Source organism: Astatotilapia calliptera, chromosome 20, assembly GCF_900246225.1.
Source record: "Astatotilapia calliptera chromosome 20, fAstCal1.2, whole genome shotgun sequence".
In the NCBI taxonomy this organism is placed as follows: Eukaryota; Metazoa; Chordata; class Actinopteri; order Cichliformes; family Cichlidae; genus Astatotilapia; species Astatotilapia calliptera.
Genome location: NC_039321.1, coordinates 17,720,583 through 17,792,671, shown reverse-complemented (window position 1 = coordinate 17,792,671; position 72,089 = coordinate 17,720,583). Strand labels below are relative to the sequence as shown.

At 41.7% G+C, this 72,089-nt stretch overlaps 2 protein-coding genes across 2 annotated transcripts in view; both read right to left on the bottom strand.

Annotated features, from left to right (window-relative positions):
- LOC113013097 (keratin, type II cytoskeletal 8-like) overlaps nucleotides 1–2,877 on the bottom strand; it is a 4,020-nt gene extending 1,143 nt beyond the window's left edge. Inside the window, exons 1-5 of the mRNA XM_026153708.1 lie at nucleotides 2,225–2,877; nucleotides 693–901; nucleotides 536–596; nucleotides 329–424; nucleotides 39–203 (exon numbers count right to left, since the gene is read on the bottom strand). Of these exons, the coding sequence (XP_026009493.1) occupies nucleotides 39–203; nucleotides 329–424; nucleotides 536–596; nucleotides 693–901; nucleotides 2,225–2,755 (1,062 nt within the window). The 5' untranslated portion in view covers nucleotides 2,756–2,877. The remainder of the gene's footprint in view (nucleotides 1–38; nucleotides 204–328; nucleotides 425–535; nucleotides 597–692; nucleotides 902–2,224) is intronic.
- Nucleotides 2,878–40,850: 37,973 nt separating this feature from the next.
- On the bottom strand, nucleotides 40,851–46,286 carry krt8 (keratin 8). Its single transcript, XM_026153954.1, has 8 exons — nucleotides 45,769–46,286; nucleotides 43,942–44,150; nucleotides 43,247–43,307; nucleotides 42,864–42,959; nucleotides 42,400–42,564; nucleotides 42,185–42,310; nucleotides 41,836–42,100; nucleotides 40,851–41,723 (listed from the first exon to the last, which is right to left on the bottom strand). Exons 1-8 carry the CDS (start codon nucleotides 46,159–46,161, stop codon nucleotides 41,458–41,460), a joined length of 1,581 nt encoding a protein of 526 aa, XP_026009739.1. The 5' UTR covers nucleotides 46,162–46,286; the 3' UTR covers nucleotides 40,851–41,457.
- Between the last annotated feature and the right edge of the window lie 25,803 nt (nucleotides 46,287–72,089).

The following is a 72,089-nucleotide window of genomic DNA, read 5'->3' as shown; positions in this document are numbered from 1 at the left end:
TCCACTTTTATTTGACTTGGCAGACTCTCTCTACCTACCTTGGACTGGTACCATTTCTCAGCTTCCGCTCGGCTGTTGTTGGCGATGTCCTCGTACTGTGCCTTGACTTCAGCCACAATGGAGTCCATATCCAGACTGCGGCTGTTGTCCATCTCCACAATGACAGAAGTGTCCTTGATCTGTCCCTGAAGCTCAGCAAGCTCCTGTGAACAAGACACAAGTTCTTTAAAAAAAAAATTGAACTGAAAGATTAAAAAAAAAAATAGTACAAAATAAACACATCTGTGTGTGCCACAATGCCATTCAATGTTTGTTTGTTTTTTCTTACAGCTTCATAGATAGCTCTGAGGAAGTTAATTTCATCCTGAAGAGCGTCAACCTTGGCCTCCAACTCAATTTTGTTCATGTAGGCTCCATCTACATCCTGTAAAGGAGGATAAAGTAGACTGCATTAGTCACGGCGCTTGCAGAAATGATAATTCATGCATCATCTATCATCATTATGACAACTTTTTAATGGCACATCCATTCTCACCTTCTTAAGGAGCACAAATTCGTTTTCGACTCCAGCACGCTTGTTGATTTCATCTTCATATCTGTCGCAAAAAATGCAAGAAAAATGAGCTGAACACGATCAGGCATCATCTACTGGAAGTCAGCTGCTGTGTTCATTGTGACTCGTGGGAACTCACTTGTTCTTGAAGTCCTCCACCAGTCCCTGCATGTTTTTCAGCTCAGACTCCAGCTTCATCTTCTCATTGCCCAGCCCGTCCAGCTGTCTGCGCAGGTTGGCAATGTAAGCTTCAAACATGGCATCGATGTTGGAGCGGGTGGTGGTCTGCTCCTGCAGCAGGCTCCACTTGGTCTCCAGCATTTTGTTTTGCTGCTCCAGGAAGCGGACCTAAATGGTGACATAATTTGACAAATTTAGATCTGCAGTCATAGAATAGCAATACTTGCCTTGAGGTCCTAGACCGGCTTGTTTTTCTCTGGAGATCCATCAGTCCATGGATCACGTGTAACTTTCCCACATTAAAAACTCTTGCAGGCAAAAAAATGCCAACGACCATATTAAAATTCCTCACAGTGCACGACTGTTCTAGACACACTGCACTGTGGAGCTTGTTTGTGAGACTTAGAAGATCAACCATTGTTTGATTAAACAGTAGAGCCCAAAGGTCCATTTCTGGGTGTGTCTTTAAGGTGCCACACCCTCCTCCAACCACTTGACATCAGCGCTCCCTCGCCTCCAGGATGCATACTTTCACTGATTGAACGTGCCTGCCTCAACCCTCACCAATTAATGTGTCACACCTAAAGATATTAACTGTTATGTCAAATGTACAATGCGCATTATACTTTAGTTTAATATATTATACTAAACAAAAATGTTCTTTAAACATCTAAGCCATTTTTTCCTGCTATTAATGATTGTTTTTGTGATGCTTTATTGCAGTAATATACCGTTTTATTTGAAATTTGAAATAAGGAGTCTTCAAAGGATGGGATCAGGTTACCTGTTTGAAGACAGATAAGGTGTGGCACGTAGCGCGCAGAAAGAGCTAGCTCAGCATTTTCTCATACAGGGTGTGGTTAGCGACTTTGCCATTACTGCCTGAGAGAAACGGTCCCTCATCAATGCATCGTCTTTAATTAAACATGAAACTGCATGTGGGAGAATTTAAAGTAAAAGCCTGTCACTTCTTGCTGCCATGGGAACAAGTGATAACCAGATCCCTCGCTCCTCTCACCTGATAATGCAGCAGTAACTGGATATGACCGCTCTACTGTTTCCATGCTTTCACTCTACACAGAGACAGCTTGCAGGCTGTGCTCATAATGCAATTTTAAGGAGCATCATGTTGCTTAGTTTGAGGGGTGAATTTTAAGCAAATCACCCAGCAGTTCTCAACATTCATCAGCATTCAGTTAGCATTTCCAGGTTTAGTTAAGCTGTTGCATAATATTTAATGAGCTCAAGGGCCCTTTCAACAAGAGCCTGCCTTTGCATCTTTTTCTAATATATTAGAAACCAGCTTCAGGATTTTCATTCTGCTGACATGTTGTGAGACTAAAATAAAAGCTAGACAAAACCTTTTTCAATATCAGATAGGAAACGTGCCACTCACCTTCTCAATGAAGTGTACAAAGCTTTCAGTGCAACTAGAGTAGCTCCTGCTTGAGAAGAATAAAACGGCCTGAAACTTTTTTATGAAACTCTTACCTTGTCAATGAAGGAAGCAAAGCGGTTGTTGAGAGTCTTGATTTGCTCTTTCTCCTGGGTGCGGACAGTTTGGATGTTGGGGTCGATCTCAAGGTTATAGGGGGCCAGCAAGCTCTGGTTTACTTGGACTTGTGTGATCAGAGGCACTGATCCAAAACCTCCTGGACCACCACCACCGAAACCGCCTGCACCGAAACCGCCGCCGCCGCCACCACCACCACCGAAACCGCCCGCACCAAAACCACCACCACCCAAACTAAGACCACTGCCACCACCAGAGGCAAAAGAATAACTACTGAAACCACCACCACCACCACCACCACCACCACCGCTAGCCATGCCTGATCTGAGCATTGAGGTTGATGATGACATTATCATTGGCCCCCCTAGATTGACAGATCTTGAGGAAAAACTTTGTCTTCCTCCTCCTCCTCCTCCTCCTCCCATACGGAAACTACCACCACCACCAGCTTGTCCACCTCCACTATAGCTGCTCCGCACAACTTTTGTGGACATTCTGGTCGACGACATGGCTGGTTTCTTCTTAAGAGGAAGGATTCAAAGAGAAAAGCAAAGAGAGAGAGGTTTGGGAGCGTAGTGGAGCCCACTAAGAGGAAGGTCAAGTCCCTCTAAGTGTCTTGTCTCTGTCTACGATGGATTTTTATCTGTCTCCAGCTGAGGAGGAGGTCCCGGTAAGCTCAGCCTCCTCTGCGCCTCCCCTCAACCCTCCTCCTATTACCTGGATCCTGAAAGGTGTGCTTGCAGGCAGTGTAGATTGGCTCAGCCTGTCAGACAGGTAATAGCGCCACCCCTGTAAAGCGATCTGGGCTTGACACACCCAGATGCTTGTAGAGAAACAGCATCAGAGCCCGAGCTGGGAGGGCAGGAAAGGCATTTGGCAAAGACTCTTTTTGTTGATTAGCTAGGGGTGTTCTGTGTACAGGGTGGGGACCTGCATACTCACTGTGCCACCTTTCTTTTCTCTACTGTTTACCTTCTGGCAAGATTTTTTCTCTGTATCCTCTGTGTGAGCACTTCTTTGTATTTTACTGGGATTGTGGACATGAAATTAAGATAAAACTATCTATAGGATTAAGTTGGGTAAAATTGCCCTTTAACTACGCTGAAAATGTTTCAGCAAGCAATTTAACCAGTTTTTGCTTGTCAAAATGCAATGCACATTCTTCCAGGTATGTTTTTAGATACACAGGAAAACCTTAAATTTAAATAATCTTTAAAGTGAGTTTTAAGATCTGCGAGAGAGCGCCAAAGTGTGACTTCACAAGTAAAAAAATGTACATAAAATAAAAACAAAAAACAAAAAAACAAAGTCACATTAAGATAATTAGTTGGGTAGTCGGCTGAAGGATAATCCAAGATAAAGTGGAGACCTTGAGACGAGTAAACTGGTTTTACAGGAGATTCCCTGCAGACAGTACAGTACTTACCCACTGCACAAAATCCCACAGATACACATAGAGAAAAGCTGAATCGGAGAATAAATGGTGGTCATTTCAATGAAACATGGTTTCCACATTATGCACAGCGAGCATATGAAGGAATCCACCCCGTGCTGCTTATGTGCTCAGGCCTGCAGCTTGCGGGTGCTTGAGGCTACTGTGCACAATGCTTTCAATACACAATACACTCACCCAGGTTTACTGAGTAAATGTATTGCATCGGTTTAGATATTTCAATCTTAAGAAAAAGGTCCATTGCAAGTCTTTTTTTAACTTAATGTCAGCTTGGAAGAACAAGAAGCCAAAAGTAGAGTCGATTTCTTGCTCCGACAGAGCTGGAACTGTTGGTACCTGTTTAAAACCATCTTAACAACTCCAGTATAGCTGTTGGCTTCCCAGCCTCTGTACTGTAGTAGCTTCTAAACAAGCTCCAGGGCATAACTGAGTCACACCCCAAATTAAAATACCAGTGGTTCACTCTCACTTCCAACACTGTCTAGTGGAAGAACTATGCTCCTATGCCACTTACTGCACATTCACAAATTTGCGTTAGTCAGGAGGGAAACATGCCAAAAAATATGTTTGTGCCTACAAAATGTTTGCTGCAAACACTATTTGTATGTGCAATCCATGGACTTCATTATGCATCAAGAATTCCCACCATCGCCAACCACCACCACCATGAAGAATGAGCCAGTTTGTCCTGGCAGGCTGCATATGCTCAGGCAGACCTGAAAAAGGAAGTTATAACTATGTTTTTATTTCAAGCATTATTTTGCAGCTGCAAAGCTGATCATACTTTGCTAGAAGTATTCAACTTTAGGTTCTGTTAGCACATAAAAAGTGCTGTGATTCAATCTTACCTGGGTGTGTCACATGATGTAATGCTCCAACAGAGCACAATTCTACAAAGTGAAGTCTAAATAGTTTGAAACCGTAAGGACCCATCATTTATCTTATATGTAGACAAATGTGTGTATCTGAGCAGTGCCAATGCCGTTAGTTTCATGATCACAGTTCCAAAAAACAGCATCGCCTTGCTGAAATATGTGAGGCCTTCTCTGAAAAAGATGTTTCTGGTTGGGGCCATATGTCGCTCTAAAAGCAGTAAATTCGTTTTAGCATTGATAAAGCCTTACTAGATCTGCAAGCTGACAAGGCCATAAACACTAGGACTGACAAGAACTCACAGCTGCACCCTCGACCATGGAGAATGAACTTATGTTCAAACCCAGAACCCTTTCTGTGAGGCAACGCTGATAATCGCTGTATCAGTGTACAGGAATATGCAAGATAAATACAGAATGAAACTTATCAAACTTATAAAGTTATATCAAACGTTTTTCCATTTTAACTTCACTACCTGAGCAGTAAATTTATATTTTGCATTTGCCAAACAAACCGTTTTAGACTTCAGAGCGCCACACGATGACGACAACTCAAATATAATAGTATTTGTCATTTTTGCTTGTCTAGAATCAAGGCGTAATTAGTTGCCTGAGGCCCATGAGGTCAGACACGTTAACCCAAAATTTGAAATCTGCAGTATTTTAGGTTTTGCTGTTGGTTTCCCCATGTTGGTCAGATTGTGGGGACTTGAAACTTTCTTCAAGCCATCCTTCATGTTTCTGCCTCTTTCCCAGAGCTATTTCACAGTAGTAGCAGGCTAAGCCAGTTATTCCATAGGAGATTTTAAAAACTCCCCAGCGGGTTATGAGTCTTCCCTAGTTCAACGTGCCTGGAAAACCTCCAGCTGAAGGCAATAAGGAGGCAAAGACATGCTCAGACCAATATAACTGGTTCCTTTCAGGCAACGACTCCAACTCCTTTCCCTATCTCTGTAGGGATGAGCTGCACACTGTGCAAGCTGCAGCAGTTATCAAATGACCTTTATGCTGTCTTTGAGTCATTTATTGGATCATTTAAGATGAAATTGTACTGCTTACTTTAGAACTAAAACAAACAACAACTTACTTCCAGGAAAAAGGGCTTCAATTAGCCTAGGCTTGTAACTGATTAGATGATCAAAACCCGTGAGGAAAGTATGACAACTCTGACATCTCCCAAACCACACACCTAACAACATATTTATTGTTCTTCATGGCAACACTAAGAAACTGTGTTAGAAATTAGAAGGATATTTGGTAACAGGAAGGTCACATTTATTTAAAAGCTATAGTACTCTACGAGGACCCAGACATTAAAAAAAGCTGCAAAAGTCAAATGTAAAAACCCCTGACCATCATTAGAATAAACTACACTGACAGAGACTGGATTCTAAAATGAAAACTAAACTCTGGGCAGTGACACCTACACTCTGCAAGACTGTATTTCATCTCAGATGATGTGACGGGTGGCTTTTCAAGCTTTCTAGTCAGAACACGTAGTGGAATGTTCACAAGCTCATTTACTCTGTGAGAACCAAGCTTGAGATGGGAGTTTACTCTACTGAAACTTGGCAAGAGGGACCGCTGGGGAAGAAAGCATAATTAAGTTTCAGGTGTCAATTAGGACAGCTTTTGTATTATACAATATTGAAACTTGACAATTTACACCTAACTGTATCTCGGATCTGATTTGCCGGCAACCTTCACCACTGAACTTTAGTAAAAAGGCCATGTTGTTACGTTTTCCAAAAACACAAACCGTTTTTCAGTTATTTAGACTTCCTTACACCTTAGTGATCAAATCAGGTGAGTCAGGCATCTTACGGTCTGGTTAAAATGATAGTTTGAAGATGTCACCTAGAAAGAGTCGGTGTGGGGTCAAATCAAAAACTAAACTTTACTAAAATTGTCAGAAGTTCATGAACTGACATAATGGAGCTAAATCAAATAGTCAAGCTGCATTTTGAACCTGAACTTATACAAAAACATAATGACAAGTGTCCCAGTCTATTCCTCTGCTTAATATATGACAAGTACGGTATGTTACTTTAGTGCTCTCTCACAATAATACTGACATCCATAAAGTGTTTGACAAACAGTGGACAAATGCCAAATTTATATTTGCCTGCATAGGTCTGCAATATGTTAGTAAAAGCAGATAATATTACAGGAAAAGCAACTTCATATGCATTACAACAGGATTTCTGCATTATTATTCCTACTATTATAGATTATTTATTTTTAAATGTAGTGAATGTCATCTGTTCCAGGCTTTAAATGAGACTTAGGGCTGCACTAAGTAGAGGAGAATTTTGCACTTCAAATTTTTTAGAACATGGAGTAAAAAGAACAAAAAAAACCAACTTGATAGATACAAAAACTTTAAATTAAGTTTTACTTCATTTAAAGTTTTTGTATCTATCACAAAACAGCATTTTCCTAAGATTATACAAGAACTTTTTAGAATGAACATTTGGATTTGGAGTTTTTGCATTATCTTGCTGGCACAGAGATAAAAAAAAAAAAAAGCAGAGGACTTCTAACTTTTTTCTTGTTATCAGCCTTAGAGCAAGGGGAATACATATGTCACAGTGCCTGGCACTAGTTAACTTTAAGATTTTTGCCCTGCTAATCTGTCCATGAAAGATTAATTACTGAGACATTGCTTGTTCAGGAATGAAGAAAGACCCTGAAAACTAGAGTTCGATCTATGAAATGCAATGTTATAACCCAGCATACAGTCTATACACCTCATGCAGCTGATGCACATTACTGGATTTGATCAGGTGTATAAGCACAAAACTCTCTGGCAATCACTTTGTTTTTCTATCATGCATTTTCAATGCATGCATTAAAAAAGGCAGCATGTCTCTGTTTTAAGTCAGTTTTGTTCACATTAGTCAGTCAAAAGAACAAAAATGCCATTCACTTCTTAAAGTAATGGACTAAAGGTGAAAGTACACGACACAGCTGCTGGAGTGAGACAAATGATAAAAGTGCAAAGAGAAAACAGCATTTTGGACAAAAAGAAGTCTTACTCAGGTCTTAGTGTAAGTTTCTGTGACTGAGGTGTGGTTCTGACTAAATCTGCACAGATTTACTACTCCCTAATCTTCTTTCACATACACATGCTTGTTCTACAAAAGCCACTACAAGGGAGTGTTAGTGGAGTGAGTCCATCAAGCCAGAGGGGAATTCTACCAGATTCTATAATGGAAAGATTAAGCTAGCTGCCACACCTTAAAATGAATTAGGAAGATGCGGTATGAGGACAAATGCAGGGAGGGTAATGTTCTGTCTCTGAAGGACACATGGCCTCTTTCAGTTCAACTGAATGAAAATGCAACAATTAGGCATCAATCCCTTGCAGCTTTATTTTTAGGCTAAAATTATTTCATTTGATGTCGCTCAGTGAGGAGCAAACTCAATTTAACAAAGCCAGGGAAGGTCAAAACAGGAAGGTAGGGTCTCTGCCTTACAGTATAAATCACCTTAAAGTGACTGATGCTGGCAATGTTCCCTCTAATTTTTCATGTGTCTGAGCGAACACACCAACTCCCTGAGCGGTCCCTTGGACCACTGTGAGCAACATTAGATGTGTGGGTCATGCCAGCATCGAATCCATCCAAGTTACATGGTTTATTAAAATAATCAAATTACAGCATTATATTTATGTTAGACTACTTTTAATTAACTGCTTTAGCTCACTTACAATGACATTTTTTTATTTTTTTTTAATAAAGCTCTGATTTGTATTATGAGTATGAGTCTGTGGTCTGGGAGAGACTCCCGTAACTCTCTGTCTGCAAAATACAGTATATAATGAGCAATGCTGGGCAATTAATTATATAGTTACTTCTTCAAAAAGTAACTGAGTTATGGAAACAACAAAGTTTTTTGCAGCTGTTTACCTAAAAATGCAGCCAAGGTGTTTTTTAAATAAACATTTCAAACTATTTACAGAACTTCCCCCTTTCCTAAACAACTAAATGCCATGTTGCCATATCATTTTTTGATTGGTCGACATGATACATTTTTCGATGAATAGGAAAGGGTGGGGTTTTTTGCTCACAGGTGGAGAGTGCTCTCGAGCGTTTTCCTTCCTTTTTACCGCTTCTTCTTGCAGTAAATATAAACAACGATAGTATTCCGGAAGAAAAACAAACATTGCATATATTTTTATCATAACTCTGGTTTTATGTGACCTATCAACACAATTTAAGACTTGTATAAAGTCCACACGTTTTCCGTCTGTCCTGCTCACATCTCCAATGGTTGTACACGTTGTCATTAACGTGGCTTCACTCCACATCAGCCACGCCACTTTGTTAGCTAAAACACCGGTGTCGGCACATAAGGACGCTGTCATAGCCTGTCAACGACGTTGATTAGCTGCGTATATACGAATGTGAATCGCGTGATTGGCTGGACTATGGGATAAGGTGGCATCGTTCTAATCCCATACGGGAGCAGCCAGTGACTTACTGACTAACACTGCAAAGCAGAATTGTTAAAGTTTTAATTTTAATTTCAATTCAGGTTAGATTTTTTTTGTGCGCAACACAGATTTTCTGTGCGCAGTGACCGTGCCAGCAGTGCGCAATTGCGCACTCGCGCAGCTTATCTGTGTGTTGACTAAAGTGTGCAACGCACAGATAGTGGCGGACACCTGCATCCAATGTTCCCTCTGGAGTTCCCCACCTGTGCTTTTGATGGTCATAAATTAATAAACATATTTTTTTGTACATTTAAAACTTAAAGACTGCAGAGCGGGCTAAAACACACCATTGTGCTGCAATAATGCTGCACATAACTCGCAGCTTTACAGCTCCTTTAGCAAGCCAAAAATTTGCTGCACAAGCAGTATCTGACAAAAAAAACACTCAGCTCCACCTCCGCAACCACACCCAGTCCTACAACAGCCACCGGGCAAACTGGCACAGTGGAGCCAAGGTTAAACCTGTGGGTATCAGCGCAGAACACAAACTTAAACATTCCTAGGCTGCAAAGACAACATATCAAACTTAACTGTAACTAAATTTGAATTTTTGTTTTTTTATCTTTCTTTGTGAAACATGAATGCTCATTTTGAATTTGAAGGCCAACAACGCCCACAAAAAAAAACCAAAAACATAATAAAGACTGGAAAATGTGTGCAATGCTTCAAAAAAACATATCAGACAGAGCACATCACAGCTTAGTTACATGACTGGGGGTAAAACAGGCATAAGAGGCTGAGGTGGAGATACATATGTGAAGGAATTTGTCACTAAGTAAAAGGTTGAACGAGCATTTTATGCAAATGCTAATTAAAATTTGAAGAAAAGGAAAATTCTTGCAGTTAGAGATGCAATCGTGCATGCCATCTGGGCTAAAGAGGAAAGGGACCAGGAGTGGGCTTGTTATCACTGCCACAGGTGAGTTTTTTCAGGGGTGGCTCTGTGTTACAACCTTTAACGAGAAATATAGAAGTGGCCACTGGAGGTAACTCTGGCATCTAAAGCTTGAGTAGTGAGCAAAAACCGACATTTATGGTAGTGACTGTGGCTACGTCCACACTAGCCCAGATAAATGGCGTTTTTGTCTGAAAACGCTCTGCGTCCACACTAGCCTTTTCAGCTTTTTTTTTTTTTTACAGCGTTGTCTGTCCACATTGAAACAGCCAAAAACACTAATTTTCCAGTACTGCGCATGCGTGAAACGCAAGACGATTCGCCCTGCCTCATTTATTGTGCCGTTTATTTACTTTCCCGCTCTTTGAAATGTCGCGGCAAAATGTTGAGGAAAAGCACCGAGTTTTTTTAAATGGACTGACAATGAGGTGGAGTTGCTGCTGCGAGTAACACAAAAGGAAAAAGTTGCAAAAGCAAGTTGCAGAGCATGTACAGACTGATACAAATCTTTAATAGGGCTGTCAAAATTGAGAGCAAACAAAACAACTGCTGTACAATGCCCTCCGCTATCTTAGTTTAACTGGTCACATGACTGCATCACATGAAAAGGCTCCGGGTTTGCTGTCCACACTGTGACGTGAAAACGGCGTTCTCAAATGTTTTCAAAACGCCGCGTTTCCCTTGACCGAAAAACACCGTCTCAGTGTTTGCGGGACGCCAAAACAGAGAGAAAAAGATGCGTTTTTTTAAACGAAAACGTATTAGTGTGAACATGGCCTGTAACATACACTGCCAGACAAACACTGCAAAGCCTATTCTACCTTAAAGAAAAAGCAGGTCTGCAACACGTTCATTTCAGGGAACGCATGTTGAGCAATATTAAAGAAGCTGAATCACAGCATCGAGCACAAAGCTGTAAAACTGCAACGAGTGTTGCAAGCCCTACCAGTGAACAATCGGAGCATGTGCTGTGGTGACATTCAGGTGTGGGGAGGCCAGGCAGTAAGGTGTGAAAAGCATGAAAACAAATGTGGTGCACAGAGAAAGACAGCTCTCAAAACGAGGCCAAAAGGTCAGCGTGCATAACAACTTGGTTATTACAACAAGACAATGCCAAACCACCTTCTAAACATATTTCAATCGAGTCAGGGCTTAAACTCATGTAAACACTCCAGACCTGTCACCACTGAAATATTTTTGGCACATTATGAAAGCGCAAATACGACAAAGGAGGCCTCAGACCGTCGAACGCCTCAAATGCTATATGTAACAACAACAATCTTTTAAAACTACCGATTTTTGTCGCGTTCGTTTCCCAAAAGCAGGTACAGAAAAGAGGTGATGCAACTTTCTTGCCCAAGACTATTTTTTGTTTTTGCTGCATCACTCTGTTCTTCTTTTATTTGCATTTTAAAACCTTTTTGGAAACAGGACTGCAAAAAGTAAGATTATTTTGTCGTTTTACTTTGAAAGGGCCCCTGGAGGTTTAACTTACCCCTTGAGGTAAGGGCTGGTCTGATGTGTGGGTGATGCATTTAGCTATATATCTTAGGTGAAGGTAATTTATTATTCCAGTGAAGAATGTCACATGGTACAAAATGCTTAAGCATGTGTATTTTTTTTTTTTTTAGATTTGTAGTTTACATGCATGTAGAGACTGTTAAAGAGAAATGCAAACCACACCCTGGAAACAGTGCACCTGCGGTTTGTGCAAAGATTTTGGGTTTCTGCTGAACTCTAGTTCAACAGAACTTGTTTTCTTTAATAACGGACAAAAAACAAAACAACAAAAACGATGACTGGAAGGCATTTAGTCTGAAAATTAATATATGCACTGGGCTTTGTCCCTCACAGTAATTTGGAATTGCGTGGGATTTCCACATAATGATACCATTTCTCTCTTCTTTTTTTTTTCCTCTTTAATTTTTTTACACATCACAATGTGTCTTAAAAACTGCCATTAGGGTTCTGTAAAAACAAAAGGTAGTCAAAGAAAGAAGGTGGGTTAATGAGGGATGGGTGGGGTAGGTGGAGAGGAGGAGTGGGTAGGTGGGTGGTGGAGTCTGTAACGTCCGGTGCAACACATGGCTCTCTGAGGAGGATGACAAGATTGGAGAGGAGGGGGGAGGGTTGGGAGGGGGAAAATGATAAGAGAGAACTGGATGAGTTTAGTTGAAAAGGAGCCCAAAATTTTGGAGAAAATAATGATACCATTTCTCAACAAAGATCCATACAGGCCTAATTATCTTATTTTGTAATTTTGGCTGTAAATTAAAAAAAAACCCTCATCTTTCAGTAAACTTTACATTTTCTTTCTAGCTCATATCATGGTTTGTTGTGCTACTATGATGTATTGACTATTCCCATAAAGCTTGTGTTCTCATCTTTACAAATTTTAGTTCTTTATTTTGAATTTACTTTCTAGTCGGTAGCTGTCAGAGGCCAAAGGGTGTAGCCTGACTGGATGAGTGATGGCAGATAGCCAGCGATGATTATACAGCCTGAGCAGGTGCGTAGTGCCAGACGACCAGCCAAGAGAGCTGCAGGTGAGTGGAGTTGAGTTGTTCCAGGAACGGCAAAACAAACTGGACACACAAGTTAAGAGCAGTCAGAAACGACGAGGCACATAACAACAAGAGCTGTAAGAGCCGCATGACCACCATGGGAGGTGAGTGGAAGGCTCAGCTGGTCTTAAATGCCGGCCTACTGATTGCCGCTCATGGATTGCAGTTGGGTGATGCAGGTTTGGAAACAAGCTTCTGCCTCCATATCAAAGGATATCAGAGAACCAGAGCAGGCACAGAAAAAACACACCAAAACTGCTGACACTCACTCAGATCATCACAGTAATGGAGTTACAGTCAAAGAGTACCCTAACCCCTTCAGGTCTATTTTTAAAATGTCTTTCATTATGTTTTAATGAAAACAAAACTGAGGTCATTATATTTGGGTCATGTAGTCCCACCATCTGACTTGGGTCCTTTTATATCCTGTGTCAAACCAACCTTGTAGTGAAATTTGGCACAACTCTTAAAATGGGTAAACAGATAAACACAGTGGTGAGAATTAGCTTTTTTCAGCTAAGGCAGCTCTCTAAAGTCAAACCTTTTATCTCTTTTTGTGACTCAGAGATACTTTTACCGAAAGTTCTACTTTGGTTTCATCTGACCACATGACATTCTCCCAATCCTCTGCTGTATCATCCATGTGCTCTCTGGCAAACTTCAGACAGGCCTGGACATGCACTGGCTTCAGCAGCGGAACACGTCTGGCACTGCGGGATTTGATTCCCTGCCGTTGTAGTGTGTTACTGATGGTGACCTTTGTTACTTTGGTCCCAGCTCTCTGCAGGTCATTCACCAGGTCCCCCGTGTGGTTCTGGGATCTTTGCTCACCGTTCTCATGATCATTTTGACCCCACGGGATGAGATCTTGCGTGGAGCCCCAGATCGAGGGAGATTATCAGTGGTCTTGTATGTCTTCCATTTTCTGATGATTGCTCCCACAGTTGATTTTTTCACACCAAGCTGCTTGCCTATTGTAGATTCACTCTTCCCAGTCTGGTGCAGGTCTACAATACTTTTCCTGGTGTCCTTTGAAAGCTCTTTGGTCGTGGCCATGGCGGAGTTTGGAGTCTGACTGTTTGAGGCTGGGAAGGTTCTTTAAAGATGTGATTCCAACAGAATACAGATCATGCTAATAAGATTCTGTAACAGATATGCCGTTACGTTTCAAAGAGTAAAGGTATTCTGAAACCTTGGATTACTTACTCTTATGTAACAGTATTATTTTACGCCACAGCTTCACGAGTAAAGACCTCTGACTAATAGGGTCGTTCGGCTCTGTATATAGCTTTACTTTGTTGTGTGGGTTCTGTCTGCTGCGAGAGACAGAGAGACGTTGAAAGCTGTCCAACGAACTTATGTTTCGGGAAAACACCAGCCAGTGTCAGTCGAGTCTTAATAGCTACTTACAACTGGGCTCGTCAGCACTCTTCTTGGCTGCAGTGGTTATTATTACATGCTTCCAGCTCCCGTTTTTGCTCGATGACAACTCGTACTTTTCGACTCTCCTTTTTCTCCCACCTCGCGCTCACAGACACATAACGAGTATGGCAGTGCATTCTCCCTGCAGCACGGACTACAGTGCCCATGAACCTACATTCTGCATTCTGCCTATTAGCTTAGCACAACAACAACAACAAAAAGGCGCTCTCTCACCCAGGAAACAGCAGAGCGAGAGCGTCACCCTGTAACGGAATACAGTTACTCATATTTTGTATTTTAAATACGTAACGGTGGTACATGTATTCCGTTACTCCCCAACACTGTGTACATGTATGTTGTAAGTAAAAAGAAATTGCAGTGGAGAAATACCAAAAAGAAAAGGCGTTTTGCACTTTAATTCACTCCCTCGGTGCCTTTTGATAAGAGCTGAATTAATAAAATACATGTAAATTTACCACTTTAGCTACATGCTCCCTCCAACCAAGAACTTATGTCAACAGACATCCCACATTTATGAACAAAAGGAAACAAAAACAGGTCCACCAAACAATAAGACTACTGAAGCTGTCACAGCAGTGTCAAAGAAAGCACATCCTCTTTTAAATTCAAACATTTATGTATGAGGGTATAAAAAAATCTGATCTTTATTTAACAAACATTTGGCTGAATTGCAGAAGCAGTGTGTGTGAAAAACATAGCAAGCCCTGTGCTTCAGCAGCTTGCAGAACCACCTTCAGGAGCAATAACATGAAGTCATAATTTTCTGCATGGCTATATCAGTCTCTAATTTTTTAAGTTTCAGTCATTTGATCATGCCAATGTTAATTTTATTTACTAATAGTTTTTGTCAACAACATTTCTTGGTCTGATAAAGATGTAAGATGTAAATATTTAAAAGTTCGTCGACAAACCAAACAAGATCAAAGTTATCTGGAAATACAAGATCCAATCAAAATTCATTAGGTTTTACAGAGATGTGGGACGAGTTTGGATGTGATCCAATCGGAAGTAATCTCCTCTTGTAGCAAGGTCAGGTGGGCACAATTTGATCTCTTAAGGTCCCATCACAGCATTTCAGTCAGGCTGATGTCTGGACCTTGATCGGAATATTGCAAAAGCTTGAATCCTTTCTATTTCAGCCATACTGTTGTCATGTGCTTGGTATCATCATCCTGTTGCATGACCCAGTGTGGACCAAGCCTTAGCAGTCAGATGTCCTCATATTTGACTCTAGAATACTTTGGTAAACAGAGGAGTTTATGTTAAACTCAACAACAGCAAGGTACCCAGGTCCTGTGACTGCAAAATAAGCCCAAATCATCACCTCTCCATCGCCATGCCTCACTATGTTTGGCATGAGGTGTTTGTGGTGAATATCTTTTAGTTCTCCCCCATTTCTAACCCACGGACAACACAAACAAAATAATATGACAGAAACAGAGAGAGAGAGAATTCTAGGAAATCCTAGAAAAAACAGGAACAAAAATCAACTGTAATAAAATGTAACATTACACAGTATGCCTTTGACTATACTCCAAGATTATGACAAAGTTATTCAGAATAGCTGTAATTACTGTGGAGTATGATAAGATGAGCTTAATTGTAACCTAAGCCAGTTATGATAATTCAAAAAATACGTGTGTAAGATCATTGCAATTTGCATTCCCATCTAGATTTAATATTCAACAATCCCGGAGGCAGAACGGGTTGTCCATCGCTCAGAAAGTCAGTAGATCCATTCTCCAACTACTCTAGTCTGCACGTCAGTGTTTACTTAGACAAGACATTAAGCCCTGAGGTGATTGTGCAACCACTGGAGTGTGTGTGTGTGTGTGTGTGTGTGTGTGTGCGTGTGGATGGATGTTAGACAAAAAAATGCTTGTATGATTGGTCGAATGAGGTTTGTAGCATAAGTACCGGTCCATTTGAAGGTCTAATGCAGGGGTGTCGAACTCCAGGCCTCGAGGGCTGGTGTCCTGCAGGTTTTAGATATAACCAGTGTTGGGACTAACGCGTTAGTCCCAACACTGGTTATATCTAAAACCTGCAGGACACCAGCCCTCGAGGCCTGGAGTTCGACACCCCTGCATGTTACCGTGCTCGTTACCACAATAATAACGCGTTACAGTAACTACGTTATTATTGTGGTAACGACCATGGTAACTAGTTATTATGCCAAAATCAGGAACGCGTTACTCGTTACTGGGATTTAGATAGGCTCGTTATTCGTTACTTCGTGTGGTGGCTATCGCGGAGCTTCCACAGATTCAGTAACATTGTGATTCTTACTCTGAATCTGAATAAGTATGCGGGACCACTGTGTGCGGTAAGACCAACTCTTTACTCACTGTATTACCGTCTCCTGGCATGCTTTGCCAGTGCTTAACACGTAATTACACAATCAAACAATGAACACATACTGCCCAACAAATGTACCAGAGACAATTATGAATACACCACATGCTGCAGGTATCTGTTTAGAGATTAGTTGAAGTGCTGATAATGCTAAGGGCTGTAGCACTCAACACACATAACACAAATAACTAGTCCAGATATAGACAATGAATCTTTAAGGGGTAAAACAATATATCCCTGTGCTCTCTCGGAAGTTTCACAAGAGCAACTATGCAGATATTCACTAGAGTTGCTTTCAACACACAAAGCGTCTTTCTGATTGTTATTGTTGGCACATTTTTTGAGTTTAGTTCACAAAGACAAAATAGAGACGCTTAAGCTGTTGACGAACTGATGGCTTGTTCTTTTAATGCTCCTGGGCTGACGCTTGGGCCTGCCGCATGCCTCCCAACCATTCTCGCTATAGTGAGAACGCAGGATACTATTTTTAAATCTGTTACAGTAAGCACCTCAGGATAAAAACTAAGTTGATTGAGTACCAACATAATGTGCTTGGGGTCATTATAGGAGTGTGGCCAAAAGTCCCACTGGATAATTTGCATGCGACGCAAACAACAAAACAATGGAGAACACTGAGGTGATGCATTCTGCCCTCAGTAGGGTGTAAAGCTGGTTTCTAGCTTTGCAGTTAGCATGGCAGATCCACAATAAACATCCAGTATTCAGAAAATATGTTTTAGATGTTTACTGTTAGCTGCAATATAAAACTGCTGCAGAAATGAAAAATAAAATATTACACTTGTGATGTAATTGACTTGTTTTTACAATTTCAAACACTGAGTTATGCAACACATGTAAACACATGAACATATTCTGAAACATTATTTGCCCCAGGTATCTAGCGGTTAGCTCATCAAAGTTTCTCCCACCAAACTCTCAACTGTCACCTCAAACTATTGCAAGCTTAACACACACGACTCCAAGGTACAGCACACGGTGGTATACCTTTCTGCTAAACTAAACTCGTCGGTGGACCATAGTGTTGGTTTGTCCAGTCATTTCACTTCGGGTTTCATAAAGGACAATTTTGATTTCATGACTTGGGAGCGATGCCTCTGATGGGCCAGTCGTTTCACATTGACTGAGGTGACTTGGAACTCCAGCCCAGGAAATACTAAAAAAGTAATTACTTAGCTGTTTGCGCTAAGTATATAAGAAAATTACACCAAGCTGTGCAGTTTATAAGAAGAAGAAGAATAGCCCTTTACTGTCACTGTATAATAAAATTATATAAATTAGAATTAGAATTATATAATTATTTAATAAATTGTGGTTGTTCCACACCACTGTGCAGGAGTAATATATATATGTATATATATATGTATATATATATATATATATATAAAAAAAAAAAACACCCAGCACGCCCCTGCGGGCGGTTTATCCTTCAAGCTCGGGTCCTCTACCAGAGGCCTGGGAGCTTGAGGGTCCTGCGCAGTATCTTAGCTGTTCCCAGGACTGCGCTCTTCTGGACAGAGATCTCCGATGTTGTTCCCGGGATCTGCTGGAGCCACTCGCCTAGCTTGGGAGTCACCGCACCTAGTGCTCCGATTACCACGGGGACCACCGTTACCTTCACCCTCCACATCCTCTCGAGCTCTTCTCTGAGCCCTTGGTATTTCTCCAGCTTCTTGTGTTCCTTCTTCCTGATATTGCTGTCATTCGGAACCGCTACATCGATCACTACGGCCGTCTTCTTCTGTTTGTCTACCACCACTATGTCCGGTTGGTTAGCCACCACCATTTTGTCCGTCTGTATCTGGAAGTCCCACAGGATCTTAGCTCGGTCATTCTCCACCACCCTTGGGGGCATCTCCCATTTTGACCTCGGGACTTCTAGGTTATACTCGGCACAGATGTTCCTGTACACTATGGCCGGCCACTTGGTTATGGCGTTCCATGTATGCCTTGCCTGCTAGCATCTTGCACCCTGCTGTTATGTGCTGGATTGTCTCTGGGGCATCTTTACACAGCCTGCACCTGGGGTCTTGCCTGGTGTGATAGACCCCAGCCTCTATGGATCTTGTACTCAGAGCTTGTTCTTGTGCTGCCATGATTAGTGCCTCTGTGCTGTCTTTCAGTCCAGCTTTGTCCAGCCACTGGTAGGATTTCTGGATATCAGCCACCTCCTTCTATCTGCCACCCTCCTTATTACCGTGCAGGGGCCTGTCCTTCCATGACTTCTCCTCTATATTACTGAGCACTCGGTCAGTTCCATCTATTATTCCGTTGTCTCATCCTGGCCTGTCACTCACCAGTCCCCGGCCCCCTTCCTTCCGCTTAGCGTACAGCCTCAGGGTGCTGGACTTGGGGTGAAACCCTCCATGCATGGTAAGGAGCTTTCTTGTCTTTATGTCAGTGGCTTCTATCTCCTCCTTTGGCCAGCCTATTACCCCAGCAGGGTACCTGATCACGGGCAGGGCGTACGTGTTGATGGCCCGGATCTTGTTCTTACCATTCAGCTGACTCCTCAGGACTTGCCTGACCCTCTGCAGGTACTTGGTGGTTGCAGCTTTTCTAGCGGCCTCTTCATGGTTCCCATTCGCCTGCGGGATCCCCAAGTACTTGTAACTGTCCTCTATGTCTGCAATGTTGCCTTCTGGTAGTTCAGTCCCCTCAGTTCTGACTACCTTCCCTCTCTTTGTTACCATCCGACTACACTTCTCCAGTCCGAACGACATTCCAATGTCATTGCTGTATAGCCTGGTAGTGTGGATCAGTGAATCGATGTCTCGTTCACTCTTGGCATAATATATATATATATATATATATATATATATATATATATATATATATATATATATATACATATATATATATATATATATATATATATATATTAGGGGTGCAACGATATTCGTATCGATATCGATAACCGTTCGATACAGTGCTTTCGGTTTGGTACGCATATGTATCGAACAATACAAAATTTTTAATTTATTTTATCAATTTTCCTTCTGACGATGCTGTCTGTGTTGAGCGCTCAGTGAATCTGTGTTCGACTACTCCGCCTAGGCTGCACTGTCCAGCGCAGATCCACTGAGCGCTCAACACAGACAGCATAGTCAGAAGGAAGAGCGCAGGGCAAGCTAGCGAGACAGAAGTTAAGCTCTCCTTGCAACAGGCAAATTGAACCTCATTCAGATCTGGCGTTTGGAATTATTTTGGTTTTCATGTGACGTATGACCCTGAAGGTAAGCGAGTCATGGACTAAAGTAAAACAGTATGTTGGATGTGCCATGCAATGCTCAATTACATTGGTGTGAACTAGTGTGTTAGCGCAGTTAGCTCGTTAACGTGTTGGCCGTCTAGCCCCATGCACGGAGCGATCGGCGGTAGCTCGTTAACGGAGATTTGCCGTGTTGTGGCATTAAGGTCATTTCAACGAGATTAACCTGAATGCACTAGTGGGAACACAACGAATATGACTGCACATTTACATCATCCTAGTGCAAAGACACGTTGAAGCAGACAAAAAAGCAAGCATGCTACTAACTTTAGCCGAGTCATTTAGACCGCTGTTAGCACATGATTCTCCTTATGCTGCTGAGAATATAGCCCAGAAGAAGCAGATAGTATAGCTTTTATTTTGGAAAGAGCCATTTCTCTGTAATAAACTCTCTTTTCCAAAGATGAGTGATTCCTCAATCAGATACAGGGCTTGCAATATCGCTAGCCCGACGTCCCGAAGCTAGCGATTTTTTCAGACGGGCTACCAAAATCTATCTCTTCCCTGCCTGTCGGGCTATTGTAGGAAAAATATATGTCAATGCTTTTGCATTCTTTCAGAAATGTAGCTGGGTTATTATGTCATTGGCATCGGTGAGCCACTGTCAATATGTGACATATTGAAATCGCGTTTGAATTTGCGCTTGTTTTTTTGCTTTCACTTTGCAATCGTGCGAACTGTGTATAGAGAGCGACAGCACTGATCTGTGAGTGATGATAATTTGTGCACCAATTCCTCTGACATCGTCTTATTAATCGTTAGCTTACTATGCAAACATGACAAGTGAAATCTCCCGCAGCGAGCTTAAACATGTGAGAGGTTGATCGCGCAGAGAATCGCTGAGCTTATGTGAGTGAGTGTGTAAAAGCATTTCAGTTCTGCTGAGCCAAATAAGACAGGTCAGGGTGAAGAAGTGACAGCCAAAGAAAAGCTTACCACAAAACGGAAAAGTTATGACAAATCAGACTATAAGGCAAAGAGAAAGTGCAGCTTTATGGTTTCATGGACAAAAGAATTTCTGTGGCTGCGATATGACGAGCTAAATAACCAGGGCTGCACATAAGTGGTCCGCAGGTGTGCATTCGCTATCAAAATAAAAAACACGCACAAGGGTTAGGGTTAAATTTAAAAACTGTACTTTTGAGTTAAAATATATATTTATAATTTTAATAAATGACAAATTAAAAATGCATGAACATTTTTTTTGTATCGAAAAAATAGCGAACCGTGACACCAAAGTATCGAACCGAACCGAACCGTGAATTTTGTGTATCGTTGCACCCCTAATATATATATATATATATATATTAGGGGTGCAACGATATTCGTATCGATATTGAACCGTTCGATACAGTGCTTTCGGTTCGGTACGCATATGTATCGAACAATACAACATTTGTAATTTATTTTATCAACTTTCCTTCTGACGATGCTGTCTGTGTTGAGCGCTCAGTGAATCTGCGTTCGACTACTCCGCCTAGGCTGCACTGTCGAGCGCAGATCCACTGAGCGCTCAACACAGACAGCATAGTCAGAAGGAAGAGCGCAGGGCAAGCTAGCGAGACAGAAGTTAAGCTCTCCTTGCAACGTGGACCTCCCCCACTCTCATTCAGATCTGGCGTTTGGAATTATTTTGGTTTTCATGTGACGTATGACCCTGAAGGTAAGCGAGTCATGGACTAAAGTAAAACAGTATGTTGGATGTGCCATGCAATGCTCAATTACATAGGTGGGAACTAGTGTGTTAGCGCAGTTAGCTCGTTAACGTGTTGGCCGTCTAGCCCCATGCACAGGGTGATCGGCGGTAGCTCGTTAACGGAGATTTGCCGTGTTGTGGCGTTAAGGTCATTTCAACGAGATTAACCTGAATGCACTAGTGGGAACACAACGAATATGACTGCACATTTACGCCGACATCATCCTAGTGCAAAGACACGTTGAAGCAGACAAAAAAAAGCAAGCATGCTACTAACTTTAGCCGAGTCATTTAGACCGCTGTTAGCACATGATTCTCCTTATGCTGCTGAGAATATAGCCCAGAAGAAGCAGATAGTATAGCTTTTATTTTGGAAAGAGCCATTTCTCTGTAATAAACTCTCTTTTCCAAAGATTGTGTTTGACCTGACACATGGCTCTTTTTCCAGGGCTCGGTGTGGAGGGTTGTGTCAAAGGCAACTGTTCTTTTCTTGCCTTCTTCGCAGCTACATGAGAGTGAGCTAACTCCCTTGCAAGCTCCACCAGGAAGTCCACCCGTCTTTCCTTCGTCCCGGAGCATGCTTGATACAGCACATGTGCATTCAGTGCTGCCATGTCAATCATGTTATAAAACACGGCAACTGGCCAGCGCCGTGTTCCTCTGCGGACAGTGTACTCCCGAACCATCTGGTCCATCACATCCACGCCACACTTTGTTTTGTTGTAAAGGGTGACAGTGTTTGGCTTCCTTTTGGTAGTGTTATCAGTCTGAACCACGCCGTGCATGCTGCTAAGAATATAGACTGTCTTCTTCCGTTTGGCCGCATACGCCGTCAGCGTGGCAGCAGAGGTTGAAAACACCTAAGAAATAAGATAAATTGTTATTTCCATAGCACTTTTACACACAATGAAACACATAAACATAGAACCACAAAAGACCTGCAACATACCTGAGTGGTGAATTCATTGCGATCTGTCTGTCTAGTGGATTGAGGAATTTCCCTGCGAATCTTGTTGACTGTGCCGAGGATGGTGGTTTTCCGTCTAAGAAGTTTTTGCGCAAGTGAAAGCGATGTGAAAAAATTGTCCGTGGTAACATTTCTGCCCTTGTCTAGGAATGGTTCCATCAGCCTCATTACTACATTTTCAGAAAGTCTCTCCCCAGTGGGACGACTGGGGTCCTTGCCAAGATATGGGAAGACATTGCAAATGTACTTGGATTTTAGGTCGCAAGCCACCCAAAACTTGATCCCAAACTTGTCCGGCTTACTTGCAATATACTGCAGGAAACTGCACCGAGTCTTTGATGGGAAAAGCTGTTCATCAACGGTGATATGTAGACCAGGGTTGTAGCACGTGATGCAGTTGGTGACAAATGATCCCCACAAACTGGAAATTGCAGCGAACTTATCAGTCTTTGCTCGATCACTGCGGGTGGACTTGTCATCAAAGCGTAGGTGTTGCATGATTTCTTGGAAGCGGTTTCGTGCCATAGTTCCAATTATCTGTGGGTTTCCCAGGTTTGCTGACCAGCAGTCATTTAGAGATGGAACCCTGGTAACCCCCCGCAAGATGACAATTGCAATAAATGCCATTAGTTCAGGGAGGTCCATGAACCAATGAACATGCTCCGTTTGCTGTGCATGTTGAACAGTCCATTCTTGAATGCTACGAAGCATGTCAAGAGTGATGAAACACAGGAAGCTCCGAAGGCGACTCGTGATATTTCTCCTGGCCTTAGCCGTTGGCTCTCCATCTGCAGCGTACGCTTCTATTGGGGTGAAAGGGAGACAGGTCCCCACCTGTTCTTCACGCCACACTGTGCCATCTTTCGCTGTCTCAGTCCCCAAACAAGCTCTCTTTTTAGGTGCAGAAGCAGTCTCCTCATCTGCAGTGTGAACAAATTCAAATTGTGAGCAATGGGAAGGTCCAGTATCTCCTCCTCTGTATCAGAATAATGTCTGAAATATCTTACTTACAAACTACATCCACTTACTTATTTGAAATGAAATAGGAAATAACATGAAATGCAACTAACCGGAAGACTGATCAGACAGCTCTGAGTCCGAATCCGGCTGAACTTGTAGGTCTTCTCCATCCGAGTCACAAGGGTCGACTTCCCTCAGGATCATTTCCAAGGCCTGCTGAGTGGTGAGTCTTCTCTGCATTTTCTTTCCTTGGAGAGGAGGTCCGTACACCACAGAATTCTTCAGGGCAATGAAGGATTAGGCTAAGTGTAGTGAGATTGTATCATATATATAGGGCTTGGCTTCCTGATCAATGCTCCACTACCAAAAGGAAGCCAAGCCCTGCCACCCTTTACAACAAAACAAGGTGTGATCACATTGATGCCACAATGGACGACTGATCAATGCTCCACTACCAAAAGGAAGCCAAGCCCTGCCACCCTTTACAACAAAACAAGGTGTGATCACATTGATGCCACAATGGACGACTGATCAATGCTCCACTACCAAAAGGAAGCCAAGCCCTGCCACCCTTTACAACAAAACAAGGTGTGATCACATTGATGCCACAATGGACGACTGATCAATGCTCCACTACCAAAAGGAAGCCAAGCCCTGCCACCCTTTACAACAAAACAAGGTGTGATCACATTGATGCCACAATGGACGACTGATCAATGCTCCACTACCAAAAGGAAGCCAAGCCCTGCCACCCTTTACAACAAAACAAGGTGTGATCACAGGGCTTGGCTTCCTTTTGGTAGTGGACAATTGATCAGGAAGCCAAGCCAAGGTAAATGCAGACTACAGATACCATGGCAGTGCCAGGATTGTGAGTGATTGCTGAAAATGTTGAAATGTACTCACTCACTTTTTATAATTATTTGTAAAAATGTGTACAAATGGTTGATTTTTTGTACTGTTTTTATCAATAAATGTCAGCAACAAAGGACATACACCCATGTGTGTTGATTTCTCCCTAAGATGGCAAACTGAAACACTCCAAGTTGGTGACTTTTGGAGATTTGTTTCCCTGGATGATTGAGAATGCATCAAGATGAAACACAAAAGGAAGCTCACCGCTTTTAGCAGCTCCCCCACCCCTCATCCACACACCCCCACTCCCCTCCCTCCAGAATTCCCAGGTAACAACCCAATTTACATATGAATGACTAGCCAATTTAGCTTCCACTTGCCTGAAGCTAAAGCTTAGCTAAAAGCCTACCAGCCATTTGGCTGGTGGCGGGTTTTAAAGGTAGAAAGGTAGAAGCCTGGGACTGCCAGTGTTAAGGTCATTTCAACGAGATTAACCTGAAAGCACTAGTGGGAACACAACGAATATGACTGCACATTTACATCATCCTAGTGCAAAGACAAAAACAACAAGCATGCTACTAACTTTAGCCGAGTCATTTAGACAGCTGTTAGCACATGATTCTCCTTATGCTGCTGAGAATATAGCCCAGAAGAAGCGGATAGTATAGCTTTTATTTTGGAAAGAGGCATTTCTCTGTAATAAACTCTCTTTTCCAAAGATGAGTGATTCCTCAATCAGATACAGGGCTCGCAAAATCGCTAGCCCGACGTCCTGGGGCTAGCGATTTTTTTCAGACGGGCTACCCTGCCCGTCGGGCTATTGTAGGAAGGAAAAATCTATGTCAATGCTTTTGCATTCTTTCGGAAATGTAGCCGGGTAATTATGTCATTGGCATCGGTGTGCCACTGCCAATATGTGACATATTGAAATCGCGTTTGAATTTGTGCTTGTTTTTTTGCTTTCACTTTGCAATCGCGCGAACTGTGTATAGAGAGCGACAGCACTGATTGGTGAGTGATGATAATTTGCGCACCAATTCCTCTGACGTTGTCTTATCAATCGTTAGCTTACTATGCAAACATGACAAGTGAAATCTCCCGCAGCAAGCTTAAACATGTGAGAGGTTGATCGTGCAGAGAATCGCTGAGCATTATGTGAGTGCGTGTGTAAAAGCAGCAGGATATATATTGTAGCGGATCAGGGCTGTTCGGGGTTCTGTTTGTACAGTTATGTTTTGTTTATGTTGCCATAGTGACGGGTGACGCCCTCTCGCTGCGACGGTGTGTCCTTCCGGGGTCAGAGGGTGCCCTGTGTGGTGTTGTTGTTGTTGCTGTGCTGTTGCCCTGCTGAGCAGTTAGCTAGCGGCAGTGTTCTTCTGCAGATGTCAATAAACGGCTGTGCTCCCTGGCTAGCTCACGGGAAGCAAGACCAAACGATACCTCCGTCTCCTCCTTGTCTGAGCTCGCCACATTGGTGTCAGAAGTGGGATGATGGTGGCACCCCATGTTCTGACCCGAGTGACTTTTACCCCGCCGGTCGTGACCGGCCGGTGCGCCAAAAGAAGGCACCTGGACATTTGCATGACTTTGTGTGGGGTAATGGGGTCGTCGGGAACGACTGACCCCTTAGGTGGGGGCTATGTAGCGGGTCAGGGCTGTTCGGGGTTCTGTTTGTACAGTTATGTTTTGTTTATGTTGCCATAGTGACGGGTGACGCCCTCTCGCTGCGACGGTGTGTCCTTCCGGGGTCAGAGGGCGCCCTGTGTGGTGCTGTTGCCGCGCTGAGCAGTTAGCTAGCGGCAGTGTTCTTCTGCAGATGTCAAACGGCTGTGCTCCCTGGCTAGCTCACGGGAAGACCAAACGATACCTCCGTCTCCTTCTTGTCTGAGCTCGCCACAATATTTTAGTTCTGCTGAGCCAAATAAGACAGGTCAGGGTGAAGAAGTGTCACCCCAACCGGTCGCTGATGATTGGCCGCCCCTCCCCGAGCCTGGTTCTGCCAGAGGTTTCTTCCTGTTAAAGGTGAGTTTTTCATTCCCACCTTCACCAACATGCATATGGTTGTTGGATTTTTCTCTTATGTATTGTATTGTATTCTAGGGTCTACCTGTCAATATAAAGCGCCTTGAGGTGACTGTTTTTGTGATTTGGCGCTGTATAAATAAATTGAATTAAATTGACCCCTGTGTACCAAACACCCAGGCAGCAGGAGAGCACATTCTCCACTGAGGAGTGGTAAAAGGTCAGAAGCAACTTCCAGTCCAGGTTATTCTTTCTCAGGACATGAAGGAACTGCAGCTGCTGCTGGGCCTGCTTTACCAGGGCTTTGGTTTGGGTAGGTGAGATCAGCGGAGATGTTTGTGCCTAGAAACTTAAAGTTGGAGACAGATTCCACCCGTTCTCCATTTATTATTAGAGGGGAATGGACCTGTCTGTGCCTCCCACAGTCCATCATGAGTTCTTTGGTTTTAAGAATGTTCAGTTTGGGTTATTTTCTGAGCACCAGCAGGACAAGTTCTCTACCTCCACCCATTACGCTAACTCATCTTCATCAGAAATGAGCCAAACCACAATGTCATGAGTAGTGTCATCGGCATAATTGATGATGATATTGGTTGGGTGGGTTACAATCATATGTATACAAGTCAGTGTTTGAGAACGCAGCCCTGTGGGAATCCAGTGCTGAGTGACAGTTGGACTGATTGAGGTTGGTTTGTAAGAAAATTACAGGAGCCAGGGGGAATCTGAATGTGGTCCAGTTGGGTAATGATGATGGCTGGCATTCAGGTGTTGAATGGTGAGCTGTAGCCCACAAAGAGCATTCCCAAATATCATGTAGCTCTTCCTGTTCTCCAGTCTTAATGACTGCTAGAGAAAAAAAAAAAACTTAGGAGGTTTTGTGAAATCATACAGTCTGACTGTTATGATACTTGGTAAACAATCATTTTTCAAGGGAAAGCATCTGTGTTGTAAGGATATCAATATACATGCCTTAACTCATTCTTTTTAACGTGTCATCTCTGTGAAATGTATACTTTGAATGTTTTATGGTCACTTTTCCTTTCTCTTTCTCGCCCTACCCTCTATGTTAAGGCTTGGCTCCCTGGGGTGTCAAACAGAGCAGTACAAAGGACCAACCACATCAACATGAAAGCAGAAATCCAAGTCTAAGTGAAGTATTTTTCACCCCCTTTCTGGGATCTGAATTTGTCCAATTTTTTCAACCTAAACTACTTTGGAACAGGTCAACCAAATTCAACAACAGAGAGAAAGCTATTAACTACCTGCCACTGGGGTCACTTTCATCGAGCTCCCCATTCAGTTATTTGAAGATTTATGGTCATGATGAGTGCACGCATGACTGGTACTTAACATCTTCGAAGGAGAAGTTGGTGATTTCATATAAAGGTCATATTATTGCTGTTTTAATCCCGCTTATGGGAACTTTACTCATTTGGCTCATAAAATGGTGCTATTGCTGCAGTGTCAGCGCAAATCCAGTGTACATGTCTGTAGGGAAATCTCAGCAGACAAGTAATGATGTGGGATACAAGTGACTAGCAACAAGCTAAAATTTCTTTTGCCTCAATTACTGTTTTAGCTCTGCTGTTTGGTGTTTTCTGTTTTATGATGCATTGTTTAAGTCAGTGGTGGGCAACTCCAGGCCTCAAGGGCCAGTGTCTTGCAGGTTTTAGATGTATCTTTAATCCAACACAGCTCATTCAAATGGCTAAATTACCTCTACAACATGTCTTGCAGTTCTCCAGAGGCCTGGTAATGAACTAATCATTTGATTCAGGTGTGTTGTCCCAGGTTGATATCTGAAACCTGCAGGAAACCAGCCCTCGAGGCCTGGAGTTCGACACCCTGGTTTAAGTGGTCCCACAGCCTGTACAGAGAAAGGGACATAGACATCTTGACATCATCCTTGGGCTGGTAGATTTTTTTTTTCTTATCCTCTGTATTTCTGCACTCTGTTTGTATCAGACCGCAGAGCACTAATTTGGCAAGCTGCAGCACACAAAGAGACAGATACCCCAGGGGCATAATTTCCAGACCCAACCAATATACCCCCCCCCAATAACATTATGAATTTTCTTGCAAAAATAGGCTGTTGGTTTTCTTTACTTGTTTCTTTACTCATGCATTACCAGCAAAATAGTTGCATGTTTAATCATCTAGGAATTTACCCAGTTTATTTATTTAGACATAAAGATCTTGAACCCCCCCCCCCCCCATGTTCAGCACAAGGTTACAGCAATGGAGATACCTGTTCATTAGCTCTGAATACCAATTGAATTAAATCCTACGATTTCATGTTCCAAAACTCAGTATTTAAAATTCTCAGTTTTCAGTAATTCAGTAATTGAAGTTACCTTTAGTTTTAAAGATATGTTTTAAAAAAGAAAAAATCACCACAATTATATAATTAATGATAACATCCAAAACAGGCTACCTATTTCTGCTATAAGGTTGGGCATTTTAACGTAAGAGTTGGGAAGCAGCAACAATTGTGCGCTGTATGCATGAAAGAAGAGGCATGGTGCAGGTCATTTGATAGAAATTTATGAAATTATGTAATTTGTTTCCTTTCTATTTTTTATGGACTTCTGACGTAAACTGGAAATGTAGCTTCTGATCTTTGAATGTTCTCACTGTACCATAAATGGATATAAGCAAACCCATATGAGTGGCGTTCAGCTATCTGTGCTGAAAGTACTCCCAGCTTTTGAATGACATCCTTCAGCTTTTATGGCTGTGAAAGAAAAAAAGCAGAAAAAAAGCTTTTGCATCTGAATGAAGTTGAAGTCATTGAGGTTTTGATTCATCACGTCATTTTCAAACCCACATCCACCAACATGTTGTCCCACTACATGCTCAGACTGCTCCGAGTGCAACCCCAGAAGAACCAAACCTTCATCTGTGTGTTCGACTATTCATTGAAGTTAGATCATGTGAGATTTTGGTTGAGGCTTGATGAGCAGTTTTGGTTCATCTTTGTTTTGAACAGTCTGTACAGCTCCGAGAAACTTATGCATGGAGACAGGCTCTGACAAGATCTGAACCTACTGGTAACTCCTTTAAAAGGCGGACTCTCTTTTTTGTAATATGGAGTCAAATCTGATTTGTTTTATACTCGGTGAGTTATGCTGCTGCCTTGCCTGAACCTGCTTTCTCCTGGCAGTGGTTTAAAACAAGCCTTGCCTAAAGCAACCAATCAGAAGAGAGCTATCTTTCTTAGCCATGTCGGGTGAGTTTTAGAGAAGATTGAGTGAAATTCTAAAGGCGTCAACATAGAAAAGCATGGAGGGGGGGGCTGGAGTCGACCTGCAGCCTACAACCTAAAAGGCCCAAACACGTAGAGGAGGACTGGCAACCAGTTGCCACAGGAGTGATATATTACACAAAAAAACGAGGAATTCTAGCCGCTTGTGCAGCCATTGATTAGGATTACAGACTAAGATGGATAGCACACGACACAGTGAGAGACTTTGATCTCTGCTGAATGCAGCCATAAAAACATATGTTTGTGACAGAGGGAGAAATGTTTTTGAAAACATACGCTGTTGTCATGGAAAAGCCCCCGAGGACTGAGCATAGACCTATTCAGGGTGACGACACCTGGGGGGGAGGGGGTGTGTCTTGAACTTTCTCAGCGGCGTGGCACAGGGAGGGGCAGCCAGTCAGGTGAAGGGTGGGGCAAAGGGGCTCAGTAAGTCAGACTACTCGATCTGCAGTACTTGATCACACAATCACTTCTGTACAAAGGTATTTTGGCACTTATTGTTTTGTATTGACTATTTTGCTAAACCAGTGGCTGAAGTATTAATACTCTTTACTTAAGTGGAACTCATAATCCTATGTAAGTATCCTAATAGTACAAATGTTTTAGCATCAGCATGCACCTCCAATCCCCTTAAGTTAAAATGCTAACTAAAGGTGGCAAACATTGATAATTTTGACACCAGTGCTGGTATTGGTGTTGGATTGATACCAGCAGGACTGATACTTTGCTTCTGTCCTCTAAATTCAATGTGTATATATCTATTTAATCAAACATGCACTATGAAAAATGGCTTAGCCTTTTTGTGTTGACTGTTACATCTATGTTATCTATAGTGTACAGCACATATAACCAACAGAATGACCTGTAGTGCTTTAGAGACAGGCACGTTTACATTCCAAGTCTCCATAAAACCCAGTTCCAAAATACATGAAGAGCTGAAATGTGTATTTTGTTATGTTAACAGTAATTTAGTGACCATTCAGTCAATAAATGAAGCCTTAAATACCACATCCCATTATATTAATATATAGTCTCAACTAAGTAGAGATTGTTAAAATCCTGCTTACATGTTAATGTATCAGTAATGGTGCAATCCTGTCATTCGTTTAATCAAACTCTTTTCCTTTGAGAACATTTTGATGTTGTAGCCCAAAGTCAAGTGAGTGAAAGTTGTTGTCATGCATGTCCTATTTCAACAAGTGTTGCTGTAGAAATAGTATGTGGTCGCATAACAAAACAGCTGTCATGTACTGTCATCTTGCTTTTCATTCCTGTTTGCTTTTCCTTTGTTCCTGAGCATTAGCACTTAGTTGATTGGTTGCAGTTCCAGCTTCTTGTTGGATCTGAAAATCCTCTGCATGGCTGAAGTGCATGGGAAATGCCTGAGCTATAAAAGTAGTATAACACTTCCATCTTGGACATACAGATCATTTTTTTGGCATGCCAGTTCAGTGAAGGACAGTAATGGTTATTAATGCTGCATGTGTTCTTTCAGAGTGGTTACTAAACGTCCACACCCTCATCTACGCTGAGGTTAACACCAGGCCAACGAGTTCTCTCATGGAACAGTCGGGTCACACCCACATGGGCTCACCTTATACACACACACACACACACACACACACACACACACACACACACACACACACACACACACACACACACACATATATATATATATACACACACACACACACACATATATATATATACACACACACACACACACATATATATATATACACACACACACACACATATATATATATACACACACACACACACATATATATATATACACACACACACACACACACATATATATATATATATATATATATATATACACACACACACACACACACACACACACACACACACATATATATATATATATATATATATATATATATATATATGTATATATATATATATGTATATGCATATATATATATATATGCATATATATATATGCATATTCATATATATATAGATATAGATATATATATACATATACATATACATATATATATATACATACATATATACATATATACATATATACATATATCGATATATAAGGCATCGGTGGGCAAGAGACGAAAACAGGGCGTTGTTGGAATGCTACTATGCAAGTAACCCCGGCGGAAGGGGCTACATGAATAGTATGAGGGACCTATGGATTCTTCGATACCCAACATCCACAATGACGGCGAAACAACTAGTAGCTCAGTGTTCCAACATTCGAAAGAAGGGACTGCTCTCACAGCTAGAGATTGACGAGGTACAACACAAATGCTACGGCAAGGAGGAGTCAGGACGCCAGGTCAGGGGGGCGATATCATCACCCCCACCCGAGATTGGGTACATAGCCCCAAGTGCGATAGGAGAAGGATTGTTGAGTGCGAGAGGAACTGACCTGAAAAATAGGATCATGGCCAAGCTTGAAACCTGGATTCCCCGTAGCCGGTTACCAAGATTACGTGAAGTACCCTCAGAAGGTCTGCTAGATGATGTTAATGCAGCACTACGGGCAATACCTACAACCACGATTACCGACACTAACAAGCTGATCTGCAATATGGCAGCAGTGATCAGTGAGATGCTTGGCTACAAGTTGAACAGCGACAAGGGGCAGTACCCTCCATGGAGAAGGAGGCTAGAGGGCAAGATCAAAGTAGCACGGAGGGAGGTTAGCCAACTAATGGAGTTGCAGCAAGGTGCGACAAATAAGGTGCCTAAGAAATACAGCAAGCTGTCCATACCTGAGGCCTTGGAAACTGCCAAGCAAAGACTCACAGCCTTGGCCAGCCGCTTGAGGAGGTACACCAGAGAGATAGAAGGCAGGAGAATAAACCAGCTGTTCTCCACAGAACCAGCAAAGGTGTACTCTCAGTGGCAAGGGAACAATAAGAGAACAGCACCACCAAGGCTGGAGACGGAGCAATACTGGAAGAGCATATGGGAGAAGGATGCAACCCATAACGGCAATGCTCAGTGGCTAGAGGATCTGAGGGCAGACCACAGCGACCTCCCTGAACAGGGTCCAGTAACCATCACAGTGGCAGATATCCAAGAAAGGGTCTCCAGTATGAAGAGTTGGACAGCACCAGGGCCCGACATGGTTCACGCCTACTGGCTGAAGAAGCTGACTGCACTCCACGAGCGTCTGGCAGCACAAATGAACCAGCTGCTAGTTAACGAGAGACACCCGGAATGGCTAACTGAAGGCCGGACGGTCCTGATCCCCAAGGACCCCAAGAAGGGACCGGTCCCCTCCAACTACCGACCAATAACCTGCCTCAGTACTACATGGAAGCTCCTGTCAGGCATCATATCGGCTAAGATGGACAGGCACATGGGTCAATACATGAGCGGGACACAGAAAGGAATTGGCAAGAATACCAGAGGCGCAAAACACCAGCTACTGGTAGACAGAACATTCAGCCGAGACTGCAAGACCAGACTGACCAACCTGTGCACTGCCTGGATTGATTACAAGAAGGCCTATGACTCAATGCCCCACAGCTGGATACTGGAATGCCTAGAATTGTACAAGATCAATGGGACCCTAAGAGCCTTCATCAGGAACTCAATGGGGATGTGGCGTACAACACTAGAGGCCAACTCCAAGCCCATAGCACAAGTCACCATCAAGTGCGGGATCTACCAAGGAGATGCTCTGTCCCCACTGCTGTTCTGCATAGGCCTGAACCCCCTCAGTGAGATCATTAACAAGACTGGCTACGGATACCGACTACGGAACGGAGCAGTTGTCAGCCACCTCCTGTACATGGATGACATCAAGCTGTATGCCAAGAGTGAACGAGACATCGATTCACTGATCCACACTACCAGGCTATACAGCAATGACATTGGAATGTCGTTTGGACTGGAGAAGTGTAGTCGGATGGTAACAAAGAGAGGGAAGGTAGTCAGAACTGAGGGGATTGAACTACCAGAAGGCAACATTGCAGACATAGAGGACAGTTACAAGTACTTGGGGATCCCACAGGCGAATGGGAACCATGAAGAGGCCGCTAGAAAAGCTGCAACCACCAAGTACCTGCAGAGGGTCAGGCAAGTCCTGAGGAGTCAGCTGAATGGTAAGAACAAGATCCGGGCCATCAACACGTACGCCCTGCCCGTGATCAGGTACCCTGCTGGGGTAGTAGGCTGGCCAAAGGAGGAGATAGAAGCCACTGACATAAAGACAAGAAAGCTCCTTACCATGCATGGAGGGTTTCACCCCAAATCCAGCACCCTGAGGCTGTACGCTAAGCGGAAGGAAGGGGGCCGGGGACTGGTGAGTGTCAGCACCACAGTCCAGGATGAGACAACGAACATCCAAGAATACATTGGGAAGATGGCCCCAACTGACCGAGTGCTCAGTGAATACCTCAGGCAGCAGAAACCCAAGAAAGAGGAGGGTAGACGGGGAACCATCATGGAAGGACAGGCCCCTGCACGGTATGTACCACCGGCAGATAGAGGAGGTGGCTGATATCCAGAAATCCTACCAGTGGCTGGACAAAGCTGGACTGAAAGACAGCACAGAGGCACTAATCATGGCAGCACAAGAACAAGCTCTGAGCACAAGATCCATAGAGGCTGGGGTCTATCACACCAGGCAAGACCCCAGGTGCAGGCTGTGTAAAGATGCCCCAGAGACAATCCAGCACATAACAGCAGGGTGCAAGATGCTAGCAGGCAAGGCATACATGGAACGCCATAACCAAGTGGCCGGCATAGTGTACAGGAACATCTGTGCCGAGTATAACCTGGAAGTCCCGAGGTCAAAATGGGAGATGCCCCCAAGGGTGGTGGAGAATGACCGAGCTAAGATCCTGTGGGACTTCCAGATACAGACGGACAAAATGGTGGTGGCTAACCAACCGGACATAGTGGTGGTAGACAAACAGAAGAAGACGGCCGTAGTGATCGATGTAGCGGTTCCGAATGACAGCAATATCAGGAAGAAGGAACACGAGAAGCTGGAGAAATACCAAGGGCTCAGAGAAGAGCTCGAGAGGATGTGGAGGGTGAAGGTAATGGTGGTCCCCGTGGTAATCGGAGCACTAGGTGCGGTGACTCCCAAGCTAGGCGAGTGGCTCCAGCAGATCCCGGGAATAACATCGGAGATCTCTGTCCAGAAGAGCGCAGTCCTGGGAACAGCTAAGATACTGCGCAGGACCCTCAAGCTCCCAGGCCTCTGGTAGAGGACCCGAGCTTGAAGGATAAACCGCCCGCAGGGGCGTGCTGGGTGTTATATGTATATATATGCATGTGTGTGTGTGTGTGTACAGAGATAACTACGGCACAGCTCCAAAATTCCAGCAGTCATGCATTTCTCCTCTACACCCATACAAGGATGAGTGTTATCTTTTGACAAGACTAAGTCTCTACACATCTGTACATGTTCAAAGACCTGCAGACACGAGACATGATTCAGACTTTAAACAGAAAAGGGAGTAGAAAGGGCTAACACTTTCTCCTCCCTGCTTAGCCACCTTGCATGCCCGTAAATGATTATGATTCAGACTTTATGGCCTCAGTGACCACATTCAGGGTGGAACTGTTGCATCTGATTCACACTTTTTTTAAAGGTGTGTAAACTGTTGATTTCTAATAAGTATATATCTAATAATGAATTACTTTGAGCTAAATGTATCTGCATTTCTGCACTGACATTTAATGAAACTTGAAATCATTTCTAGGAATGGAAAAGTCACGTAATCCTCATACAAAACGGAGCAATCGTGCTAACAGGCAAACTGCCTACGTATGTTGACGTGCCAAATCGACAGCATCTCAGGTCGCTACATGCTGAGATTATAGATATCACTGCTCCACCCTCCTGAATGTTCTTCATTAAAGTGCAATAATTGTGCAAATAAATGTGTAAGACTACAGGGCTGCTGACATGAGCTGAGCTTATTTTTCTGCTCCAGTTGTGCACTGTTTCAGCTGCGGATGAGGACTGCAGAGGGTCACTGAGAGACAGCTACCTGTGTTGTGAGTCATTATGTCAAGTAAGCAAACACGCGCGCACACACACACACACACACACACACACACACACACACACACACCTACACGTGCACACACACATACGCATGGACACAGATTTGTGTCTCACTGTTGTGCCATTCTCTGAGTCTGGACAGCAAAAGAGAGATAACCTCAAAATGCAGCTTAAGCCTGACATGCAGCTTTAACATGCATGGTTTGACATCTATGTTGCATCTCTTGTGTGGTACATTTGGTGTAAAATCTTGTAATGTAATTGTAACTTACTAATGCTAAACTCACTGTATAGCATTTGGCATTATGAGCGTGCTTGGTGGCACATTTGAAAAATCTACTTTGTTTTTTCCACAACTATGGAATGTTTTCACAACTAAGCTGCTATTGCTTGGACTGTATTTTGATATTATTTAACTCTAAAGAGAACATACTGTGCAGGAGAGCAGAACAAGAAGGATCTGTAATGTTTCGCATTTTGGTTCCACATTCTAGTTCCTTTGTTCTGATCAGCATACCAGCAGTATGCCGTATATACTGCTGGTATGCAGTATATACGGTAAATACATACACAGGGTGCGCCCAGCATCAACTCTCATTGCTCCTCAAGTATTCAGTGACCTGCAGGCAAGATAAGTGATGAGACGTTGCCCCCTGGTGGTACCTTGTGGAAAAAAGGGAGTAAGGTCTGTGGCTCAGGAGTGTTTCTATTATGAAACGCCAGGACTGCCATAATGAGTTAATTAAATACACCATTAAATAATTAATTAAATGTGTCAATAATTAATTAAAATTGGAATTAACTAATTAAATAAATAGTTATGACACATGTAATTAATTAATTAATTATTGACACATTTAATTAATTATTTAATGGTGTATTTAATTAATTCATTATGGCAGTCCTGGCGTTCCATATTCTATAGGCCTGATGCTGAACACCCAATCTGTAATAATGAGCACTTTGAGTTTTCCATAAGCCTAGAAAAGCTCTATAGGAAGAGCAAACCAGTCACTCCCACTCCTCCATGGTTCTATATGTCAGGTCTCGTGGCAGCGTTAGATAAGATAAGATAAGATAAGATACCTTTATTAGTCCCACAAGGAGAAATTTCATCGGCATCGGTGAATACACACCTGCAGATAAGGTTCTTTGATATGTAGCTATAACACTTTTTTGGAAGATAATTGATTAGATTATTCTCTGTGGGAGATTTCAGAATTTAGAATGATGGACCAATATTTTGAGCTGATTGATTGTGGAAGTAAACTCCTCAAGGTCCAACACAGATCATTTAGAGATTGTTTAATGTATGTTTTCTTTAGTTTCTTTAGAACATTTGTGCCTTGTGCAATCATATGCAAATAAGTACATAAAATTAAGTATGGTGGCCCTGAGAGGTCACATAAACTGTTTGCTGGTGTATTCTTAAATTGCAATGTGTATGACCTCTCAGGGTCACTGTATAGAAGTCAACTGGCAGTTAAAAATTCTTTTTTTTTTTTTTTTTGTTATGTGTTTTTTGTCCTGGATTAAAGCAGAGTGTAGTGCAATGACCCCTACATCTTCTTGTCTATGTATCCATTTCGGGATCCAGCTAAAACTAGGTGAAAGGCGATGTACACCAGGTTGGCAATTAGTCTTTTTTTTTCTCTTCTGTTACAATGTAGCACACAGAGTTATGGATATAACCAGTCAAAAAATGAAAATAAAAAAATTATTGACCACCAGGTGTCACTAGAGTTGGTTCAATGGAACTTGACGTCAAGTCATTAAGGCTCTGGTACTCTATTGGAGATAATAAAGACCACTGGTTCGCTTATATTGAGGGCAAATGTCACTACAAATACATAAGGTGAGACAAAAAACTATTTAGTCAGCCATCAATATTGCAAGTTCTCCCACTTATGCTTGTAATTTTCATCATAGGTATACCTCAACTTTGAGAGACAAAATGAGAAAAAAAAATCCAGAAAATCACATTGTCTGATTTTTAAAGAATTTATTTTCAAATTATGTTTTTGCCCCACTGTGTGTATGTGTAGGTGTGTGTGTGTGTGTGTGTGTGTGTGTGTGTGTGTGTGTGTGTGTGTGTGTGTGTGTGTGTGTATAGCTTATGTGGCCTCAACAGATGAGCTACTGTAGCTCAAATCTCTGATTCTGATAGAACGTGTCAAGATACACAAGGCATCACAGTTTGTTGCATATGGGACTCCATACTGTAGCTGCAGACCAGTCAGGCTGCACATGCCTACATGACCCCTGTCAGCATTTCTGCAAGCACCAACACTGGGTCCAAACAAGACCAGTGTCACTATGTTCTGCTGGGAAATCATGGTTCCTGCCACCCATGTGGATGTTACTTTGGCACGTACCACCTACTTAAGTGTTACTGCAGACCATGTACATCCTTTCATGGAAACAGTATTCCCTGGTGGCTGTGGCCTCTATCAGCAAGATATGGATGAAACACCAATATGTCTGTGAAGGTTCTCAGTCATCCAGGTCATCGGAGCTTGCAAAGAAAAGCGTCTGGACTTCTTTAAGTTGCTTGAAGACGTTTCACCTCTCATCTGAGAAGCTTCTTCAGTTCTAAGGTCAAATGGTGGAGAGTCCCAGATATGAACCTAGTGGGAGTGACCCCCCACAGAGGGACAAAAAGACCCCCTGATGATCCTCTAATCGCCTGAGCCAAGGTGGGAAACTGGGCGTGGGTCCCAATCAGCCAGAGTTTCGGGTGTGTTCATTGTGAAACCTGGCCCCACCTTATCATGCGAATTCCTGAGGTCAGATGGCCCAGGATGTGAGTGGGCGTTAAGGCGTCTGGGAAGGAATCTCAAAACTGGATTATAGATGGCAGAGAGTTGGTGTCGTAAACCCCCGCCTCTGTTCAAAGATGGTCGCTCACAGTGGACATAGATGGCTTCTTTCACTCCTCTTTCAAACCATATCTGGGACTCTCCACCATTTGACCTTAGAACTGAAGAAGCTTCTCGGATGAGAGGTGAAACGTCTTCAAGCAACTTAAAGAAGTCCAGACGCTTTTCTTTGCAAGCTCCTTTGACGATGAAACACCAAGTGTTTCTAACAACTTGGTGCCACATATTTCATGGATCCATTCGAGTCCATGCCTTGATGGCTCAGGCCTGTTTGTAAAACAAATGGGGACCAACACAAAATTAGGGAGGTGATCATAATGTTATTCCTGATTGGTGCTTATAAAGAAAGCAGAATTAGACCAGGTTTTGAGCCCTGAGGGACTCCACATACATGGGCACAAATGAGGCAATACAATTAATATCAATTCTGAAATGTTTGTCAAATACAGTAAGTAAGAATGTCATGATCAGTGGTGTGAAAGGCTGGAGTCAAGCAGTACTCTTACCATTTAAGCATATCAGGGGTAGTTTCAGTAATCATGTGGTTTCTTCAGTAGCCAGATTGGAATTTATCAAAGATACTGGTTCTTCTTCTTTTAACCAGTCCAAGTAACAAATGAGAAACAGCTTTTTAAAGCTGTGCCTAAGACAATCGGCCCTAGGGAGTGTTTTTTTGTTAAGCACAGGAATGATGCTGGCTATTTTAATCTGGTATGCAACCACGTTACAGAGAACAGAGAGAAGCCAAGGGGAAATGACAGTCATGATAATTAAGAAATTATCATGCACCTGGATATTCTATGTATTTGTAGTTTTCTAGCTCCATTCAATGTCACTGTTTATGTTATCTAGAGCTATCATTGATATTTGAAAACAGCTCTTGTGTTGTTTATGCCGAATTCTGATCCTACTATTTGAATGCTGCAGCAGGAATCCAGACTCTTCAGAGACAATGTTTTTTCCAGTCTTCTGTTGTCCAAGTTTTCTTCCCATATCAACTGGCTTACTCACATATCCATATCCAAGATATAGAACCATCTAGAACTAAATTAAATAACTTGCAATGCAATATAATTACTGTAATACAGTCATGTTAAACTGCCACAAAGTGGCCAGTATACATTCCTTGTGAAAATTTTTAAAAAGTCAATATATTCTTCTGTGTGCAGTTAATGTTTTTGGGGAAACTGAAGGTACTGTGTAGAGCCATAATTAGTGCAATTATTATTTCCCTTGTATTACATCTCAAAATGGCTACTTTGTAAGTAATTTATTACAGTATCTTAAGTACTGAAGATACTGTACTGTACTGTATACTGTAGTACTGAAATAGTTACATTTAGATTATTCTTAGTTACCGGTATATGATTATGATTCTGGGTAAACTACACTATATCTCTACTTACTTTTTGGATTTAAACTATTATTATAAATACTATTTATGTTTCTTCATTCACTATTAGTATTTAAAAGTTCAATAAAAACAACTATACAGATCCTTTTAAATTACTCCAAGGATATTCATAGTCTTTTTTATTTACATAAATAATACATATTCATTTTGTACATTTTGAACTGCACAGTTCTGTAGCACTATATACATATGAGAGAGAGACCACATAGAAGAGCGCAACATAGAGCCACCTCGAAGGGACAAGACTCGGCTGTCCATTTGCATCTAAAGGACAAAGGTCACTCTTTTGAGGGCGCCAATGTCAAGGACAAGGTAGAGCATCAATACGGAGCCCATGTCCCTCTTGGGGGATGCTCCCATGGGGCTTAAATCTGGGACCATTTGACCTTAGAACTGAAGAAGCTTCTCAGATGAGAAGTGAAACGTCTTCAAGCAACTAAAAAAGGGCCAGACACTTTGTAGCTTAGCCATGCTCAACAAAGACAATTTTTATACACAGTAAAAGTTCTGTGTAAAGCTTTTTAGTAAATACTGTATTCTGTTTAGTAACTGAAGTATTTATAAATCTGCAGTGTTATATTAGCTCCAGTCAGAAACTGTGCATATATGTGTATGCATACTATGTGTTTTTGTTTGACCCTTACCTTTATTCTTTTTCCCTAAAAAATATTTTTACTATTTTAAGCTATTGTGACCACATAAAGACAGGATGATGCATACTCTATGTTACAATATGATAGTAAAGCCACATAGGTGTGCACTTACATTTAAAAAAAATGTAATTACTGTCCCAGTTTATTCATGTGAGGCTCTGCATCTTCTTTTGGAATCTCTAAGGCCCACATCTAAGCCTCTAATCTGGACGTGAAGTGCTGTATTTGGATGGTATTGATTGATTGATGAATATGTGTGTGAGATGTGATGAAGGTACAGACCTCACAATAATACAAAAAAACCCGATAATCCAATGACCCCTGTGAACAAGTCCCTGGCAAGAAAGGGAAGGATGAACCTCTGGCTCATGGAGGGGCAACAATCTACTGTGACTTGTTGGGCAGTGAAACAAGGGAGACTGTTTAGACTCTACTATCACTACTATTCCTTCTAGTTTTCAGTCTGGACCACTATTTATTTAAAAAACAAAGAAACACCTTTTTACCTTCAGTAAACACATTTTTATTTGGATTGGTAGCAAAAACAGCACCTCAGGACAACAGGTTGGTGTGGGCAGCCTCCTAAGGGGTCAAACAGTTTCAGTTACAGGGCACGCACAGAGACACATGCACTACCTACTGTAGCAGGCAATTTTACGACATTTTTTGACCATGAACACTGGAGCACTGTGTCAGTACATTCACATTCCTCTGACAACACCACTGTCTATTTGATGCACCGCAAAGGCACTTTAAGCATGGAACAGCAGTTGCATAGATTTCAAGGGAGCGTGACACATCTGTGTTTTATTCCTAGCTGAAGTAGGCCCAGGTTTTATCGGACTTTTTTAAACAAACAACTATTTTTAGTACAAACTGTCAGAAAACAGACATACAAAACAAAATCCTTTGGTCCCTTTCAAATCTTTGGTAGTGTTACAATCATTTATTGCTTTGTTAAGAACATGTAAAGGCTCTGAAGAGTGGCTGGCAAGCTTTTGTTTCAGACTTGTTTATTGGGTTGGGGGTGAACTGTGACTATATAACTACCATAGAGGCAGAGAAGATCATAGCAGACAGGCAGCTACACCTCTAGACTAGACCGCTCAATCCTCAATGACTTCGGAGGACTCAGACACCACTTTGCCATCCTTGGTCTCAATCATCTTGATCACAACATTCTTCTTAGTCTGGGTGCTGTATCCACCGGCACTGCCGCTGCTGCTGCTGAAGCCACCACTACTGTATCCACCACCGTATCCACCACCGTATCCACTACCGTATCCACTACCGTATCCGCCACTGAAACCGCTGGAGTAGGTGCTCGAGTAGCTGCTCTTCATGCTGTCCATGGGGAATCCACTGTAGCTTGCTGTTGAGAGACAATACTTTAACTTAAAAATGTTCAATTAATCTGTTAAACCTGAAAACTACAAGAGAATCCAAACTACAAGTGCTGCAGGATGTCACTGAAGGGAACTTACTGCTCTGCTGGGAGATGTTGATAGCCTTGATGCCGTTTGCCAATCTGTCCTCTTCTCCCTCCAGGAGTTTTCTGTACGTGGCGATCTCAATGTCCAAAGCCAGCTTGACGTTCATTAGGTCCTGGTATTCTCTAATCTGGCGGGCCATGTCCTGTTTAGCTCTCTGCAGGGCATCTTCCAGGTCCTGGATGCGGGCCTTGGCGTCCTTCACAGCCAGCTCGCCACGCTCCTCTGCCTCAGCAATCTGGGCCTCCAGGTTGGCACGCTAACAGATGATTGATAACGGAATAAGACTTTGTCCAAACAACTGGCAGAAATTGACTAGGCTAAGTGTGGTGGCTGAAAATACCTGTCCCTTGACGGCGTCAATCTCTGACTGTAGTCTCTGGATCATGCGGTTAAGGTCTGCGATCTCTGTCTTTGTAGACCTCAAGTCATCTCCATATCTGTTGGCGGATGTCTGCATCTCCTCATACTAAATGAACATTAATAAAGCAAAATATTACAAACCCGAAAGTCTCTAATGAGAACGACCTGATAAACGTAATAGGAATCGTCTGTTACCTTGGTCTTATACCATGTCTCTGCCTCAGCACGGGTACGGTTGGCAATATCCTCATACTGTGCCTTAACCTCTGCAACAATGGCATCCATGTCCAGGTTGCGGCTGTTGTCCATCTCCACGATGACTGATGTGTCCTTGATTTGGCTCTGGAGCTCACGCAGTTCCTAGTCAAAAAGGAAAGAGAAGAAGAGGTGAAAGATTAGTCATGTAAACCCCAGGATGAAACGCTTAAAACTAACACACTCAAAGAGGTGCTGTAAGGAAATGTGCTAAAAAGATGAAAAAATCAAGATTGCTGCAAAGGCAAAACATATTCCAAAAGGATACCACAAACATCATAAGAATGCCATGACAGGGAAGATAAATGCTGATGAAAGCAGCAAGTGGTTTAGTGGTTGGAGGTTTTGAAGCCAAAAGGGAAGCAGGGAAAAAACAATGCAGTCACGCTGATTTTGTGCCGTACCTCCTCATAGATCGACCTGAGGAAGTTAATCTCATCTGTCAAACTCTCCAGCTTAGCCTCCAGCTCAACCTTATTCATGTAGGCCTCATCGACATCCTGGAAGAAAGAAAAGAAAAGCAAAACTTTTGTTAGAACACGAGGCTAATTTAAGAAAAGTTGTACCTTCTTAACATCGACTCCAACCCACCTAGGGTTAGAGTCTTTTTTTATAGAACACCCAAATGGTAAAGGTTTTAACAGAAAGACTATATGAGACTTCATTTGACATATAACATATCCTAGTTTCTGAATTTCTGTGGCTCAAACAACAGTTTACCCCCCCCCCCCCCCCCCCCCCCGGCCCAGCAGATGTTATGATGCTGTAAGAAAAAAACAGTGCTGACCTTCTTGATCAGGACAAAGTCATTCTCACACTCTGTGCGCTTGTTGATCTCGTCTTCATACCTGAAAGGACAAAGACAATAGTATTTATGAGGCCATTTTGAAAATCCAGAAATAACTCATTGTATTTCAGTGTTTTTAAACTAAAGTAACACTAGGTGGTGCAAGACGACCATAACTGATTGGTGAACTCCTTTGGGACATTTGCCTCACACAGTGTTTGTTGACTCTGGGCCAAGAGGTGTTGCTGATATTTCTCCCTTGGGAACCCCTCAGCTGATGTGCCCCATTTGTCTGCAGACAACTAAAGAGCGCATGCAGCACTGCTGTCCTCTGATGGAGATATGTGCACGCCAGCATGGACACAATCAAGCTTGTTTCCCTCTTGTGTAAATGCTATAGACAGGTCTGCTGACAGCCAACTCACGAGCCATGAGCTTTACCTCCACTCATACGTAATGTAATGGGTGTTTGGAACATACTTCCTGAGTGTTGTAATTCCCTCGAGTAAGTGTGACGCAAAACAACGGACAGATGTAGGGAGTAGTCTGTACAGCTCACTCAAATGTAAGGCTTCTTTTGTGCACATATTAGTTGAATGGAAACAGATGAATCCTACATAAAACATACGTATCAGAACTGCAGGACTGAAGCGGCTTATTCTTTGCCCTCACTGACCCCCTCCCTCCACACTCACTTGTTCTTGAAGTCTTCCACCAGGCCCTGCATGTTGTGCAGGTCAGCCTCCAGCTTCATCTTGTCGTTGCCTAGGCTGTCCAGCTGTCTGCGAAGGTTGGCGATGTAAGCCTCGAACATGGCGTCGATGTTGGAGCGGGTGGTGGTCTGTCCCTGCAGCAGGCTCCACTTGGTCTCCAACATTTTGTTCTGCTGCTCCAGGAAGCGGACCTGAGGTTCACAGAAAGAGGCAGAAAAGACAGGGTTATGCATCTGACTGTGTACAGTCATCTATGGATGAATATAAGCAAGCAGTAATTTTTACATTTTTGCTTGTTGTTAGACGTGAGTTATTATGAAACTTCCTTGTAAAGTATGAGCGTGCGGTCGATGGGACCCCGATGTAATAGAATAGCTTTATCTAAGGATTCAGTTACCATCAACATGGCCATCAACCTCGCCATTTGCCACCTATTGTCTTTGTTGTTCTTGTCTATGTTTTGTAAGCTGCTCTGCTGCCAGACTGGCTGTTGTGTTTTTCCAAAGGAAGGTATGCATGACATGCTCGCATCCTGACAGGAGGTAGGGGGTTGGAAAAAAGCAGTGATGGAGGAACAGCTTTAGCTGACCATTCTCCCGCATGTCTTCCTGTTTTTGTGCGACAAATAAAAAAAGGGGCGAAGCTGAGTTTTGTCGGCAGGCAGACGAAGAAAGGTCAATATTTAACCGCGTAATATGGATGTGCTGAACGGAGAGAATATGAAGCTAGATGGGGCAAAGTGAAGAGCTGTGTGGTTTGCATACTTGCATACTAAAAAGAGAAACAGTGAAAGCAGATATGTGACTCATTGGACCTTGGACCATGAGACAGTGCACTCTAAAGCTGAGGCCTAACTGCCTCCTGTTGTCTTCATTAGAGCTGGAGAGAAATCAGATAACAGAAGTGGCTCCAAATACAGCACACGAAATAAAAGACATGTGGGCGGAAGTTTGTTTGCTCGGTGTCAAAGCATGCAAAATGCACTCTAGCTTCCTTAATCATTGCTCTGGGAGTAACAGAGTCGATATGTAGCCAGTCAGCTGGCACTGGCGAGAACATGAAACCAACTGGCCTTTTTAAATATTAACCCACTCCTGAGAGCTCAGAGGACAAATACTCTACTGAGTGTCACACAAACTTTTATGTACTTCACTGCTGATTAGAAAGATAAAAACTTCATGTGCTGATACACCCGGTGGGCATTCTTTATACAGTGTGTCACTGTGAAAGACGCCATTGTCACAAAGGTAACAACAGCACTCAGTACTGACTGTATGCGTGTATTTGGCAGGGGTGGGGGCCAGCAGGGAGAGCCACACCCCAAGTAAAGGGAGGGACTATTCCCAAGGTAACTCGTATCACAAGCCCTGAGCTCTGCCCTGACACACCCTGAACTTTTTTCTTCTCTCCTCTCTCTCTCTCTTTGTCTTCGTTTCTCATTCTACACGTCTGTTTTTCATCACTATAAAAGGGCAGCCAGAGCCAAAAGATATGAGAGCCTAACCCCGAGTTGCCTTTTGCAGCATTTGTGGGAGGGAAGCAAAGAGAGGAATAAATCAAATTTCCCCATGCAGCAAAAGTGAGGAAATCAGCATTACAGAACATGTGGCGAACATATGGGTCTCCCTCTCGAATGTTGCATAACAGTGTAACAGCTCTGAAATACGTACAATACAGCATTCTTTGTTTTTAGCACACTTTGCCCAAGCTTTCAGCTTTCAGTGCAACCAAAGTAGCTCCTGCTTGAGAAGACTAAAACAGCCTGAAACTTTGAGCTACACTAATCTGACCACTACTACAAACTCTTACCTTGTCAATGAAGGAAGCAAAGCGGTTGTTGAGGGTCTTGATCTGCTCCTTCTCCTGGGTGCGGACAACTTGGATGTTGGGGTCAATCTCCAGGTTCAGGGGGGCCAGAAGGCTCTTGTTCACAGTCACAGCAGTGATGGTCTGGCCACCACCCAAACTACCACCATAGCCCAAACCCATGCCCATTGCTCCTGAGCCACCCATGCCAGAGCTCACGCTGTAGGCAGAGGACCTGGTGATGCCACCACCCACAAACTGACTAGGGGCACCATAGGAACTCCTGGCAGAGTACCTCTTGCTGGCAGAAATACCCGATCCACCATAGGAACTGCTGCTGAAGTTCCTTGGAGCAGAAGAGCTCTTGTAACTCATCGTGTTCACCCTGTAAGACATTGTGAAGTAGTTTTTCTTTTGGATGAAAAAAGTCTGGGTAGGTCAGACCAAGTGGCTCGGTAAATAAGGCAGGCAGTCAGGCAGGCCAGCAGTCGGGAGAGACCAGAGTGGATAGAAAGACGAGAATCTACTGAAGAGTTTTAAAGCTTTCCCCAGTGGGAGGGGACTTCAGTGACTTCAGGCTTTAGATGCCATTGGCTGCAAGTCTATGACAGGGAGGGCTGGGCTGTAACTTTACACTTCTATGACACACGGTCCAGTCATTCAAAACCATTACCTGCCCTTTCTACAGGCTTCTCTGGGTTGTAAGAAAAAACTTTTCTTTTTGAGGAATGTGGAGATATTTCTCTCCTCAGTCTGTCTCTTTCCTAGTAAAAGTATTCAAGCACACTACAAATAAAATGCTTTGTAGTAATAATGATTGTATTCCAGCTGAAGCTTTGTATGACAAAAACTGCAGCATTAGCGTGTGGGGGCTGGTGCCTGAGTGGGTGGTTGATAAGCAGCTCAGCAGTTCTCGCACATGTACGTGAGTTACATCTGTACAACAAAAGATGATCTGTTATGATTCATTGATAAGGCATTTGTGAACTGGTATGTGTAAGAAGGGAGGTGTCATCTTAATGAAACAAACAATGAATATGGAATATAGACTGGGATGCACTGGGATGTCTATTCTGCAAGGAATTCCTTCACCCTCCTTTCTGTGACTTCAACACAAATAACACATCATCACAGATCATTAAGCTCTACCAAGTCTGTGTACAGATCTTTCTGATGTCTGTCCAAAACACATTTCAGCAGGACACTGCATATTTGCAGTATCATATATTCAAATAACAGGTTGGACTACAAGTTGTTGTGGATGCAGTTTAAAACTTGTGTACGAATTAACTTTTTAAATGTTAGCTTCCTGCAGTTTTGCCATCTCTTATTCAGCCTTGTAGGAGTTAGAACTTTTTATTTTCTTACTTTGAGTTAGCAGCAAAGATTTACACTGATCCCACGCTTAACCTAGCCAGCAACAGCCAGCAGCCGGTTAGGGAAATCTTAGCTTGCATTCCCTATACAACTGAAAGTTATTCTTACTCTGTTAAATAACCTATAAATCATTAGTAAAATATTAACTAACAGGCCAGTGATTAACCATTTATAAAGGGTCTCTTATTAGTTTCAATAGGAAATGTATTCTTTTTTAATATTTATTTTAATTTGTACAGAAATCTAGCTTACATGCTAACAGGCTAGCCTGGCCTTTTGTCAAGCTAAGGTAAATGACTGTCGTTTGTCGATTTCGCTCAGCTGGCCCACTTCAATCAAGTTTGTAAAACTATACATTGTTTAAAAGCATACTTTAAATATAGTAACATTTTTATGACGATATCCAGAGCAATAGAGAAAAACTTAGCTTCTGTATTATTAATAGTGGAAGGGTGGCTTCTTGAATAACTACTGCTGCAGACTTCACCATCAGAGTCCAGAAAAATTGGTTTCATGCTCTTACTGTGATTTATAAAAAAAAAAACAACAACAACAAAGTGTAGGTTAATGGATTAGTCACTTTGATGTGTCTTAGTTTGTATTTATTTATGGTTTGTCCTTGTCCCCTAGCTGGTTGTGGTAAATGACGGGTTTTCCCTTTAACATTGTAGCCTCTTTACCTTACAAAATAAAGCACCTCGGAGTTTATTGCTAGTTTATGAATAAAACGAATAGAGATAGTTGATAACCAGACAGGACAATTTAATTTTTGAAAATCCAACCTTGTTTTAAACAAGAGTGAAAGAGCTCTAATATTTTCATCGGGGCTCAAGATCCTCTGCAGCTACAGGGAACTTGTATGCAAACCCCAGTCTGTGCCTTAGCACATCACATGTACAGGTCTGTGTACTTTCATCTGCAAACCAGGTGAACTGCACAAACCAGCAGGCTTTTGATACGGTCCACCAAGAAGTATGTCAGGTTAACGCCACTAAGCCTGAGGCTATTAAAAAACAATGAACACAAGTGCTTGACAGTTTATTCATGCATATATACACTGTGCTGTTATACATTAGCAGTTGTTTAAATGATGTGCATGCTTCTCAGCTAAACAGTTGGGATGCATTGTTGTTCTCTCTAAACATGTTCCCAAATTCACAGCTGATACCTGAGGGAGTTTGTGTAAATGCGAGTACAGTAACTTCATGTTTTTACCAGACTACAGGACAGGATGTTGTGTCAAAAGTCTTTCCACCAATACCCGCCCTGCGTTCTTCTCCTCCCTCATTCATTTCCTCCTTCAGTGCCTCGCCACAATGAGTCATGAGTCTTGGCATTACCGATTCAACCCTCTCTACCATACCCTCTCTCCTCCATTTTCTGTAGCCTTCTTTTTTCCCCTCCAGTGCCTCTTGGCCTCATAACTGTCATGGAAACATGCAGAAATAAAACACAGCGGTCCCATCACCATCTTTGAAATGCCAAATCGATGCCAGCTGAAGAGCTCTACCAAGTTGCAAAGCACATAGGGACTGAAGTGCTATGTGGCAATGTTGCCATGGTATTGTGAGTTGCTGTGGTTGTCACGCTGGTGAATCTGTTAAGCGACAAATACAAACTAAAGAGGGAACTCCTGTTGGGCTCTGTGTACGTCATATGACAGCAGTGAAATCATAGTTCTCATATAGTATCAGCAGATTATGAATCACGTAGGATGTCGATTTAATCAACAGGAGTGAGTCACAGTTTTCTCTCAGACCGTCTGGAAGTAAACTGAATTTCAGTAAATTCCAACATGAATTATGAAACTTTGTTGGGATGCCGTATGACTTGAATCATTTTATTTATTTAAAACACTGGAAAACCGACAGAAGGAAAATCCTCATTTTCAGTGGTTCCATGTGACTAAATACAACAACAAAATCAAACAGCAGTATAAGGAAACTGTATCAAGTTGGTACAATTTTCACTATAATTATATAAGTGACTGAGTGGGGTCATGCACAATCACATCATTCTGTGTTGCTGCAGGCTGACAAACACCTGCCTCCTTCCAAAGCTTTTTCAGCATCATAGGTTTGATTTTATTTAAATTTTCCAGTTTTAACCACCAAATGTTTTGCGGGATACCTTGACTAAAAGAACTAGGGTGTCGACAGTTATTGAGTTTTTCTACAGCAAATATTCTTAACATTATACACCTGCCCACGTGATGTTTTCCTTGTGTTTTCCTTTCCTTTCCTTTGGTGTTAAATTGATTAGCATATCATCATTTAATAAAAATCATGCATGAGGAAGGATTCCTGTATAACACATGGTGATGTTGTAGGCATTTATTTGTTTGGTAAAAGGTAAAAAAATGCAAAATTGCACGCACTGACACTAAGACAAATCAATAAATATAACAGAGACAATTTAATGGTTTGATAGCTGTTAGCATTCTTATAAAAACTGGCTAAGTAAAGTTATTCATGAAGGATACTTAAAGCTTTGTTAAAGCACATTCCCGATACATGGTGCATATTAAATGATGTTTTTACATGCATCTTTATTATCTTTTTGATGAGATACTAAACTGTATCAGATCAACTGAAAGGGATCAGTCTTCATGTTCTGTCCACACTCAAAAAAGTATTTACACCCAAAATACTGACTTTAAATATAAGTGGATTACTTTTCCATGTGAGATTGTTACATAAGGACCATGTAAAATGTTAAATTTAACGGAATCTGGTCCAAAAAACAAAAAAAACTTTCTTTGTAAAAATGATGTTTACAGCTTTCCTGTAATCACTTTAAAACTGCTCCTCAGTTTCACTCCTACTCCCTTTGAGTAGCTATAATTTGATCAGTGTCCTCTTCATCAGAGTGGGCTGATTTTAGCACTGCTCTTTCTTCAATCACATGACACCTGAAACAAAGAGGATTCTTCTATTTCCGCTTTGTGTAGTCTTCCACTGAGATAAATGAGACAAAGGCACAGAATGTCAGCATCAGCAGATACCTGTTTGCAATAAAACCTCACAGAGAGGGTGATCATAAGGCTTCCATCTCTTCCCATATTGGTAAAGCACTGTAATTGCAACACGTTTATCTGATTTTGAGTTTTATATACTTAACGAAAAGATGGTTTCAGTCTACGCCTGTCATTCACACCGTCCACCTAAGCCAGATGTAATGATGCTTTCATCATCACCAGCACATGCTTGAAGTTTTTTTCACCATCCGTCATTAAAACATCAACAACCTGAGACTGACCGTGTGTCTGCCAGCTAATCACATGCCTTTGAGGCAGCTGATTTTCTGGTTTGACTGGGACTAAGGCATTCACTGGGATGAATGAGAACACAGAGAGGTGGACCTTCACACCAACACTTACAACATATTAAAGGACCCGTTGCTGTCACATCAACCCGCAGCTCTCACAAGGTGTGTCTAAGTGTGTCACAAGGTACTTTGGTGTGTGGGCGTGTGTGGGCAGGTACAGAGTCTGTCATGTTGATGGGTGTAACACTCTCGCCCCTATGTGCCTCTTGACCTTAAAGGACACACAGGGTGGAGGAGAAACTTACTCATCCTGCAAGATCTTAAAAGATGGACAAATTACAGGGTGAACTTGTGACTTGTCACCGAAATGCATTAAGTACAGTTACACCACTAAAAGCATTAAAAGTCAAATTTAACAACTGCGTAACTCTTTTGGGTTTTGGATTTTTGGCTTTTTCAGAATTTTAACTGAAGGATTTGTCTTCACTCTTAATGCACACCAGTCCTTCCTGACAGGATACCCTGCACTCGCCCTGCACTTTGAACCACCCTTTGTGTTTTCAGGGAACATTGTTTTCCAATTGAACCTTCTATACCATAAATTGTTAAACAGGACCCTTCCTGTCAGACTGCACAAACCTGTTTGTTTCACTTGAGTTCCCTCTGGAAAAGTCGGGGGGGGGGGGGGGTCTTAACACAACTAAAGAAAGGGGCCTCTGAAGTTTGCAGCACAAGCCTGCTAAGCAATAAATGTTTAAGTATGTCAGCTGTATGTTTTAACCAGTGTTTGCAGACCGATTCGATAGGTATGCACAGTAAGAAACTAGTGACAAAGTGCACAGACTCATCAAAGGTTGCAGATCAAGAGAGTCTGAGGGTCAGGCAGGGAAACCACCAATGTAACAATATTAACAATGTTTCAGTTCTACTTAGGTGAACCACAATATAAAGTGTCAGGACTGTAGGACATACTGCAAACCTTCACACAATAATCTGTTGCACAATTAAACCAGTATTTTCCATGTTATAACTTGTAATAATAGATATAACGCTAACTCTAACCCACAAATCCTGACTTTGGCAAAAACTTGTCAGAGTCATTTTTCTTGGAAAAAGTGTCAACACATGCAGTTTTCTTCACAGTAATGTAATGGCAACAAGCATGCATGCTATGTAGTTTGTAATGTGCATGTAATGCTAATCCTTCATTAGAAAGCAACCAGTTAGTACAAGATTTAAATGTTAAAGTTGTCCTCTTCTGCCATTTGTTTGTTTCAGAATATGACCAAAGTTTTAAATATTGATACATGCTCAGGATTCACTCATTTGTGCATGGTAGAACTGGTGCACATGGTAAAATGCACAAATGTAGATTGATTCGTAGCTATGAAATCGTTTACCTCAGTGTGGAGGAGTTGGGGATTTGCCCCTTCCTGAGCTTGGTTCTTTTTTTTAATCCCCCTGTCGTCAAGTACCAGATCAGTGGATAACACGAAGAGAATGGATGGAAGGATGGATGAACCTCCAATCTTCTGATATGAGGATGAGCTACATTACCAACAAAGCTGCAGTTCCCTCATAATCCAGTATGTCACCTTGATTAAAGTAATTAATGTTGATGTTAATGTTAATGATGTTAATTTTGCACCAATTTTAGTTGAATAGTTAAGGCTGAAGAAATGTGGAGTTATGCTATCCCCAATCAAACGACCTCTTAAAGAGGTCCATTAATCTTTGTCATTCACAGTGCAGTTGCAACACAAAATAATTTATTTGCCACACATAGGCATAAAGGCATAAGCGTGCTGCGTTGTGTGCCAAACGCAAATAGGAACAAAAACCACACCTACTGCTGGTTAGAGGTTGGAGCAAGCCAAATATCATTGATAAATACCCTGTCTAACAGGTGTGAAAAGGCTGAATGAGTGGGGAGCATGTAAATACAACATGAAAGAGTCCCATCAGACACAATACGTTCTTTATGCATTGCTGATTTTTTTTTTAATGAAATTTGAAACTCAGATGGTGATCAGGGCCTTTAGGTCATGGAAGGACTAGAAAAAAATAAAATAGTGAGCAACTATAAAAATAGATAACTGGGATTAGGATTTTGCCCATTCTGTTTGTTATTCTCCCCTTTTGGGTTGATATTAAAATGGGAGAAGGAACGAGGGACTGGCAGCAGTAGGTGCATGTAGCCTACGACAAGCTACATCTGTTGTGTAGTTAGCCAGAGTGAAACAGGTTAGTGCTGTAGCTTTCAGTGTATACAGGTGCAGTAGAAGCACTGCTCTGCTCCCTCACAGTAAATCCTTCTACAGCCCCAGAATCATCCTCCATACCAGGCTTTGACCTATTATTTCAAGCGTGCCAGTCATTCCTTCTCAAACACGAGTTTGGATTCCGAGTTCTGTTTGTGATTCCTGCATGACAACTCGGTGGTTACCAGGGTAACGCTCAGGCAGGTAATCACTAACACCTGTTGAAAGCTGAAAACAGGCTGACTCTTAAATTCTTCTTCAAATAGATGCACAGTGAAAATTTAACCAGAATTAAAACTAAGCCCTCCACCACACACACACACACACACACACACCCTGTCCAGTGCACCAGCAGGTCTGTCCAGATTTGGATATGGTGGATAGTCAAAATAGTGTATAAACAGTACTAACACAAAAATAGCATACAAACGGAGATACGATAGATTGCCTTCTTTTTTACTATCCAATAAACAAACAAACAAAACAGGTTTAAGAAACAGATTAAGTGATATGTTTTTGGGCCATATTTGGCATCATGCAGTATTACAGTGTAATAACATAACTAGTTTTAAAAAAAGAATTCTGGGTTTCTTTGACATTGGTTGTATATCATTATTGTCATTTTGTGCACGTAGTCAGTTTTTGTGTCTTTGTAGCTGCTTTAAGCCTCTTTGAAGTTAGCTGCTTCTTTTTGTCGTCAATCATTGTCTTTGTAGTTATTTTGTGTCATTTTGTAGCTCTCTTGAGTTTCTTTTTGCATCTCTTTCTTATCATTTTGCTCATCTGTAGGTTTTTTTAGTCATCATTTTTTCCTGTTTTCAGTTGTTTGCATGCCTTGGTTAAAACCCCATTAGTCACAACTGTGATTACAGGGAAAGTGTAGTGCTCTATTACAGATATGAAATATGAACATTCCTACTGGCAAAGAAAATACATGTTGGTAATTCAGTAACTTTATACTAGCCCTTGAGTTTTTAGGCTTAAACATCTATTGAGACACTACTGATGTGCCTCACTGCACAGCAGAACATACTCCTGTGTTATTTTTATAACTCTCTCACAGCCGTTTGAACAAATTAAATAAAGCTTGGACAGAAAAACTGAGGAGGAGAAGGGGAGGAGAGAAGTAAGAAACCCAACATGTTCCATGGAAAAACCTGGTCCTACTCAACTCAGTGGCCTTGTGCCCAGTTTACTATTGCCCACAGAAAACTGGATGGCTTATTTGAGTTTCTGTCTCTTTCGCTCTTCTTCCTCCCTTTTTGAACAGCAGAATTTCCTGATTTATAAAACAAAGGCTTAATTTTATTTGCAGCGTGTGTGTAGAAACCTTTTCCTCTTATTTATATCAGTCGGATATGCATCTGTCTGCTGTTTCTATCCACACACACACACGCTTGCACACACACAGACCACATGTTCCTCTGATGTGTGTCCTCGTGTGATCTCTGTATTGCCCCACCCACCACCCTTACCCCCACCCAACGCCACACCCACAATCGCTATGGCAACGGGGTTTACCACAGCGTAGTGATGACTTTGTCAGATGTATATGTGACTGCCATGGAAATAGTGTGGTTGCCATGGGTACGGAGATACACAGAAGCATACAATGTGTAATTGCACACTGTATGGAACTTGGGTATTTGTGGAAACTGCAGCATGTGTCACAGACAGTTGCAGTCTCCCGTGTTCCTGTCAATTTACTGGACTCATTCACGTAGACCTCATGCTAATGTACCGAGGGTCATTCCTTAAGCCTGACTGTTCACTGCTTCTTTTTTTTTTTAGAAAAATCGAAACTGAGAGATAAACCCAAACAGTCCCCACAGACTGTGGAACAATGCAAAAATAAATAAACTTTGACAGGGCTGCAAAATGGAAACGGAAGTCTATGGATGCTTTTTTCTTTTCTTTTCTTTCTTTCTTTCTTTTTTTTTTGCAAGGACCCAATTAAGAATCCCTCGGGTTTTTTTTTTTTTTTTTTCCAAACTAAGTGTAAGTAGCCAAAACTGCTTGTGATAAATCTGTTTCCAATCATAGTGGTGCTTACAATAGTCTCCCTTGTTTTTACTTGTGTGGTTTCAGTTACTCACATGGAATGGACAGATTTGTAAGTCAGACATGAAGATTTTCAGTGATTAAAGCCAATGAATGATCTGTCTTTTGTAACAGTCAAGAGTAGCGAGCAGGCTTCAGTCAAAGCTGTAAACCTCGTTCTCTGAGGGTAAGAGTGTGGGCACGTGGTCTGTCTATATGATGGAAACAGTATAAAGGAAGGATAGCTAAGTGTTATGCAACTTGGTATTATTACCTTTTCATAGGACCTTTTTGTTAATCCGTTTTTTATTTATCTATATTTTAAGCTAAGTTTGAAATTGTCACACAGTCGCACCAATGTGTCAAGGCATTTAAGCCTTCACTTATCAAATTTAATGTTTTGTATATAATATATAAAGATAAATAATGTATAAGCACAGGGACTTTTTATATTATATTCAATTTATTTACTGGCTATGATCAGGGTCTAGTGTAAATTAAGAGAAGAGACCAACAAGCTGTGGTGTTTGTGAAGGAGGGGGGAGGTAATTCAGGAAATTCACTAAAACCTGCAGGGTTATATATAGTTGTCAAAATGCCTTTGAACAACTGTTATATATAATCAAGTCATCTATAAAGCTTTAAATGGTACATTTTAATTCATTTTTATATTGGCAAATATCAGAGGAGAAGTGTGGGAAGAAAAACAAAAGAAAACAGACAGCAGCTGAATCTCTTTTTCATTTCACTTACTTTTATTTTGATATGTCTCTCTGAAATTACACTCCATTTACAACCTTTGGTTTACATATTTACCAGCTGACACAACAACAACTCTGTTTCCGTTTCAGGATGTTTTAGAATAACATGCCGTCCGAGTTTTCACCGACAGAATTATCTAAACTTCCAAGGCTATGACTCAATAAGCTGACTGCATGACTGTGTGATAAAGGATTTTTTTTAGTGTCTGGGTAATTCAAGCTGGAGCCTCCGGCTTTATAACAGCACAATAAAATATCGAATAAAAAATTGTATTATGAGGCAGGATCAAACATTGTACACAGCGTATATAAACACATGATACACCTGATTTAATTCACTCACTGACTACTTCTGTGTCAGTGTCTGTCTGTGTCTTTGGCTCTCCGGCTATAACACAGATACTAAAGCAGGCTGCCCTGGAATACCTCACATTCTTAAAAAAACCAAAGATGCCGCATCAGTTCAGGAGTGCAATGAGGAACATGCTTCATGGTGTTGTGCATTATAAATTCATCATACTTTCAGCAATGCATTATACTTTAACACCTTAGAGAGAAAATTCAGTGCAAACAACCACGAACTGCAGTTTCTACCTTTTATAGACAGACCACACAGCACTCTCTTGTTTAAGACTCTTAGTTGTTGGCATGGCTACAAATATCAGTAAGACTGTTAATGAGGTTTTGATACTTCGGACAGGGAACTATACATGCTGGTTTCACTCGGCTCACCACACAACCTTTATGTGTCCAGTTAAATAACCAAGGCCTATGATGACCAACTATAACTGCTTTGACTACTTCGTAGGGCGCACTCGCTGATAAATTGATTACTTACTTGGATGGAATGAATGGTTTAGCAACAGAAGACATGGCCAAGCCAAAGGTCAGTTTGGTTTGACGACAGCAACAGCTTCATGTTGATGTAGGAGGTGTGATAATGCTACTTTACCTTAGCCACAGAGACCTCAAACATTTGAAACTCGACAGCTTTGTGGCAGTAACTCTGATAACTACCGTTTTTTTTTTGGTTATTTTTTGTTTGTTGTTGTTGTTGTTTTGTTGTTGTTTTTTGGGGGGTGGGGGGCATGGGTTGCTTTTTGTACTTTGCTGCAAATCCTGTACATGTTTTGCTTTGGTACTGAAAGTGCAACTCTCCCTTGCATCATAAACTGAAATATGACCATCTCTATGGAGCCCCAGAACAATGCCTACAGTGTGTCTGAAAGGCCAGAGCTTTACATCCAAAAAGGCTCAGCGGTGCTGAAAATCAGCGTGGAAAAGGAAAGTAACAGGAAAAACATTGGCGTCAAGCCTGGAAAAGAGACTGTTTTGGGCTCCTGTGGGAATTCTCAGCAAAGGGTATTAGAGCCTGGTAGCGATAAATGACACTTACCCCAACAAGTGGTATTTATCAGGCTGATAAAACTCCAACTGTAGCTCATCCTCATGTCACAGCACAATGACAAAATGTTATAGAGGTTTGGTGAAACCTATGGATGGAAGAACAGGAATGCGTGTTCACATATGAGAAAAGTACGTACAAGTTGGAGTAGTTCGATGCAACACTAATGAACAAAAATAATGTGCTTCCAAGCCAGCCGGGTATCATGTTTCCATCAGTGCCAGTTGGAGCTGGATTTAATGAATACCCGTGATCTCCAGCAGAGTTGGAGGGATTAATATTGACTGTACACTTTATCACTGACGGCAAAAGCCAGATGTTACTGTTTGTTGGTAAGTTTTTAGTCCAGTACCGAGGGGGCTCGGAGAAACCAGCCCTCTTTCGGATTCTTGTAACTACTTCTTTTCTACGGCAGTCTAAAAGCGTGCAAATGACTCATCTTGTTTGATGTTGCACTATACTCAGTAATTTCGTGCAAAAAGCAACCTGACCTCAATATCATTTCCTGATTTAAAGTTGCCATGTTGCACAAACAGTTACACAAACCATACTACCATCCTCCTCAGAAATGCCCTTAAAGGAACACCGTCACTCATACAGAGCGCATCTGAAACATTTGCTAGTTTATGACGTGTCACAGTTACATAGATATCGGTCACTATCTGCAGCTGTCAAAACGCAGATAAAAAAGGAAGCGAGCCGCTACAGTGTGTTTCTAGGGAGACCGTAGCAACACACAAGGAGTGAAACGTCTTCCTCTTCACCTACTTTAGCTCCACCTCTTTCACTTCCGTCTCGCAACCCATCGCGTGATAAATACCAGTATATTCACTTTCAAACTAAAAACCACAGAGGAATGGTTAAACCATTATCCATGTCCTTTGTCTTATGTTTTATCCTGCTGGCTTCATTGATTTATCGCTTTCTTAAGTCTAATATTTACAACAGTGTGACTATGAGTCACTCCAGCAAGTCCATGTCATCACCTACAGTAGCTCTGTGTTGCCTGTCCCCAATGCAAAACAAAAAACCATCCAAAATTTAGTTTTAATGTTAAGTAGTAAAGTGAATTTCAGCAAGCATTATCTGCATCACATAAATCCATTCCTTGAGCCTTCATTAATACGCAACAAGCAAGAATGCAGTTTAATTATAACAGCCTGTTTAGTACAAAGAAAGGGATTAGCGTCAGAACAAGTTGTGTGAGACAAGGATGTACCGGTAACAGCCAAGGATTTTGTGTAACATTACTCTCCAGGCAGCCTTCACTGGGTTGCTGAGCTCAGGTTCAGTGGATTTTTTTTCACTTACTTTTATGTGAGGTTGGATTAACTGGGTGGGTCTGTCACAGGCGAATGGGTGTATGAGTGGGAAACATGAAAATATACCTAGCATGTCAGAGTCGGGGGTTTTCAGGCGTGCCTTTTCTTGTCTTACTTGTCTTATTTTCTATCCCTTCTTCTGTCATTAAATAAACCATTAAAAAAAAGCTGTGTGTGTGTGTGTGTGTGTGTGTGTGTGTGTGTGTGTGTGTGTGTGTGTGTGTGTGTGCGCGCGCGTGCAGCTTCAGTCCTTGTTTGCTTTGGCCTTAAACTAGGCAGCTGGGTGTGTCTGTGCCTGTGTTTAAACACACAACAAAGTGTATGATATCCTCAGCATGATTGCACTGTTTAACCTGAGCCTACTCTAATGTTTGGCTGCTGATTGAAGCCCTCTTCACGCTGGTGTAATGTGGGTAATTTAGGTTTAAAGACCAAATCAAGGCCACCTAATGTAGATGGCATGGGTGAGAAAGGAGTTACAAAACAATTTGACCGTGTCTTATCTTTTGTACTTTGCAGGCAGCGTCACCTCCATTGAAATGCCCTGATTTTAACCAAAATTAGGACATTTATTAATTAGGACATTTATTTCCTATGCTCATTTCTCTAATCATGCATGTTGCATGCATTTCCAACATTTGCATAGTGTAGAAGCTTTAAAGCAGGCACTAGGTTGTCTGCCAGTATGAGAAGCTGGATCGTGATTAGATCAGTCTAACAGACACGAGACAGATAGGCTACATTTATCCACTACACAAAGCTGTCTAAAGTACAAAATATTTGCCCCAAATTGAATCAAATTAAAAGTAATTGAATACTTTTTTCAAACTAAAAAAGGCCTGAAGAGCTTTAGAGAGACCTGCAGTCTGTAACGGCTGGTCATGAGTTTTTCCTTAGAAAAGTGAAACAAAGGACATCCTCACACTTCTCATTATTTGTAGCACAATATTGTTATCAAACGCTAGTTTAACAATATTGTTCAATCAGGCTTCTTTTTTGCAAGTTTGAGACAATGGCTTGTGTTCATGAATGATAATTGCCATGGAAGCAAGACTCTTAATTTACCTGGGGATAATGTAGCCTACTTTTTAGGCTGAATTAAATCAGCTTTTATTTGTTTAGCTGTCATTAAACTAATCTAAGAGGAAAGACTAGCCTGAAATGTTTCTGTTTTCTTTTACCTTCCTTTGTAAATTCCTAAAAGTTACCTACATACAATACACAACTTTACTACAGTCACAAAGCCACAAACACTGGACACATAATGTTTGGATTATGACTTACTATGTAATACACTGTAACACTGTAACTAAATCAAGAGTTTGCAAAAATAAGGTACTGTCAGCTGTTTGGTTGACTTTATACTGTTATGATAGTGTTCTTTATGTGTCTCTATAAACAGTTCATTAATAAAAAAAAAAATTTAAGTCAGTGCTATTAAATATGATCTGTACAGATGAGACTATCTTACACATACATTAGTTTACAAATTTAGTTTATATGTTTTTGTAATTGTATTTTGCAAAATACATAATCTAAAATACACAGATTCATAATGTAAATGGAAGGGTCGGTGTAGCTAACAGGAAGAAAAATAAAACATATTAAGATTTATATAAAGACCAGCGGTGACCTTGAGCAGGAATATAAAAGTAAAGGCTCATTATGATTAAGTATGCTTGAAAGAGTAAGACTGGTCCTGGATTAAAAAGCTAAAAACTTCAAACAGCAAATAGAAAACATCTAAAGCTAAAAGTGCCTTAAAAAAGACGCAAGTGCTGACTCTGTGAATTTTTCCTGTGGTTAAGACTGCAAAGGAATGTAGAGTGGGCCTGTGATGATCCATGGGGGGAAAAGGCAAGATGCTCGATTGTGACAATGTGGATGTGCAGTCTTCTAAAACTACAAAGATTGAGTATCAGGTTGCTGAGGCATTCTTTGTGACAGGCGCTCCTCCCTGACAGAGCAGATAACAGCTAAAAGAGAAAAAACATGACAAAAAGGTCAAGGAGAGCTCGGAGTCTGTTCACCATAAAAGCACAAAGCTGCAGAGGGGCATTCAGGGGAAACAGAGAGTGAGGCTTTATTTCAGGTATGTGCTTCAAAGTCAGCAGCAAATAATTCAGTCCAAAACATAACTGTTGCATAACTCTGAGGACGATTGTGTTTGCTTGATGCAGTGTGAGGAATTTAACATGACTGTATGGAAAGCTAAAGACTTTCCAAGTGACAGCTGGAAAATCGGACATTTAATAGGTGATTTTAATTCACTTTGTGATACATAATATATACCGCCTGGTATAATAAAGGCGATCGGCGACATAAACAGAGGGGAGAATGGTAATCCGACAGCTACTGTCCTCATGCTTAGGTGTGTCACTTTGTCATAGGTATAGTAAGAAGATGAACACCAGCAATCTGTGTGTGCAGCGGTAGCTGTCTCAAACCGTAAGCGTTAGGCCTTCGGAGTGTTTGCCGCAAAGAGCTGAATGATTTTTTTTACCCTCTATGATCCCGGCTTTATCATTCAAACATCGGAATTCAGTCAGTATTTGGAAAACACTGCCGGCACTTTCCCAGGCATTAAAAAACGTACAACATTCATCTCCAAAAACATAACTTGAAATGTGGTTATGCAATTACACTTTTAACACCTTCCAAAGTAAGCCAAATTGTACGTTGGCACGATGAGCGGAGAACAATAAAAGAGAAACACAATGGCGCAGTTAAACAGCAGGCACTCACGGAAGGGAAATAAAGCTTACGTGACTCACTCCCTCATGGCTACTTTTTGGTGAGGAAGAGAAAAAAGAAGTGGCAGGGAAAAAAAATCAAGTGAACATCTCCAAATCTAAGCCTCAAATCTGCATCTGTGCTTCCTGTCCTGACCACGAATGACTCATAAAGGGCTATTATATGTGGAACGGATAATGTTCTGAGCCTGCCCTCTGCACCAATGTTTGCACACTTTGGCAGTGGGCTTATGCACCAATTAAAGTGAGCCCCCAAACTAAATCTAAACGTTAGAATGGACACAGTCAGCTGAATGAGCGTGCTCCAAAATTCTCCCAAATATGCAAATAAACCAAGTTTACTGGCAATTGACTATTTACACTCTACCTCTCTGTGCAGTAGCTGGGAACAGCATACAAGGAGCCCAAAGAGGCACCAAAGAGTCTTTGTTCAAAATTTGGTTTACTGCAGAGAGGGGAACTTGCCCGTGTGAAAGGCAGGTATGATGGCAGAGGATCGGAATGCAGCAAAATGGGCAAATGGAGCAAAGGAAGACAAGAAATGGGTGTAAATGTTGCCAGAAATGGAAGGGAGTTACTGCTGAAGGGTGAAGGAGTGCAGATAAGGAAAGGAAGGCGATTTGCAGAACGGCAGGAGAGATTGGTATGGCAACAAGACGCTGGTGAGTGATGGGCATGGAAGGTGGAAAGAAAAGCTTTCTTAGATAACAAGTACTAGAAGAAACAACTGCCTTCCACCAAGGTCAAGCAAAGTATAGTCATTTTAAAATAGCATGTTGTTGTTAGCTTGGGAACAAATAGAATTAAAGGTGTAATTGGACATTTAGGGTTATACACCCTACCTCTGAAAGACTTCATGTGAAAAACAGAATAACTGGGTTGGGGATGTAACATCAGGAATGCCCATCTGTTGCAGTCCTAATGAATGTGCAGACATTTAATCACATTTTATTTAATTCACACTTCCTTTTACATTGGTAAGAATTTAAAAAAAGCTATCCTAGTTGGTTTAATCTTTGGCTTAAAGTAAGCACTCCTCCATATCTCCGTCCATATTTACCACAGATATGAGAGTGGTTTCAATCGTCACGTCTACCACTCTGCAAAGTAGGAGTGGCATGGGCGGCGGGGGTGGGGGGCTGTGTCAAAATGCTGGATTTTTTTTTTCGTTTGAAGTAAAGGGGCTGCCACAGAGTGCCACAAGCAGAAAGTAGTTAAAAGAGAGCAGCAGAGTAGGAAGTGTGGTAGGCAGAGAGAGCGAGAGCGAGAGCGAGCACTAAGCACGTCACAAACTGTCTCTCATGCAAACAGTGAGGTGGATAATACAAGCATGGGATTATGGGATAAGCACTGGGAGTGGAATAAAGTAAAAGTGTGATAGAAAAAAAGGGAGTCTGAGCCAAACAAGACCGTCAGTGTGGAGGAAGAGCCTGATTTATGGGTTTCGGGGAAGAATGTGAGGTGTCCAATTCCTCACTTGCCTTCTGTCTGCAACCCATAATCCTGCTCTGAGAAGCTTGCTGAAAAGGAGGTACTTTATCCTGAAGGGACTTGCCAAATTAACTTTCTGCCTACAGGGTCAAAGCTTCGGACAGAAAAGCACAGGTACCTTTGAAAACTGTTTTTTTGGGATCTCTAGGATGTATTTGCCCTTGAAGGCCTGTTGGTGGTGTTGGTGGAGTGCATTCATGTCATAATTGCACAACATAAAGTGAGATTTTAGGTGATTAAACACGTTTATGTCACTGACAAATTAGGATTTGTCAGGTTTTATTAGCGGATTTTGCCTTTAATAATCAAACAAAAGCACCAACGACAGTCTGTTACTCATGTAATTGATTCTATTGTCCTGATTATTATTGTTTTTGTTTTCATATTATGTTTTGTCAATTATTACATAAATATGAGCTACCACACCTGGTTCAGTTACTTAGTTACTCTTTTACTCAGACATGTGGAGTGAATCATGAGTGGCCTGACCCAGAATGAGAGTGGCTGTCAGGGAGTGGTCTGTACGATGTGCTAGAGAGCACATAGTGTTAGGGGATGTCAGTTTGTTACAACAAGCAAACTGTCTTTGAAGTCAGTCCCATCCTTTTAACTTCACATGTGCAAATCCCACACTCAAGCATGCATGCACCTAAGGTCACATGCACACACACAACAGTGCTTGACCAGACTAATACAAGAAAGCAATGTTGTCCTCTTCTCCGCCCAGTTAGTCGAGGTCTGCGTGTATAACCTGCCACATCCGGTCACACTGGCTGAAATTAGACACACCCACACATTTAGGTTTGTTGCTATTCTGCATGAACTGTGTCAACACTGAATTACCAGCAACAGAAAATATGTGGCTGCGCATGTTTTTGGGACCTTTTCTAGAACCCTGTCGGGACAGTCCTGATGTAAGACTTCATTTTGTGGGTCCTAGGGTTAGGGGCGTGGCCTGAACAGAAATTAGTTTAAGCGACTCCATGTTCATGACACTGTTATGTTAAGTTAAGCATTAACATTTAAATTAGCCTTAAAGACCCAAAAGTCTGTGCTAACAAGGACAGCTCCTGTGTTTGTGAATGTGTATATTAATTGAGAGTCAGAGAAATGATTTTCCCTTTGCTTTCTTGAAGACTTGTGTTGGCAAAAAATGTGGTTTCTACAATTTCCATTAGATTTTTACAGTAGTTATTGCCAATAATAATTAAATAAATAACAAAATATCACAGACCAAAACTCCCTCTTGTGTCACACTGTTGATTTCAAACTAAATTTACTGTGGGTTCATGTCTGGGGAGCGATCATGTTGTCCATCACAGCACATTTGATTCAATCTTCAGGGGTGATGTAGCACTGGATACCTTTGTTAACGGGATCAGTGTTGAGGCAGAAATTGCAAATAACAAAAGAGTCTTTGAAGATTTACAGCCAGGAAAAAGACACCACCAACACTCTGGTCCATTATTAAATGGTTTTTGTTACAAAACTTTAAATGCAGTTAATGCTCTTATTATTTTACAAGTAAAAAATATCATGATTTAAGGGTCCTCAGAGTCACCAGCTAAGCTCCCACATTTTTATTATCATCAGTGCAGTCAGAATAAAGTTAGTGGAGAAGTGAAGTGAGTGAAGTCTCACTGCTCTCATACATATCAAGACAACCAGAACCAACCAGCACAAAATACAGCATAAAGACGGGAAATACACACAGTGTAACGTTGAAACAAAACAATGATGCAAAAGGGATATCTAAGCATGAACAAAAAGAACAGAAGGGGAAATAAATGACAACTGAAAAAGAGCGAAATTAGACCATATACACAGGTGAACTTGGTGAGGCAGACACGCACAAAACAGGAAAACCGGAGGACATACAAACAGCTGAGGTAAATGAATAAAGTCAGTACCAAAATAAATGTAAGGCGAAAACAGGGAAGTCAGGGAAACGGACACGCAGACAAAACAGAAGGAGACAAAAACACGGAAACTCAGGGACACAAAACTCAAACACTAGACAGGAAACAAAGACAAATGATGAACGCTGAATATTTATGTTTGTGTCAGACAGATGAAATCCCTGTTTGTTTGGTTTTAGAAGTAAAACTATGTTTTAAAGTATTAGGCGATACGGTCTCTCAATCACACCACCACACAGTACTGACCCACACATACAGTTCTTACACACACACTGGACATTCTGGACATTGTTTTCACTTCATCACTTAAATCACTTTAAGCATATTTGCACTGCACAAGACATAATGTGGATTGCACAACACTGGTCACTATATTCTTCATTTCCGGTTAATACTTGTACAGCTGCTGTTATTGTGTATATATTTATTTATATTTCTTCATACATTCTTATATAGTTCTATACTGTGTATTGTATATTTTGTTGTACAGTTATTTTATTTTCAACTTTAATTTATATATTTTATCTTATTCTTTCCCAGTTAAATTTACCCTTCATTCTAATTTGTGTTGTACAGTTATTTCATTTTTAACCTTAATTTATATTTTATTCCTTCCTAGTTAAATTGACCCTTTTTAATTTTTCATATTTATTTCCTATCTTATTCATAGCCTTTTTTTTTCTTTAGGTCATGAGCAGTTGTCCAAGCATTTCACTGCATATCGTACTGTGTATGACTGTGTACGTGACAAATAAAATTTGAATTTGAATTTGAATTTTTAAATCGTTATATTTTGTGTGGTGTTCATTTCTGCTAAGCAACTCTTGGTGTTTTCTTATTGGGCCCAGTCTGATGGAAAACTAACTGTAATGTCTGAAGAAATAAACAAGTTCCTGTGAGCTTACTGATGTGCAAGGAAGACTTTGTATTAGTATCAGCGCTCAGCGCTTTGATGATACTTCTATCCTATCTGTGCTGTCTTGCATACCAAAGATGTGCAACACACTGTATTCATGGTTCAGATTTCCTGATACCAAGTTGAGTGACGTGAAGGAAGGGGAGTGGAATTTTGTTTAGAGTCAGCATCAGTGCATGCAGCTAAGAGTTTGAGGGGCCACACAAGAGGCTGGATTAGTTGTGTAATAGAATTATGTAATTTTCATGAGTCTCCATCCAGGCCTTGAAATCAGCAGCTGATTTGCACAGTCTCGCTTGCATTCGTTGGATTTCAAGTTACTGACACAAGTAATCATCCCATCTACAAAAATAATAAGGACTATGCAGCGATGAAAAGATAAACAGTGTGTGTGTGTGTGTGTGTGTGTGTGTGTGTGTGTGTGTGTGTGTGTGTGTGTGTGTGTGTGTGCACACTTCTGTGTGTCAGAGGGTTTGTGAGGCGCTGTGTACACAGTCACATGACAACTGCTGATGCTTCAATACCCATTGTGATCCTTCCACTGACAGTGTAAATTATTGATATGGGTCTACACCTGGCCTGTGTTCACACCCTCAGACTCTGCCATGATAACACAAAAGCGCATTTCACAACTTTGCATTTCAGCCTTATCTGAAAAAATATTAGCGTTTGTTGAGGTGACGTATGCATAAACTAAACATGACTGTTGCAACGGTGTTTGGCAACCATCAACACCGTGACTGTAAAATAGCTCAAAATCGGATCTTTTTCGGATTCCAGTTGTGAGACTTTTATAGCGAGGTTTGTATTAATTCATATAAAAGCAGGATGGTTAACAAATGTCAAGATACATGCTCAGTAGTCAAGGTAAGAAAATGACAGAAAGTTGAAAAATATTCAAATAAATAGAGTCATATTGGACAGTTTCTATTGCATTTTAATACTTGCTGGTTTTTAATGTAACAAAGTCAAAAGCATCAGTATACCAAAAGCTGGTGAATCCATATTTAGTGCTGCAGGTGACAATTCTTTTGTTCACCGGCCATAAAAAGCCATATTCATACCATGGATACTATTCCTACTTTTTATTCTATTGCATAAGTAGTGAGTCATCTCTTATTTTCGGATACATGCACACACGCACACACACAAACAAGCTTTAGCATTAGCCAGTTGGCTCATGAAAATAGATGCAAAGTCAAGCTCCTTTGTGCGTTCTTTATACTAGATCCCCACATTGGTTGTAAATAGTAAAGGTTGGGGGATCTTACAACCTTTCACAACAGTAAGTGTGATGGAAAAATCATTTCTTGATCTTGTTATTAGAAGCAGAAACTTTACCGAAGTTTCACTTCTTCACTTGTTCACTTCTTAGTGAACTAGTTGTGCACCTCTGGACCACCTCTAGTATCAACTGCAGTTTTTATTTAATCGGTGTATTCATTCTTACCCTAGAAGTCCCATTTTAACTTGCACTTGGATCTCATCCACTGGGTCTTTTTTTCTGCCGACAATAAAGTCACAGACTAATAGGCAGGGAAGGAGCGACTGTTGTGTGGGTGTGGCCACAAAACTTCTTTCACTTAATGTGTGCTTGGTGGCGTTTGCCACAATTCAAATGTATTTTTCTGTTTTTTTTCTCCCTCAGATGTCTTATTATTTGGATGAGACTAATCACTAACGATGAACCTAGACACAAAACATAATGTGTGCATTTGGAGCAAGCTGAAATCATGAGCGGGTCCTAAAAAGTGAGAGAACAGGACCCTGAAAGTGATCCAAGCTTGGTAATAGCACCTCAAAGGAGAATGAGCATGTTAGTATGAGCTGATAAATTTAAATTTGACTCGAAATGTAATGTAGTTTTCATGACTCTAGCTGGAAGTTCAGGTTTGCTGCCCTGCTGTAAAATGATTCTGTGACTCTCCAATGCCTCCCTGAGGGTATTGAGTGATGGATAGGCATTTAACTTGCATCGCTGATTTTTTTTTCAGGAGGATCTTTGCCTGCAGGAACATTCTTCAACCAGTATTATATAAACTGCAGGTACCCTGTGTAATTTAATGCTTGTGGGTTTGTTTGTTGTTTTTGTCTTTTCTTTTCTTTGTACAGCTTTACAGCAACGATGGCTGGTTACAGACCTGCTTCAGGAACAGATGAGTGTGGAAGTCTGGGAGCATCTGCATGAATTCCGACAGGGTAGTGACACTTACTGACAGCAAGGTTTGATCCCACATTTGAAGGGATGGTGCATTTCAGAGAAGTTTCAAAGAACTATCCGAAATATGATGTCACCTATTGTCAGGAAGAGGCCATCCAGTAAGTTTGTGCTTCAGTTTTAGTGAGTGAAACTCTAACCCGTCACTTAACCTGTGTGTTGCAGTTGTACATTTCATAGATGTAGCTTGCTAACCAAGCTTCCTACCATTAGCTGACAAATTAGAAATCCACCTTCTCGTTCAACTATGGTAACTTTCAGCTGGAAAAAGAAAAACTTAAACATGCAGAGTCACGTTTAAGCTCATTTGATATATGTCCATATTTTAAATACAGTGTGTGGATTTGTGATTCAACAATTTCAAGAAAAAAATCTTACGTCAGAGATGTGGGCTCTATGGGGCTGATAAACCCATTAAATTACAATATTACCTCCATCTCCTTCGACCAATCTCCTTCTAACAATTTATCACACTCCTGATTTTTGTCCAAGGTGTGCCGCAATACACCTCATAGATCTACTGAGTCTACTTCCCTTTCTAGGCACAGAGAGTTCAGCTCACTTTTAGTTTCAAAGAAAAATGTGAACCAGGTAAACGGGTTAAGCAGCAGAGTATTGCTTCAGGGAAAATACACAGAGATCAGACTGGGAGAAATTGCTGCTGACTGCAAAAGATGAAGTGTTTACTCTAACTGGACACAGTGAAGAGAAAAGAACTAAAGAAAAAGCAGAAAGAAGAAGAAGAAGTGCTTGACAAAGAGTTGTAAAAGAGTTCCCAAAAGCTTCAAGCAAAGTGAGGTAAAGGTAGCAGAGTCAGCTATAATAGAACAGGGAGGGGTACGCCAGACCTGTTATTTCCTACGTACTCAGTATGCTGCATTGCGATACCAGTTGGGCTTTTTTAAAAGTCGGCATGTGGTATTCCAGAGTTTATTTTCTCTATAAGGCATTGTTTTGGACACCAGTCACAACGCCTTTAATGTTGCTTGCTCCCCTGGTGCTGATAAGAATGCCAATTCCTGACAGCCACACACTTACACACTTACACACTTTCAATTTCCCACAGATGTAGTTTCTGTTCTCCACTGGATGTCTCTCTCTCTGTCTCTCTCTTACACACACACACACACACACACACACACACGCTCACACACACACACACACACACACACACACACACACACACACACACACACACACACACACACACACACACACACACACACACACAGAGAGAGAGAGAGAGAGAGAGAGAAAAACCCCATACAAACAAGGAGTGAAGGCAAACTTTAGACAGTAAAGGGCAGAAAAGCCACACTGAGGAGAGGGAAGCAAAGGCGAGGAAAGATCAAAGTAGGGTAGACAGTCATGTCCCTCACCTGATTCTTAACCTGCAGCATCTACCTGTGCAGCAAACACCTGCACCACACTGCCCCCTTCTGCCCCATCTGGTGCTTTGAAAAACAAAAAGACAGTGAAAAGTTCAATAAACCGGCATGTCTGCACATCAAAAGCAGACATTCATCCACCATGTAGCCTATATTATAATGCCCTGTTAGATTCAGCATAGCGGTAAAAGAAAGAGCAGCTATTGTGTGGCCTAGCTGTGTGTATTTGCATGCATTCAGACAGTTATGTAATGCAGTAATGGGGTGATTTGAGCACTGGGGGAACGAGATCCTGGGGATGTTAAGTCTATCTACAAGAGAATAGGCGGTATGTTTGCAGCAGCGAGCAACATTTCCTATTTTGTACAGAAGCTGACAGCTTGTCCATTTTTGTCAATGAATCACCTGCTACGTCCTGTTTCCATGGAGACCGGCACGTCCCCACCCGTCCCATTTGGCTATGACTAAGCAGTAACTGCTCAGTCGCTCTGGTCAATCATTGACGGGTAAGGGCTGTTTGTCTAATCTTCAAAGTGTGCATAAGGAAAATTAAAAACCAAATAACTTTCACATAATGTCACACTTGAACAATCACTCATAATCACATTACTGGTATTTGGAGTCAAACTGGGAGTCTTTAAACCACTAACCACATGCAAAAACACCAGTCATCACGAAAAACTGCAGTGACCTGATATTAGAAGTCATTTTTTTAAGGAGTTTGGGGCTGTTGGGTGATTTACTGTAACTATGTCATCATTTATGTCATCATGTAGCACTGTTATTCTTTTTTCAACAAGCAATACATTTGTGATAGCTTCCAGGTTTCTATCCAAACACAGCAAAAGAAAGTCTTAAATATGGTGTCTTGACTCACGTTACCTTGATGATACAATATATATAAAATCACATAATGTGCTAGTTAAAGTTTGGAAAATTATGTTGAAAAAAGTAAATCTGGCCTCCCCCCCCCCCCCCCCCCCCCCCCCCCCCAAGTAATCATTCGATAAGCATCCCAGATATTGCAATGTGATTAGCATTTAGTGGAAACAAAGCTTTAATTTACTCACTGTCCGTTTCTGCTTTTTATGTACTAAAACCTTTTTCTTCGAGATTTTTCTTCAGGAATTCCCCTGAACCAAACTGAGAATTTAATGAGTATTCCCGTCTCCCAGATGCCCCAGCAGTGTTGTGTTAGAAGTCATAAAGCCTTGTCCTTGTGGAGACACGTTCTTATCAGTCCTTTTGTTGTGTTTATGTACAAACAGCACATTCCTGTCAGAGAGACAGGCGTGGAGAACAGGATCCGAGCTCAGCTCCCAGGCTGTAAGGTCAGAGGGGAAGGGATAAAGAAGCAGAGGGAGAAAAAAGGAAACACACCAGAGCCAAGAAATTATTAGACGGCTCACAATATTGCACTGAAATGAAGACGGAGTAATGAGGGAGGAACCGAGGGAGTAACACACGGGGGTGGATGGAAGATAGGCCATGGGGAGGAAAGGAAGCATTTACTGTATGGTATACAAGTGAAAGGCAAAAGGGAGTAAACACTAAGATGATGCCAGAATTACAAATAGCTGATAAAGGAGGACAACGGGAAGAGGATGGCGTTAGTAAAAGAAAAGAGACAAAACAGAACAACCAAAAGAAAGACTTCCTAAAAAAAACGGGAGAGTTTAAAGTTTAGGGAACTGAGACAGTTTCAGGACGGAAATGAAGGAGGGAGGCTCCAGCTCTGCTGACTTCTGCGTGTTTGGACTCGTTTAGGTCATCATCCACCACTCCCTGGTCAAATGTCAACACAGAAAGCAAACTCCACACCTACAACATACATGTGGAAGAAGACACACGGGCGACTAAAAAACACAAAAGGATCCACACATAGAAAAAATGTTTATGCATGACAACTGTGCACACATGAATACGCACGCAACCATATCCATATATATAGTTGTGTGCATTATATAAGCAATTGAGGGCTCCCAATAAGCAATTGAGGGCTCCCAATAAGCATTTTAAATTTGATTACATAATTTGACACATAATCTGACATTTGATTGTCTGTGGGGGAAAGCAGCACTTCTGGGAGTTCTGTGTCTACTAAGAGGCACAGCTGGAATCCCACACTACCTCATACTGTGACTGAAAGTTGGAACAGCTGTGCGGCCTAGCTGCACCTTTCACTGGGGCTGAGTGAATACACAACACTGCTTCAAGAGAGGGAGAGTAATATTCTAACAGCAGGAGTGACCAACAATGTGACCAACAATGCCAGTGCTGCTTCGCCCCTGCTATGTTTTCCAGTATTCTTATGAGCATCCATGGTTAAAGCACAGTGTTTCTTTAGGATAAGCAGCTGCTGTCGGTTTTATACCACATCTGGACCCATGAAATAGAGCCAGCAGGTGTGTATTCACCATGAACAAATGCGACAGCCCAGTTGGAATGCTATCAAGCTCAGCAAACTAGTTTCAAATTTCTGCACCGGATACAAACTCCAACTTCCCCACCCCACTTTTTCTGAAAGACCCTTGAATGCCTTAAATCTCTAATGCTGTGCAGCACAACCACTGTTATGCTGTTCCTGACAACGGATTAAGAAAAGCCCTGTATTACTGTTTGTAGTTCATACAGTATGAAATGCCACCCCTCATCTCCTAAATGCCAGCCATTTAAATCACCAACCTACTGACTGGAAGTTAGACCATTAAAAAGAATAGCTGTGGCATCATCGTAGTTTGTCTTCCTGCACTGAAAAAAATGACGAGATTTTAATTCACTGTAATGAATGCGTCGCGTTCCTACCAAGTCACACTGAAAAAGTCTGCATTCAGTGGCGCTGTCAAATTCTATTGCACCACAAAGTGTTTCTATGGCTCTACCAAAGAGAGGTCAGCAAATGGTCTGACTTTCTGACCTGCCAACATGTGGCTGCCAGACAGACAAATTCCTCTAAGACGGTCCGAGAGGCACTGAGGAGGCCGGAGATTGCCGTTTTTCATTTTCATACTGGTGCACTGCGGCTCGTGAACATATGCGATATTTATCGACTCTCCCTGCCTTTCACTCCAGCTTTCTTTCATTCCACTGCTCCCACTTTACCTCTCACTGTCCCTCTATGTGTGCGAGTGTGGTGTGAGCAAATGTTTGCTTGTAAATTACAGAACTGACAAAGACCACAGCGAGAGGAAGAGCGTGGAAAAGAA

Bases quoted from the DNA above. Each gene is read 5' to 3' on its own strand.
- krt8 (XM_026153954.1), bottom strand. From the start codon at position 46,161: ATGTCTTACAGGGTGAACACGATGAGTTACAAGAGCTCTTCTGCTCCA. The intron at 42,960-43,246 runs GTCAGCACTGTT...TCTTTCTTCCAG, and splicing joins ACTTTGTCCTGATCAAGAAG to GATGTCGATGAGGCCTACAT. The intron at 42,565-42,863 runs GTACGGCACAAA...CTTTTTGACTAG, and splicing joins TCAGGTCGATCTATGAGGAG to GAACTGCGTGAGCTCCAGAG.